The 72089-nt window shown below is 41.1% G+C and overlaps 1 protein-coding gene across 4 annotated transcripts; it reads right to left on the bottom strand.

Annotated features, from left to right (window-relative positions):
* Window positions 1–41202: 41202 nt before the first annotated feature.
* Window positions 41203–65763, bottom strand: INHBA (inhibin subunit beta A). 4 transcript variants are annotated; one of them, XM_027968361.3, is made up of 4 exons: window positions 65607–65763; window positions 61835–62018; window positions 56578–57122; window positions 41203–46684 (listed from the first exon to the last, which is right to left on the bottom strand). In XM_027968361.3, exons 3-4 carry the CDS (start codon window positions 56963–56965, stop codon window positions 45795–45797), a joined length of 1278 nt encoding a protein of 425 aa, XP_027824162.2. In that variant the 5' UTR covers window positions 56966–57122; window positions 61835–62018; window positions 65607–65763; the 3' UTR covers window positions 41203–45794.
* Window positions 65764–72089: the final 6326 nt, after the last annotated feature.

Raw genomic sequence — 72089 nt, 5'->3', positions numbered from 1 at the left:
GGATTTTTTGCAGCTAAAAGGACAAGCAATAATGTGATTTGACTGATCTAAAATTTGATAAACATTATTTTTATTTTCCTACAGGAAAATGGATTTCCAGGGAGCCCAAGGCAGAGGAAACCAACTCCTGCTACTTTTTCTACAGGTTTCAACTAAAGGACTCTGTGTGATTAATGAATCTCCCAGAGTTGCTCCCATTTCTCTTTTTCATATTTTTTAAATATAAGAGTTTTATTGAGACTTGCATCCCATACAATTCACCCACTCAAAATGTTGAGTTCAATGGTTTTTTGTATATTTATTGTTATGCAAGCTATCACTACAGTCAATTTGGGGACGTTTTCATGATCCCTAAAGGAAACCCTATATCTGTTATTAGTCACTCCCATTTCCCCAGCTTATTCACCCCAAGTTCAGACAAGCACTTATGTACCTTCTATCCTTATAGATTTGTGTATTCTGGACTTTCAAATTGAAAAGAATTGTACAGTGTGCCATTTTTGCATCTGTCTTCTTAGCATAGTTCTGTCAAGATTCATTCTTTATTTTAGCACATGCAATACTTTATCACTTTTCATCACCGAGTAATATTCCACTGTGAAGAAGGCTGAGTGCCGAAGAATTGATGATTTTGAGCTGTGGTGTTGGAGAAGACTCTCGAGAGTCCTTTGGACTGCAAGGAGATCCAACCAGTCCATTCTGAAGGAGATCAGCCCTGGGATTTCTTTGGAAGGAATGATGCTAAAGCTGAAACTCCAGTACTGTGGCCACCTCATGCGAAGAGTTGACTCATTGGAAAAGACTCTGATGCTGGGAGGGATTGGGGGCAGGGGGAGAGGGGGATGACAGAGGATGAGATGGCTGGATGGCATCACTGACTCGATGGATGTGAGTCTGAGTGAACTCCAGGAGTTGTTGATGGAAAGGGAGGCCTGGCGTGCTGCGATTCATGGGGTGGCAAAGAGTCGGACACAACTGAGCGACTGAACTGAACTGAACGGAATATTCCATTGTACAGGCATAGCACGTGATTTAAGTATCCATTCATCAGCTGATGTGCATCTGAATTATTTCCACTTTTTGGCTATTATGAATAATACTGCTATGAATATTTGGGTATAAGAATTTCTGTGAACAAATGCTGTCATTTCTCTTGAGTATACACCTAGTTGTGGAATTGCTGTGCCATACAGTAACTCTGCCTAAACTTTAGAGGAGCTGCTAGAGTTCCAGATTTTTTGATCTAGTTAATTCCTCATCCTTCAAGACACTTACAAAGGATGTCTCTGCAACCCTGCCTCTCCCACAGCCCCCTGCTGACTACTTTAGTTCTCCATTTATGCCCTTACATAGCACTTGGTACTCCATAGCCACTGTGAAATTTGTGATAAGGGCAAGGATAGTATCTGTTTAGTTCATCATTGGCCACCCAGCCTGTGGCTCAGTGCCCACAAGTATTTATTAACAAAACTCAATACCTATCTACTGAAGGAATGACTGAATGAATCAAAGTTACTATTTTCTCTAACCTTAAGGAACTGATACACCAAAACATTTTATTTCTTAACATATTTGTTTTCTTTTTAAGCCTGGCATTTTCCAATAATGACATTTTCTAGCTAACCTTGCCCAGTAAGTTTGAGATACATCATCCAGGAGTCATCAACTATACTGCCTTCAAAAATCAAGATGTGTAAGGAAATCACAGAACTATAGAGTGAAACTCATGGATGATAGAAGGTTCAGGCCCAGGCCACACCTACATTAAAAAAAAAAGCTTAGAATTTTTATTGAAGAATAGTTGATGTACAACCTTTCTCCCTACCTTATCACATACCTACTTCAAGAACACAATAAAATACAGACAATCCTATCCCATTAACTTTCAAAGTGGTAAATCAAGATAACTAGATACCATTGCTTTTCATCTTGCAATTGCACATGGTGGATATTAAATATTATTTAGTCTGAATATAATTTATCAATATAGTAACTATTTCTCTCAGTTAAAAAATATTGGAATTCACTTGCTGTTGCTTGTATGCTGCTGCTGCTGCTAAGTCGCTTCAGCTGTGTCTGACTCTGTGCGACCCCACAGACGGCAGCCCATCAGTCTCCCCGTCCCTGGGATTCTCCAGGCAAGAACACTGGAGTGGGTTGCCATTTCCTTCTCCAATGTATGAAAATGAAAAGTGAAAGTGAAGTTGCTCAGTCATGCCCGACTCTTAGCAACCCCATGGACTGCAGCCTACCAGGCTCTTCCGTCCATGGGATTTTCCAGGCAAGAGTACTGGAATGGGTTACCATTGCCTGTGTAAATTGGTACAATATTCTTAGCGGGTGATTTGGCTAGATTTTTAAGTGTGCATGTTTTTTGATCTGATTATCCACTTCTAGGACTTTATTTTTGAGAAATAAACCAAGAATTACGTGTGTGTGAATATGTATATACACAAAGATTTTTGTTGCAATATTATTTTTACTAAGAGAAAATTAGAAATAAACTCTCACTCCAATAATTGATTAATAAAATAAATATTAACACAACTATCTAACTGAATATTCGTAGCTTCTATGACTGATGCTCTAGAAGTATAGGCATTGGCATGGAAACAGTCACCATACTGTTAAGTGAAAAATATAAGTTACCATGAAGTACACAGACATTTATACTCATAGTCTATAACAATTTTAATTTTTAAAAATCCCATAAGGATTTTAATATGAAAACTGAAGTCAAAACATTCCTTTACTCATATGACTTTAGGAATTTCATGGTTTTATTAGCAAAATAAATCATGTGAAAAATGAGCATGAAATTTAAAACGTAACAGTATGTTGTTATAATATAATATATAGGCAGAAGACAGCATTTGGTTCTCAAAGCATTTCCCCTTCCTGATTATATCAGCGAGTTTTGAGAAACTTTTAGAGATGCTTCCCTAACTGCTTAGAAAATTCATCTTTGATTCTGGTATTTTGCTTTCTGAAAAAAAATTAAAAAACAAAACTATTTTTATTGAAGATATGTTACTATTAAGAGTTGAATAAAGAATTTGCATGCTTTGATGATTTTTAAGTCTTCAAATATATGAGGGGGCAAGAATATGACTATGTTTTATTAAGATCTCAGTTGAGATTTTCTGGTTGAAGTGATAACTACTAGTTGTGACAACCAAAGACCTTGTTAGGGTTCCAACTGCCCTGCCACCTTAGTTTCACCCCTCAGTGAAGGATGAGGATGCCTACAAGGGATTTATGGCAATCTGACTCTCTGATTGTCAGGTTCATCACCAGGTAGTAAGAAGCAGAAGGAACAAGTGCCCTCAAATTATCAATTAAAATGAGGTAATGCACCTTAAGATGATTTAATTGAACAGGAAAAAAAAATTGAATATTTGCAGAATTAGAACCAGTCTGAGCTCTCCTATAACCTGTAATCCACGATGCCATCAGAATGCCTCTGATGTAGATTGGGTTGGAACATGGAAACATACACTTCAAATAATAGCAAATAGTATTTAGGGACTCGATGATTTGAGATTAAGTTGCCATTTAGATGGACCCTTTACCCTGAAGCTATCAGAACGGTGCAGCCAACAAATTTGTCTGTGAGGGGGAAGCAGAGGAAATGCATGGGGTCATTTGAAATTAAATCCCTTGCAGCTGACCCATGAGAGGTGCTGATGACTTCCAGATGGAGCTTTGTCCAGTTCCCATTGGCCAGATGTCTGGGTCTGTCCTGCAGGATTGTTTTGTATGTTGAGTTGGGGAACCATGGAAATAGCATCAAGATTGACCAAAGGTTTACCCTTGACATAAGAGCATTCCAGTCAGAGGTGTGGTCTATAGCTTGAAGCTTTTTCAGTGCACTGACTGGTTTCAAACTCTGGCTCTGTCTCACCAGAGCTCTGTGCCTTTGGGCAAATTATTTAAACTCTGAGGATTAGTTACCTCATCTATAAGATGGAGGTAATGAGAACACTGCTGTGAAGGAGCACTGAGATGATCCATGTTATGAGCTGACTCAATAGGACTTAGAAAACACTAGCCACTTCTAATTATGAATACCATTATCATCTTTCTACACACATTGACTGAGCACCTGTTATGTACCCCTAACTGCGTTCGCTGCTAAACATACAAAAATGCATAGAGCATCATTTTGACCTTCTGGAATGTTATTCAGTTATGGAAGATAGAAGAATAAATAAATAATTGCCTAAAGTGAGTTTGAATGTTAATAGGAATACGAACAAAGGTGCAGAATAGGGGAGAGGAAAGCCACATTTACACACACTCACCATTGCTGCACCCTGGCCTTATGCTAGACAATGCCATCTTACTATGTTTAACGCAGCCCCATAGACAGCCAGGATTCCCCCCACTCAAAGGTTAAGAAGCAAGCCAAAGTAATTTACCCATGCTGATATAACTTGAAGATGGCAAAATTTGGTTTGTCTTACCTTGTCCCCATTCTGTTCCACAAGCTACCTTCTGAGTACCAAGAAAGTCCGGATGGCAAGAAGTGGCAAAGAAGAGTCAGAGAAGGTTTCGTAAGTGAAGTGAAAATTGCTCTTCTGGATGAGTAAACGAATTCTCTAAATGGGTAAAGGGCATAAAAACACAAAGCAGTGGGAATACTATGTTTAGAAGTATGCAAGTATGAAATAACAACATATCGAGAGAACTACAGTTCCATTAGGTCTAGAAAACAAGATTTGGTGTGAAGGTAGAGGTCTGTGAAGAACCAGAAAAAAATGAGTGTGATACTGTGAACATCAGTGGGAAACAGGTCACAAAAGGATACTGTTGGGTGCTCAGAAAGAGTGTGTTTCTTTGAGCCTTTTGTCTAGTTACCTCCTGGGCTTAGCACAAGCCAAAGGATGGCCAATCAGTGAATCTACAGCAGAAAGGAGAGGTGAGCTGGAGTTGATGTGAATTATGCAGAGATCCTGGCATCTCCAATGGCCCCAGAGGCAAAGAAAAGTGGGTTATCTGAATGCAATTCTTTCACAAATACATTCAATTCCAAAGATAGTTATCAGGGGCTTCAGGGGTGGTTCAGACAGTAAAGAACCTGCCTGTAATGCAGGAAACCCAGGTTTGATTCCTGGTTCAGGAAGATCCTCTGGAGAAGGAAATGCCTACCCACTCCAGTATTCTTGCTTGGAGAATTCCATGGACAGAGGAGCCTGGTGAGTTACATTCCATAGAGGTCGCAAAGAGTTGAACATGACTGAGCAACTAACACTTTCACTTTTTTCTTTTATTACGTGGCATGGCTGGTTCTGAGTGCCAGAGGTGTATATGCATGATCAGAGCAGATTTCTATCTTCATGCACTGCACATCTTAGTCAAGAGAAACACCGACTAAATGCCCTAAGCAAGTAAATCATTCAGGAGGGTGACAAGCGCCATAGAAAAATAGAGTAGAGTGAGATATATATGGAGTGGTTCAGGGAGGCCTCACTGAAGGAGACAGGAGAGCAACATTTGAAGGATGCAAGAGATGAGGCATAAGTGGGAAAAGATGATTCTAAGCAGAGAGAATTTCTGAGCAGGCAATTCCTAAGGCAAGAACTCACCTTCTGTGTCTGAGGAAGAGAAAGGAAGTGACTGAAGCAGCATGAATGTCAAGGGGTCGGAGGTGCCCCTGAGGTAAATGCAGGAGGCGTTGGAGGGATCTGAGCCAATGAGCGACATGGTCTGGCTTAGGCTTGGAAAAGGCCCACTTTGACTGCTGTGGTGAGAATAAACTTGAATAACGATTTAAACCAAGAGTAGCTGGATGTCTCAAAGTTCATACTTCAATGTCTAAATCAATGGCTCTCAAATGTTTTGACTGTGATCCATGGGAAGAAAGATGTCAGATATGACTAGTATCAATGCATACACCTGTGTAACTGACACAGTCACATACAAAATTATATATATACCTGGCTAGATATATATATTTTGAACTCACCCAAGTTACTGGATGCTGTTTTTCTTTCTTTTATCATGGAAGGAACATTTTCAATTACAGCTGACATTTTTTGTGACTTTAGAGCACACCTATTGACCAAACCCTACACCCAGCTCTCTGCTACTGGAGACAGCCAGGCAATGCTTACATGGCTGGACCCATAATCATTCACTTCTTAATTTATCCTAGGAGCACATTATTTATATAACATTGAGTGACCCTTTTTCAGGCTCTTAGCCACCCTTTGAACCCTTGCCCATGTATATTATCAACCTTTGGTTGATATGCTGAAATATTTGGATGCAGAGTTTATAGCAGAGACTAAAGCTAGGGGTGTCAAAACATGACAAGAAAGGCTTTTTCTTGTTTGATTTCTGGCAGGGATCAGAGTGGAAGTGATGGAAGGCTTGGGAAAGAGCCCAATCCTGTCAGTGATTCTAGCCAACTTGGCTGACTCCATAGGTTTAGAGGGTTCAGATGAGCTCTGTGTCCATAAACCTTTGAATACTTGCACAGAAACTAATCTTACTGTGTGAACTTTTTTGAGGTTCAACACATCTAACTGCTATGGAGCCAAATTCCTAGTTCCAACCAGACTCTCTACGCCCACCCCCTAACCCCAACAAAGGCGTTGAACTCTACTCATCCGAGCCAAACCTAAACTCCCAGAAAACGGCAAGAAGGTTAACAAGATTTCAGCCTGGACCTCACCTGCATTGAGACTGTTAATTACCTGCTCTACTTTGGAGCATGCATACCCACCAAAACATCTGGAGGTGTTATTTGTCCATTTGTGTTTTGTTCTCATGCATTTACAGCTAGTAGAGTTATGCAAGCTAAAAATGATCTCCATACCATATATCCTTTAAATGCAGAAATGTTTACCCTAGAAGAAGATTTAGGCTGATTTTTATTATTATTCCCAGCGGTGAGGTTTTTGATTAAATTTTATAAGTGAACTGTGTACACTTCAAATAACTTGTGATCTACATCCACCCTATATAGTAAAATAACTTATGATCTACATATACTTTACATAGTAAAGCATTTTATGATTCAATCCGATACCTGTATTATAATTCATCCCAGGCAAACCCTCAGTAAAAACAAGATTTTTCCCTTGGAGGGGACACATGTATATCTATGGCTGATTCATGTTGATGCTTGGCAGAAACCAATACAATTCTGTAAAGCAATTATACTTCAATTAAAAAATAAATTAATTAAAATAAACAAGATTTTCCAGAGAAAGCATGCTATCTGACAGTGTGTCATGCTGAGTAAAGAAGGAGATATCTAGGAAAGAAGATGAGCTTAATTTTTTTTTTCTAAATTTCTTGTTTTACGTTACATAGATCTCAGATATTTATCTTAGGTCTTTGCAGAGGTCTGTGTAAGCACACATTCCCTTGAGAGTGTTCTTATTGAAACCACATTTTCATTTTTTATGTCCCTGGCACTACTGTGCCCATGAGGCTGGCTCAGGATCAGGAATATGTCACATATCCCTGCCACATTTTCTGAGTGAGTTCAGGGTCCCAGTTGTAGCTGTAGTTTCTCTAAACTGTAGATACATTCAAGAAAGACCACGTCTGATGGCCAGAGCATAACCATCAATGTCCTCTTATTCTGGCAGGCACTTCTTTGAGGCATGTCTTAGATGCCCAGTACTGTCAAAGAGTCCTCTGGATTTGTGTATCTTCCAACTTTGGTTAGCAGGACGGTTGGCCTTCATTCCCTAACACATCCCAAATGTAGAAATAGGTCACAGGAAGTGGCCCCGCCTGGCTAAAAGCACAAAGCATTTACTAGAGAAGAAAAGTAGGAAGATAGTTTACTGGGGCTTCCTTGTCTCCCATATTCAGGATCTCTGGCCAATGCAATCTCTGCAACCCTGAACTTCATACGTTTAAACACATTTTATCTTATTTTACTCATTTTGGCTGCAGCATATGGGAATCTTAATTCCCTGACCAGGATGAAACTTGTGCCCCCCCGTATTGGAAGTGCAGAGCGTTAATCATTGGACCACTGGGAAGTCCCTTAACTTCATATTTCAAGTATCAATAATGTAAAAAGTGTATTGAAGCTTGCAAGCTACAAACATCTAAGAAAAATCAAACCAAAGAATCAGGGTAAGGTAAACACTGTGTGGATCACAATAAACTGTGGAAAATTCTGAAAGAGATGGGAATACCACCTGACCTGCCTGAGAAATCTGTATGCAGGTCAAGAAGCAACAGTTAGAACTGGACATGGAACAACAGACTGGTTCCAAATAGGAAAAGGAGTACGTCAAGGCTGTATATTGTCACCCTGCTTATTTAACTTATATGCAGAGTACATCATGAGAAACGCTGGACTGGAAGAAACACAAGTTGAAATCAAGATTGCCGGGAGAAATATCAATAACCTCAGATATGCAGATGACACCACCCTTAGGGCAGAAAGTGAAGAGGAACTCAAAAGCCTCTTGATGAAAGTGAAAGTGGAGAGTGAAAAAGTTGGCTTAAAGCTCAACTTTCAGAAAACGAAGATCGTGGCATCTGGTTCCATCACTTCGTGGGAAATAGATGGGGAAACAGTGGAAACAGTGTCAGACTATTTTTTGCGGCTCCAAAATCACTGGAGATGGTGATTGCAGCCATGAAATTAAAAGACGCTTACTCCTTGGAAGAAAAATTATGACCAACCTAGATAGCATATTCAAAAGCAGAGACATTACTTTGCCGACTAAGGTTCATCTAGTCAAGCTATGGTTTTTCCTGTGGTCATGAATGGATGTGAGAGTTGGACTGTGAAGAAGGCTGAGCACCACAGAATTGATGCTTTGGAACTGTGGTGTTGGAGAAGACTCTTGAGAGTCCCTTGGACTGCAAGGAGATCCAACCAGTCCATTCTAAAGGAGATCAACCCTGTGATTTCTTTGGAAGGAATGATGCTAAAGCTGAAACTCCAGTACTTTGGCCACCTCATGTGAAGAGTTGACTCACTGGAAAAGACTCTGATGCTGGGAGGGATTGGGGGCAGGAGGAGCAGGGGACGACAGAGGATGAGATGACTGGATGGCATCACGGACTCGATGGACGTGAGTCTGAGTGAACTCCGGGAGTTGGTGATGGACAGGGAAGCCTGGCGTGCTGCGATTCATGGGGCCACAAAGAGTCGGACACGACTGAGTGACTGAACTGAACTGAAAACACTGTATTGCTGTATTTCTACAAAGCTAGTGTTTTTTTTTTTAAACAATCTATTTTTGATTTCAAAAAGGAAGCCTCCATTTTACTCCAGCTGTGACTCAGATGGTAAAGAGGCTGCCTGCAATGCAGGAGACCTGGGTTACTCTCTGGATGGGAAGATCCCCTGGAGAAGGAAATGGCAACCCACTCCTGTATTCTCATCTGGAAAATCCCATGGTCAGAGTCGGACTTGACTAAGCGACTTCATTTTTACTTTTCCCTTTTCATTCAGTCTTTGTGTTTGTTTCCTTCTGTTTCTGCTCTGAGATAGCTTTCTAATGTGTTTATAGATTTTTACTATCCTTGGGGACCTCATGAATGGAATTCACACATTTTAATTTAAATTTGAAATTAGATCTACCATATGAAACAAAATTGCCAAAATTTGTTTTTACATCAAAAAATTCTATACTCTTGAATGATTTTAGTGTATACCAGACATTATTAGAAGGTATTTCTATTCTTTTCATAAAACTTTACATCTCTATAGTTGCAAGAGTCATATGTAGTATCTTGTGGATATTCTTATTATGGCCAATATACAAATAAAAGAAATAAATTAATACTATGCCTTATAGAAGATCACATTTTTAAATCCATATTTAATTTTATAAACTCAGAGCCTGTATTAGAAACAAAGTAAAAAGTACTCATCCATAAGTTAGGAGATCTAAATTCTATTTCCATTGGTCTTTGATTTCCCTGTACTGACGAATCCCAAGAGAACCTATATATCTACATTTTATTGTGGGAAGAGGCTAATAGAGAGTCTTGGCAGATTAAAAAGTCTAGATTCAAAGGAATTAAATTTTAATAATGCCATTTCTGAAACTGGGCTGGCAGTTGGGCACAGGTGCTGGCAGCTGGTACATCTGCCCAGTGGAAAGGTCAACCATGTCTGTTTCTTGGCAGAGAGAACTATGGCATTTCCCCTGCCCCCACCCATTCCACCCAACCAGAGCTAGCTTCTAGGAGGCTGAATGAGTGAAGTCACTCAGTCGTGCACTTAATGAACAATTTCTCCACTATTCTTTCAGGAGGGCACCAGCCACCAACCTAAGAAGTTTAGAGAAGTCTTCTCCTTGGATATATTTTAGACCTTCCAGGCTTTAGTGTAGATATTCAAAAGGGTCCCCATTCATCAAGAGCAGGATGAACAGAGAAGAGCAGCAGGAGTTGCATTCTTTTCCTACTGAGGAATGCAGGTTGGGGAAAGAAAGTCATGTGGGCAGAGACCATTTTGCCTGAGGGAGGCCTGAGGAAAGAGTGCTACCTTCCAGGCTAAAATACATTCTAGGAGTTACTGCATTCCCTACTCTTGGTATTTACTCAGCAGATAACCAACTAGGGTGGTGCAATGGTAAAGAATTCGCCTGCCAGTACAGGAGACTCAGGAGACATGGGTTCAATCGCTGGGTCAGGAAGATCCTCTGGAGTGCGAAATGGTAACCCACTCCAGTATTCTTGCCTGAAAAATCCCATGGACAAAAGAGCCTGGTGGGCTACAGTCCATGGGATCTCAAAGAGTTGGATACAACAAACTCAGGTTATGTGAGGAAGGAAAAGAATCACTCTGGCAGTTTTTTTTAAGGTTTTTGTGTGTGTGTGTGTGTGTGTAGACCATTTATTTTAAAAGTCTTTATTGATTTTGTTACAAATTGCTTCTGTTTTATGTTTTGTTTTGCTCCGTTGGATTTTTTTTTTTTTTTTCCCATGAGGCATGTGGGATCTTGGCTCCCCTATCAGGGGTAGAATCAACACACCCTACACTGGAAGGCAAAATCTTAACCACTGTACTGCAGGAAAGTACCACTATGGCAGTTTTAATCTATGGATTTTCCACATATGTATAGACTATAACTCAAGGCTCAGCTTCCATCCTGAGCCTGGTAGGGATCTGGATCACCCCACACAGTCATGCAATCAGGCTGAGCATTAAATGCTTAGATGTATATAGTAGAATATACTAACGAATCCTTCATAGACTCGATGCTCTCAAGAAACGAGCTTTCAGGAGGAACATCATGGGCAAACTTCTGTGATCTACCATCTGTAATTTAACCTGCTGTTATAAATAGTGACTGAAATAAAAAGAGATGGATGAAAGGAAATACTGGTCATACAGCTACCTGTTAATATTTTACATTTATTTAGACTTAGGTTTCCTAACCACTCCTTGCCTTATTTTATTTTGTAAAACTTTTTTTCTTCTGAAAAGATTAGTCAGTAATATCTAGTAGATTTTCAGTATCAGATTCTCTATAAACCTTTGGGGAAAGAGAGAGATCTTTAGAAAACTCATTTGAAATAGATAATGATCTCAATCAAAATTCTCTTCCCACAATGAATGCCCTCCCCGTCACGCTGTTGTGGTCAAGTTGGGGTGGACAGATGCATGGAGGATCTTTTCTTTGGCTCATTCCTTACACGGACAACCTTGTTTTCCACTTTATCAGAGGTCCGCTTTCACTTAGGCAATCTGATGGGCCAGGCAGGTTCAGACTACCCTGCTGAAGAGAGAGGGCTCCACCTTAGGAAAGAGGTCCAGGCAGCCAAGAGGAAGTTGAACCCAATAGCGTGATCAGGGAAACAATGGGTTTTAATTCCAGTAAGACGGAGAGGGTAAACGATCTTTCCTGAGTGAGCTAGGACATCTTCATGATCAAGGCAACATAAAATTGGTTTTACAGTGGAAAAAAAATGAGGTTGAAGAGGTGATAATGGGGTATGGAGCAAGCTCTCTGATGATGTAAATTACGGGTGGGTACACAACAAAAACACAAAACTATTTCTCCCAAGGGTGAGACTGAGCTAGCCTTAACAGTAGAGTCATTACGATTATGTAATTTATGGGAAAATGACACACCAAACCTATAAAATGAAAGTGAAAAAAAAAGAAAGCAGGGAAAGAAAAAGCGTGACCGCAAAACGGAAGAAAAATAGGATATGAAAGCATTTCCTGGGCCTAAAGTAGCCTTTCCCCCATCTTCATGGTAGGTGAGAGATTTTTTAAACAATGTTTCAAATAACTGTTTCATATACTCTTAAAATTCTGCCTCAGGGGACCCCAAGGGAGCTGGAGCTGGAGTGGAGGATAAGAGAAATGAGTTTCCAGGTCCAAGGTTCCACTACCTCTCAAAAACCAGTTTTCCACTATAAATATAAATGGTTCCCGTAAAAGTAAATGGCATCTGAGGCATGAAATAGCTTGAAAACAACCTTCTAAATGCTCATGCATTATGGTAGTCTTTTAACCCTATTCTTGAGAAAATACCATGATGGGTCTTCCTTGGCATTTCCTCAAGTCAAGTGAGGAAAAAAAAATGAAAGTCTTAACTCACCAAACAATTTCTGTCTCATTCTTCTTAACACCCAGTTACAAGGGTATATTAACCCAGGCAACCACCATCGTCTCAATCTCCTTGCCTCTCTTGGAAGGGCATAAGTGTCAGTGGAAATTATTTTAGCTATTTTAGTAATTATAGGAAAAGGTATAAGAACCAATGAATCCAAACTCCTGGAGTTCTAACCTCACTTCAGTCTTCAACTTGCTTTATTACGAGAGGGTCTATGGATTGATTTTTAGGTCTGGTTCCTAGAAGATCCCTGCCACATCACCAAATTTCCATCTCTGCATTCTCTGTGGGAACTGTGCCGAGTTCCATAAAGCAACAACTTGTCTAAATTCTAAATAAAAGGAAAACTAGTAGGCAGCTTTCTTTTGCACTTACATGGAAAATTTCAGGCAATGCCACAAGGATTTGGTTATTAAACATGGTTTAAATGAAAACATTTTTCATTGTAACTCAGACCTAAATCAGTGCGACTAAACACAGTCAAATATATTAGTCAGAATTAATTCACACGGATGGGAGAGAAGTGTTCCAAATCTCCTCATTTCTTGAACTAAATTGCTTTCTAGTTCCTTGTAGAACACACTATGTTTATGTGTCATTGAGACGTCTCAAAATCCTACCCATTCTGCCATTTCTAATTCTTAATAGATTTATAAGTTGTTTCTGCACTATAATTAGAGTATTACTATACTTCTAAATCAAAAACACTCTTCAATTTTACGTCCTTTTACCAGAATGTCTACTTATAATAGAATTGCTTAGAAACCCCTAGATCTTTGCTAATCACATTAGTAAATTCTTCCTTGGTACCCTATCTTACTATGGCAACAACATGTGCTTCAAATTTTGGCCACTCAAAAGTTGTTTCTTACAGAAGGAGTGCATTGCACATAGCTAAATGATGAGCACATGTTACCACACAGACACACACATGAACATACTTTGAATCAAAGTCCGCTACTGGGACCATAACCCATCTGGCCAATGAAAGTTAAAGGTGTGCATATGAAGGTTGCCTGTACTAGTTCACATAATTAATAAAGCTTATTCAAAATGACAAGCTCGTATTGCTTTATTTACTCATAGTATCTCCAGCTTAACTAATAGAGTCATGTGCTGCTCCTCAATTCAAGTTGTGGTTTTCGGTCCTTTGAAAGGTTTCAGTCTGAATCAATTTCAGTTTATGGTCACCGTGCCCTTGTATTCTGTAGCTGTCATTTGCCCAGTTACAATCCTTCTTTGATGTACTGAAGACACCCAACTGGAAAATATTTTCTTTCAAAGAAGTCTCATTGTTCCCTTGGACAAGTGCTAACCTGATCACCTATTGTACAAATGGTGAAATTTCAAGTATTTTCTGCTCCTAAAAAAATAGGAAATGTAAAAGGAGGAGTCTAATCAGCCATTGATCTCATTCTTAGGTATACAATTTAGCACTCTATATTCCCCTGTTCTAAAATATTACAATGAAGAAGGACTATTTGTGTTTAACCTATGATGGCTTAACTGCTCAGTGAAGAATAACTCATACCACAGCTGCTCATCCTGGAACCCAGTGAAATCTGTTTCTTTGATGAAATTCACATTGGCAACATCACTTCTGATAACCAACAACCACTACGGTAACAAGGATCTCTTAGTAGAGAACAGTCCCCCATGACTAAGTGTGGTGAGTTAAACTGTGGCCTCTAACAGATATGTCCATGTCTAATTACTGAATAGCATATTGAAAAGCAGACATGAGTTTGCCAACAAAGGTCCGTCTAGTCAAGGCTATGGTTTTTCCAGTGGTCATGTATGGATGTCAGAGTTGGACTGTGAAGAAGGCTGAGCACTGAAGAATTGATGCGTTTGAACTGTGGTGTTGGAGAAGACTCTTAAGAGTCCCTTGGACTGCAAGGAGATCCAACCAGTCCATTCTGAAGGAGATCAACCCTGGGATTTCTTTGGAAGGAATGATGCTAAAGCTGAAACTTCAGTACTTTTGCCACTTCATGCAAAGAGTTGACTCATTGGAAAAGACTGATGCTGGGAGGGATTGGGGGCAGGAGGAGCAGGTGACAACAGAGGATGAGTTGGCTGGATGGCATCACCGACTCAATGGACGTGAGTCTGAGTGACCTCTAGGAGTTGGTGATGGACAGGGAGGCCTGGCGTGCTGCAATTCATGGGGTCACAAAGAGTAGGACACAACTGAGTGACTGAACGGAACTGAACTGAATCACTGAAACCCACATGAAAGTCACCTTATTTGGAAAAATAAAATATCTTTGTAAATCAAATTAAGGACCTTGAGGTGAGTTCATCCTGGATTATCAGAGTATGTCCTAAATTCAATGACAAGTGTCTTTTTATGAGAAAAGCAGAAGGAAATTTTAGAACAGAAGACATAGACTAGAAGGCCATGTGAAGATGGGGCCAAAGGTTGGAATTACACCACAAACTAAGAAATGCCTGAAGCCACCAGAAGCTGCTAGAGATGAGAAGCATTCTACCTTTGAGTCTTCAGAGAAGTGCAACCTTGTTGACACCTTGATTTTGGACATTTGGCCTCCAGAGCTGTAAAAAAATACATTTCTCTTAAGTCACCAAGTTTGTGGTAAATTTTTCCAACAACCCTCATAAACGAATGTACTGTGACTTGCTATCTCTCTGAAAGAGCAGATAAAATATACGATCATTTAAGTGTCCATAAATGTTACTTTTCATTTTAGGAAGGAAAAAGCAAAGCCTGGGTATAAATATGAGGTTGGAAAGAGAAGACTTTTGTTAAATGATATAGAATTGATGGCATGATAGGCTGTCCCATTTCAAAATCAAAATGATTTATTCTCAGTTTATGTTATTAAGTAGAATGCTTAACTGTAGATCTTCAGCCTTCTTCAAAGCTATAGTCAATCCCCAAAATAATAAGTGGAGCCTTACATTACATTGCTTCCCCTGTGGCTCAGCTGGTAAAGAATCCACCTGCAATGCAGGAGACCCGTGTTCAATCCTGGGGTTGGGAAGATCCCCTGGAGAAGCGAAATGCTACCTACTCCAGTATTCTTGCCTGGAGAATTCCACGGACTGTATAGTCCATGGGGTCACAAAGAGTCAGACATGACTGAGTGACTTTCATTTACATTTGCCTGGCAAATATAAAGTATTGTTTATAAATTAAATACCCCAAAAGTAAATTCAAGTTTTTACCCATTGGAAGCAAGAACTGCTGGCTTGTTTTCTTTCCCATATCTTCAAAATTCTTGGGATCTAGAAGGGTAGGGTAACTTTCAGATAAATGTTCTTTATAAACTTCAGAGGATATTTAGGATCAGAAAATATTTCCCAGGAAGGCACCTTTTATTTTGATTTTTAGCTATCCGAATCTTACTAAATTGTTGGCTATTACTGATAGGATACATTTTTCCCCTCCAACAGAGCATGAAAAAATAACCACTGCAGTTCTCGTCACATTTGATTTCTTACCAGAAGGCCTCTTTAGTTCAGCTCCTTGGATTTCAGGTCAGACTTTCAGTGCATCTGTTTTTCCTATTCTTGGGTTGTTTCTAGGATCGCCTAGCTGACGTTACAGATCTCATTAATAAGATAATTTCAAAAAGAAAGCAAAAAACTAATGAAGTCTTCTTTCCAAAAGCTTGTCGCTGCTCTAGAAACCTCAAAGATATTAAAGACATTCTTATAAGAAATGGTCACAGCAAGTTCTTTACTTAGCTAAATGGCTTGTGCATTCGTTGCCTGCTAGACTTACAGGTCTGCCTAGTTAAAAATCCTACTCCATAAGGAGGAAACCCATGCTCTCTAAGATTCCACTAAAATGGGATTTGGTATATTTTTTTTTCAGCCCAAGAGAGACATACTTAAGACAATATGTGAAAAGAAAGGAAATAAACAGTGTTTACTGAGTTTATTACGACTCCAATGGTGGGCTAGCAATTTTCAAATACTTTCACTTCATTTTCGCAATATTCCTAGGAGGTAGTTATCACCTCCTCAACCCCATCACCATCTTTATAAATATTAGAAATTTGAGGCACATGAGGTTATTAGCTGGACAAAGGTCACAGAGCTGGGGAATGACAAAGGCAGGATTCAGAACCACATATAGTGTGCTTCCACAGTCCCTTTTCTTCTTCCCCACTATGGCAGGGAACGTACAGTCCCAGTTATATGACTCTTTCCTGCCTTAATTTGTGCATTTTTAAGTTGGTAATGAGGCTTAAAGTATAGCAGGAAGGAGAACAGAAAAAAACAGCTCTTAATCATATTCATACTTAACATCTACATTTTCAAGAGTTTTATGATGATCTGCTGTAGATGTGCAGAAGTGGTACCTAGTGAATTTCAGATGAGGGTCATAAAGGGTTCATGGATGCCACAGTCAAAGGTTTTTTTCCTGGGAATTCCTTAACTCCTCTTGTTTAATTGAAAAGGACTTTGCCAATAGAATTTATGATTCTCTGGAACTTAACCACTATATATATAGTATAAGGAAGGTTCTTGACTTGGTTCTAAACAAAATATTAATAGCAGTCTGGTTTAGAGCAACTCCTTTCTGTATATGTAATATTTTGCTTCAGTCACAGGAGAATGAGCATAATACATTTATCTGGCCTCCCAAGAAGTTAACAGGATACAGTGAGATGGGAGATGAGAAAATGTTTTCAAAAACATGATAATAAATTTATTGAGTGATATCATAGTAAAAATGATAGAACTCAAAAAATCAATGTGTTAAACTTATCCTCGTGAATGGACTAACTTGGTCAGTAAGTCCCCTGTTGTACCTGCTGCTTCTATCTATAATAACAACAGTCATCATAATTAATCCTCACAAAAGCAAGGAACCCAACATCACTCTCATTTTCTAGGTGAGAAATAAATGGTTCAAGATTATCTAGGTGAGACTCAATATTGTATCACCTAGCTCTAAACTGTATACTTATTTTCCATACTGTAGTATTGAGATTATAGTGGTTTATTTCACACATCTATACATAAAAATCCTCATTTAAGAGATAGGATTTGGGCGGTGCCCCAGACTGGGAGAGCACCCTCCACCACAGCCATGGCTCATGGCTGGAGACCTCAAAGGTCCCAGAGAAAGAATCTCTTTCATTTGGAACAGACAGTGCATCATTAAACCTCTTAGCTACTTTAGCTATTCTTTAGCTGCTTGGTTTAATTGGTTTGTCTCATTAGCTTGTTGCTTCTTACTGCCTCAAAGGAAAGAAAATGAGACATTTAGTTTTTAATCAGTATGAAGTTCAGAAAGGCCAGAATTTAGAATAAGCACTAAACCTCAGCTCTGTTAACACAAGAGCCTATGTTCACTCCTGGAGGTTATTATCTCATGGCTGTGATAGATGAATTTATAGGAAGATCGGTGAAGAGAAGACTCTACATTGGACACTTAGCTGGGAATCAGCACAGACTTTGAAGAAAGTTTGGTTTGGATAAAATCAGCCTCAAGCGCTTCTTTATTTTAACAAATGAATCTCACATGACTTGACAAAGCAAGAATGTATAGAGTCATAATGGACATGATGAAGTGTGATAAGACAAAAGAAAAGATACTATGAATTGAGAGAAAATGTTTTTTGCTCATAAAAATATAGTAAAAACAAAGGAAGATGAATGAAAACCAGCATGACCATTTGAAAATCTGGTTTTGCCTATAAGGCCTATGTGCATAGATCAGTATTTTAAAATAAATCAGAACATTTACCCAAGCCTAAATTTAGGTTCCCTGTTATTTGTACTGCCTGTCTTTATCATAATTCAAGCTTCATATTTCATTGTGTGGAAGAAGTATGTGGCAGGCTAATGGCCTAAATACCTAAGTCTCATTTTATAAATATTTATTGCCAACTGATGTGTTCCTATCTTTGAAGTCATATGCATGGTTCACTGTGAGTCTGTACTTCCCTCCTCTCCTTGTAGAGAATAACTACCCAGGACCCTTGTTTACATGAGGATCACCTCAACACGGAGTTAATTTTTTTTATCCACATCTTCTCACATCACTCATCTTTGCTTTGTTATGTTTTCTCCCCTCTTTCACTTCACATTTCATGCAGCAAAGGCCAGAAGTACAATAATAAACCAAACAATGTGAACTGTACTGCCGTTGAATTAAAGCAGTTGTACAGGCTGAACTGATCATTCATAACCTGCCTGGGGTCGCCGCAGGGGATCTACCAGATCCAGGAGAGGAAAATAAACAAAACCCAGAAAAGAAACTCAGAATAAATGAACTGAGCATGGGAGAGCTTGAACATCAAACCAAAATCCCTGGGCATGATTCTTCTGACGATAGAGAAATTTTGGAGGTCTTGAACCAAGAGAACCAAGTTAAGAAACAGCTTAAAATTAACCAAGCATTGTACCTAAGGAATTAGCATAGGCTGGTGGTAAGACAAATGAGGAGACAACTGTAATAATATAGATGAGATGAGATGAAAATCTGGACATAAACATAGTTTCAATAAAATTTAGGGATTGGACAATGACAGTGGAAATATATAGAAAGATGTTGATGGGAGAAGTGTGTGTGCTTGCTAAGTCATGTCCAACTCTTTGCAATCCTATGGACTGTAGCCCACTATAGGGTCCTCTATCCATGATATTCTCCATGCAAGACTACTAGAATGGGTTCCCATTTCCTTCTCCAGGGCATCTTCCTGACCTAGGGATCAATTTCATATCTCTTATGCCTCCCGCATTGGCAAGCAGGTTCTTTACCACTAGCCACCTGGGAAGCCCATGTAGCACCACAGAACTGACAAAATTTGGAAATATTGGATATGGGGTAAACTTGAGTAGAAAATATGGTAAAAAAAAAAAATTTAACTAAAAGGAATAGGCAAGTGAGGGTGGCATTAACAAAAATTCAACGAGAAGCATAATTAGAAGAGAAGATGATGTGAATTGTTCATTTTAGGACATCATAAATTTTAAGTGTTACTGGAGCCTGAATAATGAGCCATTCACAGAAGGAATAGGTGATAAAGGCAGGCATGAGTTAAATATTCGGATGACTAAAACATGGCAAGTGAGGGGAAAAAAGGTACAGAGGAATGATTTCTGGTTGTTGATTTACATGGTCACGTGGTGATAATAACCAGGGTAGAGTTATTAAGGAGAAGGGTTGAACAATGGGGGAGGGAGCCCACATACTCATATCGAATTTAAATTTCTTGTGGGATAGCCAGGTGAAAACATTCAGAAAGGTGAACTCACCTGCTTGGAACTCAGTAGGTGAGCAATCTAGATTTGGGGGTAGCAACAAGAATTTAAAAACACTGTTCCACAGGAGAACAGAGTTCCACTTTGGGAAGATGAAGTAGACATACCTTTTATTATTGCTGCCACTAAATAGAACTAAAAACCCTGTACATTCTTAGAGGTGGAAAGAAGAAGGCAGACCCATCAGGGCCTTAGGATGAGTGGAGAAACATGGTGGGAAGTTTCCAGGATTTTTTTTTGTTCTTATGTGTCTCAGACTTGGAGCTGAAGCAGTTGGCAACCAGGAAACAACAATGACATAGGCAACCAAGCCCAGCAAACCCTGCTTTTTCCAATCAAAGAACCAGGAGAGGGGAAGCCGAGCAGGTCAGAAACTTTTAGACAATGGCTGATCTACTCCGCCTACACCATAGAAAAAAACCGTAGCCCCTCCCCAACTCATGCTAGCTAAAGCCAAGTGAGGAGCCTAGACTTTTACTTTCATGAAGGCATAATAAGATGCCTCAATACCTTTGACAGGGTGGGATCACAGACGACCAAGTAAGGAACTAGGACTTTCATCCACGTTCAACCAACCGTTAGCTCCATCCGTCTCTGTTTTATTGGTAGACACCACGTGAGGAATCCTGGACATCTGATCCCACTGGGCAGTAGTGAGGTATCCCTCTCCCTCTCTGCTACAGGCTTGTGTCATAGGAAGCCTACTGGAAAGTGAGGACTGTCACCATCACCCAGAAGTAACAAGGCCACCACGCAATTGAGTCTCAGTGAAGACTACATGTAGAGATGGAGCTGTTATCCTAAGTTGGAATAACAAGGAATTTCCACCCTGGGTATTAGGCTGAGTCAAGAACCTGGACTTACAAATCCATCTGGCAGTAGCAAGGTAGCTTCCTTTCCTCTCCTTCAGAATGAGTGTCAGTGGAAGCCAGCAAAACCAGATAATTTAATATCCAGAGTCTTATAAGACAATATAAAATTGTCCTCGAGCCAGGAAAATTTCAAACTAGATGAAAAAAAAAAAAAAAAAACAATTAACAAATGCCAACATCAAGATGACAGAGACATTTGAATTATCTGACAAAATTTTAAAGAAGATATGTCAGGTAAGCATCTGGATAAAAACTCTCTGAATAAATAGGAATAGATGGGAATGTCCTTAATTTAATGAAGCATATCTAAAAAAACCCTACAGTTAAAATTATAATTTTAATGGTGAGTGAATACTTTCCCCTAAGATCAGTAGCAAGACAAAAATATTTGCTTTTATTTGACTCAGTCGACATATAGCTGGAAGTTCTAGCCAGTGCAATAAGGCAAGAAAAAAAAATAAAGGTATACATGTCATAAAGGAAGGAGGAAAAGCTGCTCCTATTTGCAGATTACTTGTCTGTATACATAGAAAATCCCAAGGAATCTACCAAAATATTTTTAGAACTAAAATGTATGCTCATCAAGATCACAGGATACAAGATAAATATTCTAAAATCAATTGTGTTTCTATGCAGTAGCAAAGAATACATGGACAATGAAATTAAAAATATAAAACCATTTACAGTCAGTCAAAAAATAAAATACTTGGAAGAAATCTAAGAAAACCTGCAAAGGACTTGTATGGTGGAAGTAATCAAAGAAAATCTAAATAAATGGAGAGCCATATTGTGCTCATGGATCAGAAGACTCAACATAGTAAAGATGCCAATTGTCCACAAATTGATATACAAGCTTAATACTATACTTAAAAAATCCAAGCAAGATTTCTTTTTAGATATAAATAGGATTATTCTGAAACTTATCTGAGAAGCAAAGGAACTAGAATTGCTAAGTTTTAAAAAAAGAATAAAGTGGGAGGACTCAGTCAACTCAATTTTAAGACTTAATATATAGCTACAGTAAACAAAATGGAGAGGTATTTGGAAAAGGAAAGGCACATAGATCAATGGAGCGTTACAGAGATCCCAGAAATAGACCCACAATTATATGTCCAACTGAGTTTTGAACAAGATGTAAAAGTAATTCAACAGAGGATGGATAGCCTTTTCAACAAATGGTGCTAGGACGCAAACATAGGCACTGCTCAATCTAAGTATCATGCCTTATTCAACAATGCATTCCAAATATCTATAGACAGTAAACAAATATATCATGTAAAATTAAAATTTTTAAATATATAAAAAGCATGAGAAATTCTTCAAGAACTATGGATAAAGGATTATTAGACTTGACACTAAAACCATGATCCATAAGAGGAAATTTGATATCTTGGGCTTCATCAAAATTAACATCTTTGTTCTGTGAAAGACCTCACGAGAGGTCTGAGGTACCTTATCCTCTTAAGAGAGTAAAAGGACAAGCTACAGAATGGGAGAAAATGTTTTCAAATAATGTATCTGCCAAAGGACCTTCAAAATTCAAAAATGAAAAAACTAAGAATAAAATTAGAACATGGGCAAAGACAGGAAGAGCTATTTAATCAAAGCAGGTTATATATATGGCAAATAAACATATTGAAAGAAACTAAACATCACTAACCATCAAGAAAAATCAAATTAAAACTATGATGAAATACCACTACAAATCTATCAGAATGGCAAAAAAAGAAAAAAATGACAACACCAAATGCTACCAGGAAGACAAGGAACCTGGATGACTCATATTTCTAGTAAGAATGTAAAGTGGTACAGTTTGGCAGTTCCTTATAAAACCAAACATGTAACTAACACATGACCCAGCAACTGCTCTCTCGGGTATTTACTTCAGGGAAATGGAAGATTCATTGTCTTACAAAATGAACATTAATTGCACCTTTATGCATAAAAGCCAAATTCTAGCAACAATTCAGATATGCTTCAGTGGGTGAATGTTTAAACTAATTGTGATACATTCAGGAAATGAAATAGTCCTCAGCTTAAAAAAAATCTGAACTATTGATACAAAGAAAAGCTTGAATGAAACTTCAGAGAATAATGCTGAGTGAGAAAAAAAAAAAAAAGCCAGTCTCAAAAGGTTATATCCTGTATGATTCCATTCATATAGCGTTCTTGAAATGACAAAACCACCGAAGTGGGAAACAAGCTAATGGTTGCCAGAGGTTAAGAAAAGGTAGAAATGCAAGCTAAGTGGGTGGCATATAAAAGAACAACAGGAAAGATCGTTTTGTGAAAGAATTGTTCTGTCTTGACTGCCGCTGTGTTCATATATCCTGATGTGTTTTTGCCCATAGCCGTGCATACCCTTGGCAGAATCTGGGTAAAGGGTACTTGAGAATTCTAGTTGATTTTTTACAACAGCATGTGAATCTATAAATATCTCAAATTTACAACTTTGATTTAAAAAATACTGTGCAGGTCAAGAAAAATCTTGTTTAACCTGGATATGGTTTGCAGAGTGATGGTTTACAAGTCTCAGGTAAGGAGTATGAAACAGAAGGCAAACATGGCCAGCTGAGAAACACCAATATTCAAGGGGTTACTGGAAGAAGAGGAGCATAGGAAATAATATTGATATTTATCATAATAGTAAGTGAAAGTGAAGCCGCTCAGTCGTGTCCGACTCTTTGCAACCCCGTGCACTGTAGCCCACTAGGCTCCTCCGTCCATGGGATTCTTCAGACCAGAATACTAGAGTGGGTTGCCATTTCCTTCTCCAGGGGATCTTCCCAACCCAGGGATTGAACCCAGGTCTCCCGCATTGCAGGCAGACGCTTTAACCTCTGAGCCACCAGGGAAGCTTATCATAATAATAAGGTCATATATAATCAAACTCAAAGATGACTGAGCAAGGACTTCTCGTTAATGTGCAGAGCCAAAGAAAGAAAGAGAATCTTAGAAAGTAGAACTTAAGCTTTAGGAATTTAGGCTTATTTGGGAAGTACAAAATGGGTAATAGCTTACATTCAGCAATATCCCTTAAATGCCAACATATATAGATTTTAACAAACTTAAAGAAGGGCTAAGTTTCCAGTTTGGTCAATTCAGTGATAACTGAGGAAGCTAAGAAAGATATGAGGTCAGATTAAGAGGACATCATAAGAATGTAAACAACCAATAATCTCTCCCAACAGTAACCATGACAATCACTAGGGGATGGTCTTCAAGTATATCTTGTTTTGATCTCAAAAGTCAGGGAAGTCCAATTTGATATTTGGGTGAAAACTTCAAACATGCTGAAATCTTTCATTAAAAAAACTCTCTCATTTTCTGCTCCTCTCTTAAGGTTGTCTGGTGGTTTTCCTACAGTTAAGCTCATTAAAACAATATTTTCACTGTAATCATCTCTTCATTTTCCATTGCTTTCTTAAAGCAGAATAATCTAATTTCTGCCTCACTACTCTAACAAAATGACTCTCTCAAAAGTTACCAATGACCCCCTTGTTGCTAAATTCAAAAGACATTTTTTTGGTCAATATCTTCCGTAGTTTTTTTTTTTTTTTTTAATTTTTGGGAACTTTGCCCCTTTTGAGCACTCGCTTCTTCAGTATGTGGTTTCTTCACCATTCTTTTCTAGCATTCTTTCTGCTTCTGCATCCACACCCTTGGACCTCTCATGTCTTCTCCTTCTCCAGGTCACTCCTTGACTGTTGATGCCCTTTAGGTTGCTGTCTCTCAATCTGTCCCTGGAATTTTGTTTAAATCTTTGATTTAGTTACTCCCAAGTCTACACTGGGTCAAGATCTCTTTCTTTTGTGGTCAGACACAGATATAAGATATCCAACTCCATGCTGGACAGATTCATAAAGTATGCTATTCATTCAAGTATTTATTGGGCTTTCTGTGTCAGACACTCTTCAACGTTAGAGCCAGGTAAACAGAGCTCCTGTTCTCAGGAAGTCACACTGGAGAGTGAATACAGCATTTATTGCATCTCATTTCTGCTTCTCATTTGGGTTTCTGAAAATCTTTCTCCTTCTTCTTCTTTGTCATCTCATCAAGGTGTCTCCCTATTACCTATCCTGCTCGGTCCTCCCAGAGAGTACCGCCCCCACCAGGTATAGCTGTCCTCCACTGTGGGCTGTCAGCTTACTTGCAGGACACCAGAGTGAACAGTGGCTGGTGACCAAGTACAGAGGAGGAAAAATGATCCTCTCCCAAATTCTGTACCACTGACATCAGATGCCTTTACCCCAAGTCTTGAAGATATCCTACCCTATTCAATTCATTTAATAGTTTTAAGTATACAGCTAATTTTTTAAACCATATTTGGGTTTATGTTCCTTAAAGCCAAAAGAAAACAACTAGTCTCCTGAGACTGATCACAAGACCAAATGTAATTATTCAGCAGATCCTCCTGGGCTCTTCATATTACCCCATCCCTCTGCTTCTTTCCGTCTTTCCTCTGACCTCTCCCTGTTGGGAGCTCTGCTCATTTTGCTCCACTTACCTCGTTGCTGCTGCTGCTGCTGCTAAGTCACTTCAGTCATGTCCAACTCTGTGTGACCCCATAGACGTCAGCCCACCAGGCTCCCCCGTCACGGGGGCCAGCGTGAGGAACTCTGCCCATGGCACCTGGGATTCTCCAGTCAAGAACACTGGAGTGGGTTGCCATTTCCTTCTCCAATGCATGAAAGTGAAAAATGAAAGGGAAGTCGCTCAGTCGTGTCCAACTCTTAGCGACCCCATGGACTGCAGCCTACCAGGCTTCTCTGTCCATGGGATTTTCCAGGCAAGAGTACTAGAGTGGGGTGTCATTGCCTTCTCCGTACCTCATTTCTATCTCCCAGCTAAGATGAACTCTTCCAATTTCCCATCAGTTGGGCTCAATTTCAACAGTTTTCCTAGCCCTAACTCCCTCACTACAAACCTGGCCACTTCCCACACTCTGGGTTCAAATACACAGAAAGTCCCTGGTTGATTTTTCTCCTAGTGATATACATCAAGATCTTGTCCGTTAACAGAGGAATGAATAAAGAAGGTGCAGTACATATACACAGTGGAATATCCTCAGTCTTCAAAAAGAATGAAATAATGCCATTTCCAGCAACATAGGTGGAGCTGGAGATGATCATACTAAGTCAGTCAGGCAGAGAAAGACAAGTATCATATGATATCACTCTTATGTGGAATCTAATTTTAAAAAATGATACAAATGAACCTATTTGCAAAGGAGAAACAGACTTACAGGTATTGGAAACAAACTTGTGGTTACCAAAGGGGAAACATGGAGTGGGGCAGGATAAATCAGGAGCTTGGGGTATACAGTATACATACTGCTATATATATGATAGATAATCAATAAAGACCCACTATATAACACAAAAAAACTCTACTCAATATTCTGTGGTAACCTCTGTGAGAAAGGAATCTGAAAAAGAATGAATATATGTATAACTGAATCACTTTGTTATATACCTGAAACTAACACAGCACTGTGAATCAACGATACTCCAATAAAAATTTTTTAAATGGTCTTTATCCATATTGCTAATCAGCATCACTTCCCTAGGCAAGCACATCTGGCTTCTCTCTCTCCTTGCAACCATTCACCTACCCCAAATCATTTTACCCATCCCCTCTTTCTTTATTCAAAAACTTTCTAGATGGCATTTCTTCCATTCCCTTCACTTTGAGTTAATATGTGCCATATTTCTTTTCTCTTTCTCTTCTTGCTGCTGCTGCTGCTGCTGCTAAGTCGCTTCAGTTGTGTCCGACTCTGTGTGACCCCATAGATGGCAGCCCACCAGGCTCCCCCATCCCTGAGATTCTCAAGGCAAGAACACTGGAGGGGGTTGCCATTTCCTTCTCCAATGCATGAAAGTGAAAAGTGAAAGTGAAGTCGCTCAGTCATGTCCGACCCTCAGCAACCCCATGGACTGTAGCCATCCAGGTTCCTCTGTCCATGGGATTTTCCAGGCAAGAGTACTGGAGTGGGGTGCCATCTCTCTCTTCCTATGAGAATGTAATTCTGTAGAGATTGCCCTGTTCTTTCATTTTCTGTCTCTGTGTTCCCATGCATCCCCTTGACCCAACAGGAGGTCCATTCTTTGCAGGTGTCACTGGAGGAGAATTACAGGGATAGCTGTAATCCATGCAAATGTACAACAAAGAGAAAAATGTACCCAAATTTCATATGGGCATGAGTTGACACCAGTGTACAGCAGACAGGCAATGGATTGACGATGTAGACACACCTGTTCTGAAAATCTATCGCTGCCACCTACTAGCTGAATAATTTTGGTAACTTTAATAACTATATCAGTAATATTAATGATAAGCTGTGATTGAGGGTCTATTTCTTATTTTGAACTTTATATATTTTATATCTAAACTCAAGGGGAAGGTATAATTATCTAAACTTATTTAAAAAGGAATGAGACTTAAAGAGGTGAGCAGGAGGCTCTCACCATGGATGCCTCTCTGAAGGGCTTCTCCTAACATGGCAGCTGGCTTTCCCGAAGTGTGATCTTCGCAAGAAGGAAAGGAAGAGGGAGACAGAGACAGAAGGACAGAAGCTAAGGGCTCTTTTATAGCTTATCTCCAAAGTTATATACCAGTACTTTTGCAGTATCCTACTGATCACACAGATCAACCGTGGTACAATGCGACACATGGGGGTGGGAGGGAATTACAGAAGAGCACGAATACCAAGGAGCAAGGCTCACTGGGGGCTATGTTGGAAGTTGGCTGCCACACCAATAAAGACAGGACTGGTAGGTGTTCCTGGATAGTATTTTTATATTCATAAGAATACATTTGCACACTATTAACAAATCAGAATAAGAGCATAATGCAAGCATTAGTTCTCCATAGGTAATCCCCTCTCCACCAACTATTACAGTCCTATTGTCCAGAGATAAATGCTTTTCAACATTATTAGCTCTTTTTGTTGGAATAGCTATTCTTTCTCTTCTTTTCTAAAATTTTTGCCCTCACTGTGTAACATGTGGGATCTTAATTCTTCAACCAGGAAGTGAACCCACCCCTTGCTTTGGAAGCACAGAGTCTTTACCACTGTACTGCCAGGGAAGTTCTTGAATAGTTTTTTTGAGGTGATCAACAACATGCATTTGTATGATTTGTGATTAACTCTAGAAATTGTCTTGCTACTTTTGTTACTCCGGTAACCCAGTGGCTGCCCCGTTCCTGCCCCTAACCATGCATATGCACATACCTCCACAGTTTCATCCCTTCTATAGACCATAAGGGCTTCCCTGGTGGCCCAGACAGCATAGAATCTGCCTGCAATGCAGGAGACCTAGGTTTGATCCCTGGGTCAGGAAAATCCTCTGGAGAAGGAAATGGCAACCCACTCCAGCATTCTTGCCTGGAAAGTTCCAGGGACAGAGGAGCCTGGTGGGCTACAGTCCGTGGGGTCACGAAGAGTCGGACACGACTGAGCAACAAATACGTGCGCACACACACACAGTAGACCATAAAGCCTTCTTGCCTGACGTGGAGTTGGTTGATTAACAGAAGAAGTTGATTAAAGAGGGTAATTACACAAAAGAACATGTACTTTTAACATTTGGTTTTAACTTAAAGCATGTCATTGTACATTCATTCCCAAGCTGTTGATACACAGCCAAGGCCTTTTCTTGGCGAGTGGATTTGCTGATTGGAGGTTGCCACCATTTTCTTGTGTGAGTTGTACTTAAAATGCATCTTCTACTATTTTCCAGTTGTGGATTCTTTAAAGAAGAACAAGAACTTAAAGGTCCCTGCACAAATTTATGACTGTAGAATCTCTTCATATTTTATCATTTTTCTTCATTCTTCTGTGGCTGTCTCTCGCCTGGCTAATTTATCCACAACATGTTTTTAGTAATTTTCCTGTAACTGTACAGAAACAATTAATTTGATTGTTAGCCCATCTTTTTTGTTTGGTTGGTTGGTTTTCACTTTTCACAGATTTCAAGTTTTTATGTCATACAATCACAACTACAACTGGCATAAACAGATTTGGGAACAAACACAATTAAGCCTTCATAAGGATAGAGCTCATATGCATACAAATTTTGTAAGCATGCAGTGAGGGCAAATTGCACACGTAATGTAGAGTGACCTACTGGCCACATATAGTCAATATTCTGAGAGAATCAGACACTGTTTCATACAGAACATCGAGATCATTCCTCAGTCTCAGAGTCAGTTAAGTGAGATCCATTAAGAGATTCTCTGTGTTATTTCTTCTCATGGCAAAGTAAAGTTGGGAAAGGATGGATTTCTGCCACAAAAGCTTAAGTTGTTAACATCACAGCAACTCAGGATATGAAATATTCGGAAGAACAGCCATAAAATTCAAAAAGAACCAGAAATTAGTTAGTTTAAGAGCAAATCAGCTCTACCCACCTAAACAGTAGTTGATAAGATTACCACTGAATGATCATCTTTATATATTATCTTCCGAAAAAAGAGAAGGCTAAATTATGATCAGTGTAGTGTATTTTAGGATGTGGAAAGTAGGGACACATATAAAGATTTCTGTCATGAATATGGGAATAAAAGTTTGGTGCTTTTGCTTTTTGAATCTTTACCATTCACCTTAACAACCCCACATACCCAGCAGCAATGCAATTTAGGGAACTGTCCATTCTCAAAAAGTTGGTTCTGATGTGTCTTAGTCAATCATAGTCTCCCGTCCTTGTGATTGGCCTGTGTCCATTTGGGCCAAAAAGTCACCAGAAAACATTTACTCACTCAGTAACTTTTGTGAAATTTCTTCATTGTTTTTAAAATAAAGTTATGGGAAGCATTCTATGCTGAATGCAAATGAAAATGAATAATGCCCAGGTTTTTGCCAAAGGCTGTGTTGAGACCAAGAGCTGGATGAAAAAGTCAAAATACTGATATGGGAAGTGATTAGAGAATTATAAAGAAATGGAGCTATGATCATACTATGCCGGAAAACTTGGTTCCAAGTTCCTTGAGTAACAAATGTCCTTATTTTTTATACCTGCTTATCAAAGGCTTACTTCTTATATCCAAACTTACATTGATTTCTTTTTCAATATTTAAAAGATTGTTCTTCAATTATGAAAAACAAATCTCTCTGGGGCACTTCAGTTTCTGTCAATTCAAGGAAACTACGATGTGCTACTTTAATTTGTATGTTAAACTAATAGAATTTGTTACCTCAAGAGGTAGACTAAGCTGAAAATGTTAGTTATAACAGGGTTATTAAAGAAAGCTCTTTGGGTTAAAAACAATAATAACCCTCTACAACTGGTGTCATAGCAAGCAACATCAACTCTCAAAATGCTCAGTGGGGCCACTGCCAGAACTCAAGTTCTAGAATGTATGGGCTAAGGGTCTGACTGAAAGAGGTGTTTCTGATCACTCTTGGAGGATGCAGGCATTAAAATACTATGATGTTTTTAGCAGGGGTCCACATCAGACCCTGAGCTCTATGATTTAGGTATCTTTCCACTTGAAAAATATCTACCTAATATTATTTTTGTCCTAAATGTAAAGAAGAGAAAGAAACTTGGTTGTTGAATTTAAATAACTTGTCCCACTGTCATACTGCCACTAAATAGCTGTGCTAAAATTTCTGTTATCTAACATAGAAGTTATTCTGTTCACCACTATGATATATACTTAATTGAATTAACTTCTTTAACTCACAGGCTAAAAAGAGAAGAAAAAACAGCAATGAACTTTGGAAGCCAAGTATTACAGGGCATGCATAACTATAGTAATTGGAAATATCTTCCAACACTTTTCTCTACTGACAGCTAACTCAGCTTCCTTTGTTCTAATAGCATGTACCCTCTCAATGGGCCTCTCTCTCCTTTTTCAAACAGAATAGTTTTCTGTGGTGGGTTCCTGGTAAGTGGTACAATAAAGGCATTTCCATTAGTTATCTATTTTATGCAGAGCATTGATAGTGTATATGTGTTGATCCCAATCTCCCAATCTCCCTCTTCCTCCTTGATAACCATACATTTGTTCTCTACATCTGTGTCTCTGTTTCTGCTTTGTAAATAGGATCTTCTGTGCCATTTTTCTAGAGTCTACACATGTGCATTAATATACAATATCTGTTTTTCTCTTTCTGACTTACTTCATGCTGTATAACACTCTCTGGATCCATCCATATCTCTAAAAATGACCCAATTTCTTTCCTTTTTATGGCTGAAAAACATTTGTTCCTTCTCATGGCTGAATAATACAATAATAGTATTGTATATATACACCATGAAACATTTAGGTTTCGTCCTTGTTTTGGCTGTTGTAAATAGTGTTGCTTAACTGTATCACAGGGAACTCTCTGCAATGCACTGTGGTGATCCAAATGAGAAGAAAGTTTAAAAAGAAGAGGATGTAGTGTATGCATGACTGATTCATTTCACTATAGCTTAGAAACTAACACAATATTATAAACCAACTATACCCCAATAAAAATTAAAAATAAAGTAAAATAAATTTGGAGTGAAATGGTAAATGTATAGTGCTTCAGTTCAGTTCAGTTCAGTCGCTCAGTCTGAACTTACTCTTTGCAACCCCATGAATTGCAGCATGCCAGGCCTCCCTGTCCATCACCAACTCCCGGAGTTCACTCAAACTCACGTCCATCAAGTCGGTGATGCCATCCAACCATCTCATCCTCTGTCGTCCCCTTCTCCTCCTGCCCCCAATCCCTCCCAGCATCAGAGTCTTTTCCAATGAGTCAACTCTTCGCATGAGGTGGCCAAAGTACTGGAGTTTCAGCTTTAGCATCAGTCCTTCCAAAGAACACCCAGGACTGATCTCCTTTAGAATAGACTGGTTGGATCTCCTTGCAGTCCAAGGGACCCTCAAGAGTCTTCTCCAAAACCACAGTTCAAAAGCTTTCTTCACAGTCCAACTCTCACACCCATACATAACCACAGGAAAAACCATAGCCTTGACTAGACGGACCTTAGTTGGCAAAGTAATGTCTTTGTTTTTGAATATGCTATCTAGGTTGGCCATAACTTTCCTTCCAAGGAGTAAGCATCTTTTAATTTCATGGCTGCAATCACCATCTCCAGTGATTTTGGAGCCCCCCAAAATAAAGTCTGACACTGTTTGTACTATTTCCCCATCTATTTCCCATGAAGTGATGGGACCAGATGCCATGATCTTTGTTTTCTCAATGTTGAGCTTTAAGCCAACTTTTTCACTCTCCACTTTCACTTTCATCAAGAGGCTTTTGAGTTCCTCTTCACTTTCTGCCATAAGGGTGGTGTCATCTGCATATCTGAGCTTATTGATATTTCTCCCGGCAAACTTGATTCCAGTTTGTGCTTCTTCCAGCCCAGCATTTCTCATGATGTACTCTGCATATAAGTTAAATAAGCAGTATGACAATATACAGCCTTGACATACTCCTTTTCCTATTTGGAACCAGTCTGTTGTTCCATGTCCAGTTCTAACTGTTGCTTCCTGACCTGCATTTAGGTTTCTCAAGAAGCAGGTCAGGTGGTCTGGTATTCCCATCTCTTTCAGAATTTTCCACAGTTTATTGTGATCCACACAGTCAAAGGTTTGGGCATAGTCAATAAAGCAGAAATAGATGTTTTTCTGGAACTCTTGCTTTTCCATGATCCAGCGGATGTTGGCAATTTGATCTCTGGTTCCTCTGCCATTTCTAAAACCAGCTTGAACATCTGGAAGTTCGCGGTTTACGTATTGCTGAAGCCTGTCTTGGAGAATTTTGAGCATTCCTTTACTAGCGTGTGAGATGAGTGCAATTGTGCGGTAGTTTGAGCATTCTTTGGCATTGCCTCTCTTTGGGATTGGAATGGAAATTGACCTTTTCCAGTCCTGTGGCCACTGCTGAGTTTTCCAAATTTGCTGGCATCTTGAATGTAGCACTTTCACAGCATCATCTTTCAGGATTTGAAATAGCTTCACTGGAATTCCATCACTTCCACTAGCTTTGTTCGTAGTGATGCTTTCTAAGGCCCACTTGACTTCACATTCCAGGGGAAGCCCAAATGTATAGTACATCAATCCAAAGAGATTTTGTGATTGATTTTACTACTTTATGGAGGGATATCTTTTCACATTTATAAAATAAAGTGTTATTAAAAATTCAGCTTAATGAAACTTGGTCACGATCATTCTTTAAAAGCTATATTTAAACTGACTGGGTTTTTTCATCCACTCATCTCACAGCAGAGTGCTGAGTGGTTTAGGTACAACATTAAATTATTGAATTAAATTATTTAAATAATCAAATTATTTAATTCAATAATTTAATGTTGAATTATTGAATCTCCCAAGCCATTTGTTATAAACAAATGAATGGTTTGGGAGATTGTGTTTGTTGATTAAATCAAATGGAAAAAGAAGTCTCATCACTAAAACACTTTGATGTACCTCCTTCTCATAGCACCTCAGGTATGTGAGCAGAATAGGCATCCTTGGCCCCAGCATACAGAACAATAAATTTGGAATCAGAGCATCTAGTTCAAGGTCACATTATGAAGTACAGGAAAAGCAGCCTGGACTGAATACATTTGGTGCCCACTTCATGATCCACTCATCTTCTATTTTTCCATGCATAATCAATTTCCAGCAAGGTGAATGCAGTGTGAAACCAGGTTGAATTTATCATATATGAATTTATATGATTATTAAAATTACCTTTATAGTAAATCTAAAGAGAAAACAAAGAGCTAGGAAAAGTTAACTAAGCCCTATATATACAGCTTAAAGCCATATCTAGCTCTAATTAGATAACAGCTACTAATAATCTTTTGAAGCAAGTGTCTTTTTCTTCACCATGGGCTCACCTTTCCTACCCATATCTGGAAAAGATTATTAGAACAGAGAAAGAATCCAGGCTGGGCAGGTATGATTTTTAGCCACTTTGTGCTAAGGTACCACCTACTTATTCTCAAAGATGAGTTCAGGGTCACCAATACAGTGTGGTAGGTCCCAATGTTTCTAATTTGTATACCTCCATTCACTTGGAATTAGCAACAGACTTTATTTTCTTGGGCTCCAAAATCACTGTAGATGGTGACTGCACCCAGGAAATTAAAACACACTTGCTCCTTGGAAGGAAACCTATGGCAAACCTAGACAATGAATTAAAAATAGAGACATTACTTTGCCTACAAATGCCCATATTTTACAAAATATGGATTCCTGGATCCTATTCCTCACCCTTTGTCTCAAAAATCTCAGTGAATGGATCACAGAAATACATATTTTTAACAAGGTTTCCCAGTGATTGTATACACTAAAGTTGGAGAATTTCTGACCTTGGGCATGAAGCCCCATTTGAAATTTTCTTTGCCTAAATGTTTTATTCTTAATGATCTTACCTCTGACTTTCAGAAAAAGCCAGAAGAAATGAGGAATGATAGAAAATAAAAACATAAAAATACACACTCCTTATAGTGAAAAAAAGGTAGAAATCCAATGATGTGTAGAGTAAAACATAGTCCAGAAATATATAAACGCATTAAAAAAATAACTAGATAGGCTAAAAACATTAAGTTGTACATGAATATATCTATCATGTAGCCAAACCTTATCTCTTTGCTTTGACCTCTTCTTTCAAAGCAACATGAGTAATTCTGAAGCAACAGCTAGCCAATTTGGTTGAGCGTTTTTGACAATTGTTTTTTCCACAAGAAGTAATTAAACCAAATGTTTTACTGTTGTTGCCGTTACAACAAAAGCAGTGAATGGGACATCAAAAACAGAATGACATCCATTTAAAAAATATATCTTTTGCTACGTCCTTAGGGTAATATCTATTACAGGTCCTTTGGCTAAACGGGAGATGTAGGTCCTTTGGTCAAAAGATATGTGTCTGACCCTGATCTGGGCAGTTTGAATGTTAGAATCTTGAGGCTGAGATGCACTTGGGGAGATTCTAACTCTGTTCTTTTTATAGATACGGACAATGAAAGCCAAAGATGTAAATGGGGCTGAACATGACAGAGTTACTTAGTGACAGAAGCAGCCTAAAGCCTGAATTTCCTGACTCAGGCTCTGGCATGTTTTCCTCCTAGCCAAAATGCCTCCACTCTGGAGGTTACCTACTGGCTGAACAAGTAGTTGGTGATAACAACTGTTAATACACAATTCACATGCAGAAGTAGAATAAGGCACTTGTGTGGCATCGGCAGAATTGTGGGGTAAAAGCAGTTGTACTCTTAGTCGAGAAGCAATAAAGCATATGAGGGTGCAATAGAGGGTTCAAAGCTTCCCTGGATGGAAACCCTACTGCTGTCACATGCTAGGAGTTTCCTCTTAAACACGTAATTTAACCATTCTGTGCCACAGTTTTCTCACCTGCAAAATGTGGCTTCGGTCCATCTTTGAAAAGGAAGGCCCACCTCCTAGAGTTCTTATAAGGAGTTGCCTTTAAAGACTTTCATTAGTAAGACAAATACTTTTTGTGATTTGTTTGAATTGGGGTTTAAAAATAGTTCTTCTGAGGATCTACCACACTTTTCTGTGTCACTATAAAACCAGCATAAACCCAGTTTTCTCCACCCTAAAAGAACTATAAAAGCAGAGATGATGGCATGAAATAAAATAGAAGTGGCATGAAATATAACAGAGATGGTGGCATTAAATAACTTCACATCCTTCTGTACTATTTGTAATTTACAGAAACAGTATGGATTATTTGCACTAGTAAGGGTTTTAAAACTAAACAAACAGACTGAATTTTTAAAAAATTAGCTCTTGCCTCAATTTCTCGAAGATGAATTTAGTCAAGTCTAGACTGCACAGTGCTCAGCTGTGTCCAACTCTTTGAGACCCTGTGGATTGTAGCCTGCCAGGCTCCTCTGTCCATGGGATTTTCCAGGCAGGAACAGTGGAATGGGTTGCCAATTCTTCCTCCAGGGAATCTTCCTGACTCAGGGATAGAGCCCACATCTCTTTCTTGTGTCCTCTGCATTGGCAGGCAGATTCTTTACCACTGTGGCACCTAACCCATCCCTAAATTTTGTCCACTTATGCCTGGGAAACCTCAGTTGTTTCACATGGGCCATAAATTGCCCATTCAGCTTTACAAGGTGGCTCTTGGGTTCTTCCGCACCTCCAGTGGAATACATCACAAGGCTACTGCTTCCAGATGCCACCTTGCCAAAGCCAAAATCTGGTGAATGTCCTACATCTCACAGCTCTCAAAGCTTTTGGACTGTTTTCCAAGTGTTACCCATAGAGACATTTTCAGTGCATAATTGGGGGAAATGGTCTCTTTCCATATAGTACCACAATTTGTTACTTGGGGATGAAAGGAATGGTCCCTTTACATTGAGTCACTGGTGTAAAGACTTATTCTTTTTCTGCCTGCAGCCTCTTCTCTCCAATGATCAAGACCCAAGTCCTGGAAGTCTGACAAGGGGAGGTTGCACCTTTCCCCACTCTACCTTCCCCTAGGTACCTACTCTTTCTTCAAGAAAATGAGAAAAAGAAACCTCAAGCAATCTGATTCCTAGAGCCCAGCATGTGCATTGATCCAATCACTTCCAAGGTGAGGCTAAGTCACTACTGACCTCATTCTCAGCACCCCTGAGTTTCATCTCCTTCTCTGCCACATTTTAATAGTCTCAAAGGTTATTTTTTTACAGTTATTTCCATAGAATTTATCTTCAATGGTTAACCTATGTTCTCCCAATTCTGAACTGACTACTTTGAATATCAGGCTTCCGAACGATGGATGGATCAGACCAGAAGCACAATTGGGTACTTGTTTCATATTAAATGGGTTTAGATTTCATTTCCTGTCTTGTGAAATGGTTAAAGCCCCCAAATAAAAGCTATTAACTTTCACCCTACAATGTCTGGTTGTGAAGAGTGAGCTGGAGGGGCCCCAGGTACTGGGATGAGAACAAGCTCTCTTAGAAAGAGGAAGCCATGCTGACCCTGGTTCTCCATACCCTGCTGACACCTGCCTTCCTGGAACATTGATGGGGCCATGAAGCATGTGCTTTTGAGGAGTCACAAGTCACAGGGCCATCCTACCTCCTGGCCAACACTGAACTTGGAGAAAGCTCTTGATTCCTCTGCCCCAGACTGCTTTTGTATAGTGGCTAAATAAATGATGGTGCACATGCTCGGTTGCTTCAATTGTGTCTGATTCTTTGCGACCTTATGGAGTGTAGCCTGCCAGGCTTCTCTGTCCATGGGATTCTCCTGTCAAGAATACTGGAGTGGGTTGCATGCCCTCCTTCAGGGGATCTTCCCAACCCAGGGATCAAACCTGTGCCTCTTATATCTCCTGCATTGGGAGGCAAGTTCTTCACCACTAGGGCCACCTGGCAAGCCCAAATCAATGATTGCTGCTGATGCTGCTAAGTCGCTTCAGTCGTGTTCGACTCTGTGCAACCCCATAGATGGCAGCCCACTAGGCTCCCCTGTCCCTGGGATTCTCAAGGCAAGAACACTGGAGTGGGTTGCCATTTCCATCTCCAATTCATGAAAGTGAAAAGTGAAAGTGAAGTCGCTCAGTCATATCTGACTCTCAGCCACCCCACGGACTACAGCCTACCAGGCTCCTCCATCCATGGGATTTTCCAGGCAGGAGTACTGGAGTGGCGTGCCATTGCCTTCTCCAAAATAAATGATTAAATCAACTTAATTAGCTAGAGTCTTCAATATAATTCACATCTTATTATCTTAAGTCCAAAAGGAAGAGGCTGCGTCTGCTCATTTCATTTTTTTAATCTGAGGCCATTGGTAGTAACTTCCTTGGCAACACGTACCAGCCTATGATATTATAGAGACTGGTGAAAATTCATCATTTTGAGAACATAAGGGTTAGTTGATTTCAGGATCCTGAATCCCTGTAATAACTTGGCATAATAACAGCTACTGAGTATATTGTTGGATACCATTTCAAGCCATTTCTCTAGTTGGCATTTGATCATGTTTGGGATATGATTACTCAGATGGAAAATTAGTTTTATCTTTTAAAATAGCCTATTTAATGACAATTCTACTTAGAGTCTTTGAAGGATTAAAAAAAAACTGACCATGAAACACAAACATTTGTTGCTGAGATCAATGGTGAGAAACCTCCCTGGTTCCATTTAGAAGGGTTTGATGATTGTCTTCAAAGTGCTTGGCAGCTCTAGGACAATAAACACTTTGAAGCCCAGTGCTTTGTCATCCCCCTGCCTCAGGCCTGCCATTTCTGGCATAGATTAGCGGTGTTTGCTATTTCTTTCTTTCTTTCTTTCTCTGTTTCACAATGGAACAGTTTCCCCATAAAGATTGTCTTTCTCCCCTGTGAGTACCAAGCTTTTCAAACAGCTTAGGCTATGGCCCTGAACTGTGTGGACAACTTCATTAATGAAAGACGTACTCCATGGGACCTCTGTTGCCACATTATAGAGTTTGTCTTAGAACACTGTGTCCCCCATATGACAATGATGCAGGCAACACCACCACCATGATAGTCAGAATCACAGCTCCAAGTTAACCCTAGCCTTGGGTGGCTTTTTCGATGCTCTTTTTCTAATAGTTTTAAACTTTCCCTCAACACTTCCTCTAAATGTTTCCTGAGCAGAAATCAGTTTTTTTAAAAAGAAGATCCTTCATCATTTTTATTCAATCAGTTGACCTAATATTTCCCAAAACGCTTTCAGATTTTATCTGCCAAGTCTCCTGCAGGAAAAGTACTTCTCTATCCCTCTGAATTCCCCCTAGTGAATTAAAGGCATGGTAGGACTCCTAGGATGACAGAATTTTCTCAAAAGTGGACATGGTCAAGTGGGGCAATTAATTTTCTATTTCTAAGAAGTCTTGAAAAAGCACTGTTATGCTGGGCTTGTAGATAAACAATTTGTCTTCTTTTTTTTTTTTTTAACTGTAGGCACTGATGATGTGACAATTAAAGAAACCCTGAAAGGGTATAATGGAGAATTTCTATGGATCCTACCTTTTCATGGACCAAAGAAAGGAAAACATCAAAATTATTTTAAGATAAATGCAAAAACACTAATTTTTTTTTAAGGAAGCTGACACTGGCTTTGATGCAGGAAGGAATTTTTGTGCTTCTCTCTTCCCTTCAGTTTGGACAACTCCTCAGACAACTGATTTCTGAAAAAGGATCAAACCTCTGTATGAAATGGATTTAGATGGTCCCTTTAAATAATGACAGATTCTCTCTCTTTCTGCCCCAAATATATCTCTGTGTGTGTATTAGATATGTAATATATATATTACAAATACATACATGTTTTTATATATGCACATATATACATAATTGCATAATTTTCTATAACAGACTTTTGTTTTCTCTTAGTTTCTTTTTCTTACTTATGATAATGTCCATAATGTTTAAAATGTCTATTATAAATTTCATAATAGTGCTACTCATTTGTAGTTCAGTAGGATTTTACTCAGTTGTTAATATGCATTCATTGTTAAATTTGGCAGGAAATGAAGGCTAATGCCTGTGTTCATGTGTGTACACACACACATCACTAGGCCTGTAAAGTAAAATACTTCTGACAAAAGGTTTCCTCCAGCAAAATATAAGCAGGAAAAAAGAGAGAGAAATTAATAAATGCAAAGGAAAACTATAGCAATTCTCATTTTCCAATTTTAAAAAATTGGAACTTTCCCAGGTGGCACAGTGGTAAAAGATCTGCCTGCCAAGGCAGGAGACACAAGAGATGCAGGTTCCATCCCTGGGTCCGGAAGATCCCTGGAGTGGGAAATGGCAACCCACTCCATTATTCTTGCCTGGAAAATTCCATGGACAGAGGAACCTGGAGGGCCACAGTGCATGGGGTCACAAAGAGTCAGACACACCTGAGTTATTGAGCACTCACACACACACGGATCTACATGAACTGGGCATTTTTCTTGGACATAAGTAAATTGTCTGGCAGTTGCAAAGTATTTGAGTTATATATATATGTATGTGTGTGTGTTCAACACTAAATCTCCACCTCCTCCATCAGCTTTTTTTCCCCTTGGAACATAAGGAAGTTAACCAAAAAAGAAAAAAACTAGAAGTATAAAACAGCAAGAAAAGATTAATCTGAGACTTGAATACAGATCTGGCTTGGAATCCTAGTTCTGATTAATGTTATTTAATCCCAGTGGCAACCCACCCCAGTACTCTTGCCTGGAAAATCCCATGGACAGAGGAGCCTGGTAGGCTGCAGTCCATGGGGTCGCGACGAGTCAGACACGACTGAGCTACTTCACTTTTACTTTTCACTTTCATGCATTGGAGAAGGAAATGGCAACCCACTCCAGTGTTCTTGCCTGGAGAATCCCAGCGACAGCAGAGCCTAGTGGGCTGCTGTCTATGGGGTCGCACAGAGTTGGACATGACTGAAGTGACTTACGCAACCATGTCTCAGATTCATCTTTAAAAGCAGGGTCATCAATGTCTAGTGTTCTGTTTGGTTGAAACAATGAGGTGGGAACCTCAAGTAACATGAAACATGAAGTCATGCTTATTTGTACTGGCATTCACGGAAGTTAGTTTCTCCGTATAATCTCTAAGATGGGCACTGACACCAATGAAAACAACAGTGAAGGAAAAGGGTCAGTTCATTTGGGACTGTACTTGTGTGATTCTGAATGGGTCTGGTTGGTACCAGTCTGTTTCTTTCCTGTGTATGTAGTTCTTGAGACCTGGGGGTTCCATGCAACTCCAGATTTTCATCCAGAAAGAAAAGGAGGAAGAAGGAGGGATGGAGGGAAGGAGGAAAGTTGGAGGAAGAGAAAGAGGAAATGTCTATTTCCTGTTACTTACTACTACAAGAATTTTGCCATTGAGAAATGGGAAGTTAACAAAGTGTATCTAATTTAAATATTTCTGGTCCAAGTACCTGCCTTGGTGGCTCAGATGGTAAAGAATCCACTAGTAATGCAGGAAACCTGGGTTTGATCCTGGGTTGAGAAGATCCCTTGGAGAAGAGAACAGCTATCCACTTCACTATTCTGGCCTGGAAAATTCCACAGACAGAGGAGGCTGGCAGCCTGCAGTTCACGGAGCCGGATATGCAAAGAGTCGGATATGACTAACCAACTTTCACTTTCACTTCACAAAGACTTCCCTAGTGGCTCAGATGGTAAAGCGTCTGTCTACAATGCGGGAGACCTGGGTTCGATCCCTGGGTTATGAAGATCCCATGGAGAAGCAAATGGCAATCCACTCCAGAACTATTGCCTGGAAAATCCCATGAACAGAAGAGCCTGGCAGGCTATAGTCCATGGGGTCCCAAAGAGTTGGACACGACTGAGCGACTTCACTTCACAAGTACCTGTAATCCATTACAAACCTCTGCCTGCCACAGCAATATACATTCTTTTTCTATTTGAGCTGTCTTAGTTCAGCTTTTGTTCTCTCTCTCCCATGTGATCTATTTTTCTCATACTCTTCCAGATAACTACGGTAGAAACAAAATTATTACCCAGCAAAAGACATGGCAATATGTGTGCAAGGTTGATCTTGGGAAATCAATAAGACAAAAAAATAAAAATAAAAATAATAAATCCCAAACAGGTCTTTTTATTTAACATAAGGCCAAAGAAGCTATCAGGCGTTGCTGAATACTGTCCACTAACTGTACAAAATATTGACTGCATGCCTCGCAAACACCAAAATATCCGCTGGAATGCCATAGAAATAAATAACTTCTGCTATAAACACATGAAAACATATCAAACTGTTATCTCTTTAAACATATCGTAAATAAAAAAATTACCAGTACTTCTACACAATAAATATTAAGAAATCATTGACATAGTTGAAATGCACTCATATAAATTAACAACTTTAATTACATTAGCCAAACAGACATTGGTTAAAGAACTGCATGTAATATGCCAAAAAAAAAAAAAATCAAAATAAAACAAACAAACAAACAACACCAACCACAGAACATAAAAGGTTTTAAAACAAAACAGGCTTCAGATTATCTTGGCTTTCATAATTATATTTTTCTTTTAAAGAAAAATATCAACCCATTGTCAATGCACTGTTTCTCAAAGCATTTAAATAGAGGGTAAAGCCCATTGGAAATTAATACAGAAGAAATGATTCACTTTATGCATAAAAAATAAATAATAATATAGCTGAGACATGTGGTTTGCTTCTGCTCTTGAAGATGTGAACAGCTTCTAAGCATTCATTTTCTCTGACCCATACAACAGCTTCTCAGTGATAAAGGGTTTAATTTAAACATACACAGTGTCCACCCCCAAGACTTCTGCCCACATCTACAAGTTCCATTTATTGTGTAGGATTTCAGGGTGACTAAGTTTTTCTCTATATTGAAAAGAGAAGTTGCCAAAAGGCCCACAGGAAATCATTTTTTCAAGTAAACATGATCATTTGAGTCTAAGCTTAATAGCACTAAGGCATTTGCCTTTTCTGATTTTAGAGTCACCTTGACGTTCACTCTCTCGAGGGTGACAAAAAAAATTCACTTGTTCTATCTAAGAGGAGAAGGCAGGTACTCTCCTTAAAATCAGAGTGTGGAATCAATCTTAAATAAGTATGAAATTGATTGGTCTTCAGAGACAAGAAAATCTCAACTCAGTGTTCTGGAATTCACCTTACTTTTGGGGGGAAAAAAAGGAAAAGAAAAAGTCAATCAAATCTACAACATATTTAGCATTCTTAAAAATTATTTGGGAACACATGCTTTTCAGATCTTTGAAGACTGGATGTGGGTAGACTTTTAAGAGCCTAGAGATGAGCCCTACAGAAAGAGCACAGATCAGATGAAGCTAAACTTGCTTTAGGAAAACAGACAGGGAAGACATAGTCTGGTGGAATTTAAAAGCTTTTTCTTTTGACCTTCACACTGCTCCATGAACAACATGGCTGTTTACAAAGTTGCATAACTTCCAAGATTATCAAAGATAGTTGTAATTTATCATTCTATTTCAAGGTCATATAGATTTAATAAAATATTTTAGTTAAAGTTTGGAGATGTGTAATTTAATAAATGAAATCTTCCCATTAAAATACTGTCATATGTAATTTCATTTAGCTCTGCTACTAATTACTGTGGCCACTTATCAAACTCCATTGTACCCTCAATACATCCAGGATTTAAAGGCTTCAGTAGATGGCATACATATTTGAGATGAATGGGAGCCACAGACAGAGATCAGCTGTTTTTTCAACCTCTTTTCACTTTGTCTATTGCCTGGGCCATCTCTGCTATTACACAGTGAACTAGGACTTGGCTTCCCATACTATTTTCGTAGGTTCCTCTATTCGTTCCAATGCAAAATAAGAAGTTCAAAAAGCCCTCAAAGTTTTTCATGAAAATTTCATGACACTCAGCTGCCCAATTTCCTAGTCAATGGTTAAGGGTGAGGAAGTATCAATGTTGCATGCACTCCATCTCATACTTAATTAGAATCCATTCTTAAGCACTCGTGTGGGGTTTCCTGCATAACAAAGGATGAACCTCTAGATTGTAGTATGTACAGCCAGGTAACAACATTAAATCTGCCTACATACAGCCCAGTAGATAGCAGACTGATTTGGTCTATTTCTCAAGAAGAGCTAAACCACCTTGGCAATGATTTCTCACTGATACTTTATTTTCCTACTATTAATTTTAAAAAGTTCTACAAATTGGCATAGGGCTGAAAGCTTCAATATTTTACAGAATTCTAACAAACATAATTTCCCCCATGAGACCTTTTTTCCCCCCAACTTTCACAATTTTCAACAAGTCAGTATAAGTAAGGCTCTGTATTTTAAAAAGCACATAAATGAATAATGTATAACCTAGGCAAGCTAAATATCATAGGATAAATCAGTAACAATTTAGCTTTAAGCATGTACTTTGATAGTTATAAAACCAAGTGGTTATCTTTTTTTTCTTTTCGTATCTGAATCAATGCATACCAATTTATATGTCAAGAATTTGGGCTATAAATTAAAATATCAGGGATTTTTACTACTGCCCTCATTCCTGTTTCCCATTCTTTTTCTTACTCCCATGCTCTTAAACACCTTCCCCCAAATTATTTATTGTTTAACTAGTGACAGCAACATTATTGAGTCCAGCTGCACAGGTAATATTTCTCACAACCAGACCTTAATCATAAAAAAAAATTTAAAATGCACCCACTTATTTTATCCTGGCCTACAGGTTAATATTTTTTTTCGGAAAAAGTTTCTGATTTAAGATTGATTCCAACAGATAATACATATGTTATCCAAATAATCAGCCTAGATTGAACATGAGTTTCCTGTTTTGTTTTCCCTGTAGGGAGTAAGTAACTTGTAGGATGGGGTTGGAGGACAAGAAAGAGGAGGGAATTGGATCCCTGTACATTAAAAGAGGGTCTTGCTGAATATTCACTGGAATTCCCAGGCTTTTCCCATACAAATTTTTGAAATGTGCCCACCTAGTTCAGAGTAAAAGCAAAAACGATAGCCTATCCTTCTTAAAAATACTGTGTTTTGCACACAAACATTCATTGCCTTAAGAACATTAAAAAATGACAGCCTGAAGTGCTTAAAATGTGTATGGACACGATGCGCCACATGTATACATACACACAGACATGCATGTGCCCGAGCACTGGATATATACACACACGAGCATGGAGCGTTCCATAAATCTGGTTGAACTTGATATCCAACAGTGTACAACTACTGTACATCCAGTATGAAATGTCCTGTTTCATGGATGTAAAAGGAGTCAAAAAAAAAAAAAAACAAACTTTTCAGGTCTTTCAAGCCTGAACACAATCCACCTTACTCAACCTTGAATCCCAACCCCTGACTCATTGATGGTGAATGATACCAACCACAGACAGACTGTTTAAAGGCTCACACAAATGTCTTTGGTGTATGTGTCTATTTTTTAAGGTACAAAATAATAATAATAATTATAATTATAATAATAAAAATAGCTATTTTGTGTGCTGTAGCAGTTCTTTTATAGCTCACATTAAGTGCAGCTCTGAACCCCACCCCACCCCCACCCAAAGAAAATACTTGTTAAATAAGGATTAGACAGGTCGAACACCATTGTAGTGCAAATAGTAAACGATAAAAAAAAACAACATTTACAAAATATAGAAATGTTTGGATCCAACAGATGGACAAACATATTCCTTTCAAGTATCTCTCCTTGAAGAAAATAAAAATTAATCAGGTTACTTCCAATACAAAAAAGTCTCTCTTTTTGTTCTCTCTCAGGTAAACAGTTTCAAACCTATTAGGTTGCATAGTTCTAAGATCATAAGCACCTTAACGAAATGTAACTTGGTATTCTTTTTTCCTTGATCTTTCATGCTTCCCATTCTTGTTCTCAATTTTTTTTTTTTCATGTTGGTTATTGTTTTGTTGCGGAAGTGGTGCAGAAAAAGAAGGTGTGACCACCTGCACACTAGTGTTCTTTTACCAGAATACGTGTATGTGTGTGTGTGGTGTGGGAATGCCTTTGTGTGTGTTCGATGTGTGTCTCTGTGTGTATGAGGTCTGTGTGTGTGTTCATGTGTACATGTGGGGTGTGTGGTCTGTATGTGTGTTCATCTGTGTGTAGTGGGGGTGTGTGTGTGGTGGGTATGTGCGCGTGTCTGCGAGGGGTGTGTGTGTCTTTGTGTGTGTGCATGGGCTGATATACACAGAGAGAGGGTCACACAGACATACCTTACGACCTGGGTTACTGGGTGGGAAAGTGCCTATAAATGGCCCTTTCAAACTCATGGCTTTCTAGATGCTATTTGGGTTGTGTCAGCCCACATTACTGCAGACCAGACAAGTTGACTTCGAGGCTCATACAGAAAGGGAACTGAAAAGGAGAGGATGATATTCCCGTTTGAGCAACTTCTGTCACCCCTTGGATGCTGGAGGAAAAAGTGAACGGTACCCCACTCTCCCTCTCCCCCGCAATTCCCATCTCCTTCACTGTTTCATCTCTGAGCCCTGGCTAAAGAATTTCTCCACATCTTCCTTCATCTGCTTCAGGTTTTGCTTTTAGTTTTTTTTTTTTTCTTTTTTTGTTTTTTCCTGGTTGTTTCAGTCAGAAACCTTAAACATGTCTTCGTGTCACCACTGTCTTCTCTGGACCATCTCGCTCCCGTCCCCCCTGGGCTGGGCGCTCTATGAGCAGCCACACTCCTCCACGATCATGTTCTGGATGTCCTTCTTGATGATGTTCTGCCCATCATCATAGTACAACATGGACATGGGTCTCAGCTTGGTGGGCACACAGCACGACTTGAGGTTGGCGAAGGGGCTGTGACCCCGCATGCGGTAGTGGTTGATGACTGTCGAGTGAAAGGAGAGGGATGAGCCCGACGTGCCTGCTATGTGGCTGGGGCACTCACCCTCACAGTAGTTGGCGTGGTAGCCGGAGGGAGCGATGATCCAGTCATTCCAGCCAATGTCCTTGAAACTAACATAGAACTGTTTCTTACAGCAAATGTTGACCTTGCCGTCACACTCCAAGCCCCGCCGCCGGCGCCGGTGAGGATGATCTTCAGACTGGCGGGCCTGCAGCATGAGGAAAGGTCTGTGCGACTGCTCCTTCTCCTCGTCCCCTCCCGCCCCTCCTTCTCCATCCCTCTTCTTCCCTTCCCCTTCCTCTTCTTTCCTCTTCTTCTTGCCCAGGAGCACCAGGCTTGCGCCGGTCTCCTGACACTGCTCACAGGCAATCCGTATGTCCAGGGAGCTCTTGCCCTGGTCCAGCAACCGCTGGATGCAGCTGGAGACGGGGAAGATGTGCCAGGTGCTCTTTCGAGCATCCACCACCTTCTCCGATATCAACATTTCACTCTTCTCCCCCTTCAAGCCCACTTCCTCAGCCTCCTCCCCTGCATCCAAGCTGCCCTGCAGGTGCTTCTGCTGTTGAAAGAGACGGATGGTGACTTTGCTCCGGGTCCTGTTGGCCTTGGGAACCTTCAGGAAGAGCCAGATTTCTGCACGCTCCACCACGGACAGGTCACTGCCTTCTTTGGAAATCTCAAAGTGCAGCGTCTTCCTGGCTGTGCCTGAAGTTGAAACACAGCACAAAAGAAAGCAGGGATACGTTAGTTTCAGGTTCAAGGCCACCTCCTAATTTCTGGCAAGCATGGCAGCCTCTGTTACAAATCATCTCTAACCAGGCTCTGTGAAGGAAGGCCTATGTATCTTAAGGACAGTTTGGACACTGTTAAATGGCTGAAGAAAAATAGGATGCTGTGACATGTGAAAATTGTATGAAATTTAAATTGCAGTGCCCATGAATTGTTACTGAATCCAAACTAGGCTCATTTCTTTACAGGTTGCCTGTGGCTGCTTTGCACTAGAACATGGATTTGAGTAGCCGCGACAGAGTCCATTCGGCCCACAAAGCTTAAGAGACTTACTCTCTGGCCCTTTTCAGAGAAACTTCATCAACTCTTACTCTAGAAGGAAGAGAGACTGGATCTGAGCGTATCTGGGAGCCTGGGTATGCTGACTAACTGCTTAACCTGAGTCTTACCTTTTGTAAAACGGGAATAATATAGTAACATTTGGCCCATTATCTCATAGGTTTGGAAGGACCCAACAGGATAAGACAGATGAAAACATAGTATAAGATCTAGCAAGCTGTGGAAACATTATTATCCCCGAAACAAATATGCAAACACCCCTGCTATGTAAGACTGCCCATAGTGTCTGGTGGCTAAGATGGCAAAAGAGTTCACCTGCAAATGCAGGGGACCTGGATTCCATCCCTGGGTTAGGAAGATCCTCTGGAGGAGGGCTTGGCAACCCACTCCAGTATTCTTGCTTGGAGAGAGAAGCCTTGCATGGACAGAGAAGCCTGGTGGGCTACAGTCCATGGTGTCACAAATAGTCGGACACGACTGAGCAACTCAGTACACACAGCACTTCCTGGCATGTACCCATGGGGCTTGCCTCCTCCACGGCCACAGCCTGCTTCACACCCCACTGTTCCTTTCCTGGGTCACTGCAACAGCCATTTCTTTTATGTGCAAGCTGTCAGGCCAGCATGGAGTCAGGCCCCTCTCCCATCATTTCTCCATTAAGCAGATAAAGGGATCTTTCCCAAAGGTGGATTCATTCCCATCACTTGTTTCATCCAGTCCTGCACTGAGTTCCTATTGTTCTCAATATAAAACAGAAACTGCACGGAACTCTGGGCTCTACCTGAGCTTCTCCCACCTTCCAGCTCAGTTCTCTCCCACTACCCCATCTTTGTGATCCAGCTTCACAGCATGAACATCTCATACCATCTCTCATCTCCAGGCACTGACAGTTGCTGTTCTTTCTACCTAGAAGACCCCTGCTCCCCAAACACCATCCACAGTGACTGCCCTTAATAAAGCTTTGACTTTTAGATTGGATGACCCTTCTTCCCCTAGAAGTGACCCTCTTCCCTCCACCTCCACCCCCATTCTCCTGCCAGTCCAGCCTAGGACACCCCAGGTCTGAGGTCCTATCTATCTCATTCACTGTCATAGCCCAGGATTTAGCAGGAAGTAGTCAATTACTAGCTTCTTTATTAACAAATGGAGGCACCATAGCACTTAACTAGAAGAGAGCCACCTCCTACCCCTGTATCCTGCAGTTTTGCCTCCTTTCCTTTAGAATGCAGTTTGTAGATTTAGTCACTAAGCTGTGTTCGACTCTCGTGATCCCATGGACTATAGCCCACCAGGCTCCTTTGTCCATAGAATTTGCCAGGCAAGAATACTGGAGTGGTTTGGCATTTCCTTCTCCAGGGCATCTTCCCAACCCAGGGATCAAATCTACGTCTCCTGAATTGCAGGCAGATTCTTGACTGCTGAGCCACCAGGGAAGCCCTTGAATGCTGCTTAGAGAGTCCAAATATAGCAACAGTTATTAATAAGAGAGGAGACCCCTACATTGGCAGAGCAGTTGAATGCAGGGACCACTCAGTTCTTGCCTAATTCTAAAATGAGAAAAAGTCATTCATTTCCTTCTTTTACTACAAGCACCTATATTCCTGCAACAACACTTACTGTAACAAGTGGGTGTCCAGACTAGAACTCTTTGGTTGATCAAAGTGAGGTCCCCTCACTTCCCCTCCTACCACTGGGTGGTATCTGAAACAAGTTCTCTTTTCTCAACTGCTGCCTGTGTGTACCTGGTTCCGACTGTTCGAGTACATGCATCCGGAGGAGCACAAATCTGAGAACCATCTGAAAGTTCCTCTTAGAACTCGCAACTCCCTAGGGGGTCTCCCTGCCTGGATTTCTATAGCTAACGGAAATCCAGCCATACTTATCACTCTCAGCCCTGAGATGTTTACGGTACTATAAATTTTAGGCACGGTTTCAAGTTCTCTGCAGCAGAAAGGCTCTTCGGTGCAGGGAGAGCTGTAGATTCTGTTCTTAATTTAACAGTGTGATAGTGCTGGTGGTAAATTCACTGAGGCCGGGGCCCCAGCAGGGCTGCATGTGTAAGGAAAGGTTCTCTGGTATCCCTATATAAACTTGAAAGGGCATTGGCTCTGATGGTGGTGGTGGTGGTGGTGAGCAGCATTCCTTTGCCTCCAACCTCGCATCTCTGGCAGGAGTTGAAATGAATCATGAAGTTAGGTTTATGATTAGATTACCGGAGCAGGGAACAATTAGAGGAGAAAACTGTCATTTTTAAGGAAGCATGAGGACTCTTTTTTTTTTTTTCAAAATGGGAATCCAGTACTCTCCTTTGCTAAAAATTGGTGGGGTTTGGGAGGTGGTGGTTGTTACTGTTTATCTTTTAAGAAAACAAAAGAGAAGAGACCACGAAGCAGAGCTTCATCACTTAACTCTCAAAAGATCATCAGCTATAGATTCTGAGTTGTAGAGTCCTCCGGAGACGAGAGGAAAAGGCAGCTGGAAGCTGCCCTAGGCTCCGTGAACAGGCGTGGAGGAGCCTGTGGTCCCCTCCAGTGTGGGTACAGCCGCCCTGCCCCGCAGAGAATGTTAACAAGCTCCCTGCTGGTCTCCCTTCTGCCTCCACATAGGCCAGCTTCTGAAACCCTAAACCGCACAGGGTGCCACTCTAAAGACAGAGATAGAGTAGCTGCTAAGTTAGAGGAGCCAGAGGGCACAAGGTTCTGATTTGCTTTTCTAGGAAAGAGTGTGAAACGGGAGTCTGACTGGCCCCAGGCTGGGAGGGCGCTCTGGGTTTCAGGTAACTCATTTCCACAGGCTCTGCTCTGCTACAATGCTTCCTCAACCAGTGGGGAAGAAGGGGCTGAGGGTGAAGGTAGACGGTCCCCGGTAAAGAGAGGGTCCAGCTGGCAGTGCGGACGCACCCACGTTGGCCTTTCCTTGAATAAAATCCAGAGAAGTCTACAGATGCTGGGAAGAGGTGGTAAGACGCTAACTGGCTGCCTTGCACCAGTGACAGCACATGTAAATTGCCTCCAGAGGGTCAGCGAGCCAAGGCCCCTTGCTTCCAGGGACAGCCTACAGGGCAGCCCCTCATTTCTCAAAAGGTGGTTTCTGATGCACAATATAGCCCCACCCCTTCTCCACAGGCAGCTGTACTTGGCAGCAAATGATTTAGTGTTCCTGAGAGAGGATTGTACAAAGAGAGTACTCATTAGAGGGGACTCAATCTGTCAGGTGCTGTTATATTAGGATCAGAGAGTCATCATAAAATGACTTTCATCCTGGTCCTGGCTGATAATTAACTGCATGGCATCGCCTGCGTACTAGGAAGAGGCACAGTGCTGAAATATGCATCAGTTTAATGATCTGAGCAGAAAGACTTGGTTCCCTGTATTTGCCTCCATTGCCTGCATGCTGGATCTCTCCCCCAGATTTCTGACATTTGGATTTTCCCCTACTAATTGACATGCCTGTCGCCTCCTTCTCCCGGTGTCCATTTCTGGAACTGCTATTTGTATATTGCATGATATTTTATCAGGGAAAAAAAATAAAACTGAGATTCAATTTCATGAAAATGCCGTTGCCATAATGCTCAGGAGAACAGGGGGAAGAGAGAGATTCAAGGCTTCCTAATGTCTACCTTATTTGCAGGTACATTTTCAAAGTTCTATTATATTCTGACTTATTAAGCAGTGCGTTTATTTTTTCTTTTACATCTAGCTTTCATTGCAGAAGTGGTGGGGGCATAGAACGAGAGAGCTAGGTGCTGGATGGAATTCATATTTACCAGGGCTGTAGGTTTCAGAAAGATATTACAACCCTCAAATTTCTTAGGCATGAAAAATATAAGTAGTCACTTGATTACATTTGCTTTATCTGTGTTTTATCTGAGACAGATGGCTATACTGCAATGATGCTTTCAGGATGCTCCAATCCTCAAATCTCCACGCACAGCAATTCGAAAAATGGAAGGAGTTTGCCTAAGGCTGCGGTGTTTAGGATCAATTACTAGTCAGTTTCAGGCTTGACTTAAATATCTCCTGCTATAAAATCTTGGAATGGAAATCTTCCCATAGTGCTTTGTGGTACAGCATTCGTTTATACTGGTGTGTACCGGGTTCCTACACTATTACCTACCTAACTAGATAGAGCTGCTGGCTTTGCTAACCTTTCATTACCTACTCTATGATAATATTCTTTTCATCCTCTGTGCTATTTTTTCCCTCCCGAGGCTTGTGAGCAACACTTGTATCACAGCCTGCTCTGCCTGAGTAATTCACTAAGAAGTCCCACGCAAACCCATGTGGGTGATAATATTTCATCACTTAAACCTCTCTTGAGTTTGGTGGACACATACCAAAGGGAGAAAAAAAAAAAGTGTCTAAAAATGGATAGGAGAGATGATTACTGCACCTTGTAGGGAACACCTCAGAAATGTTTCTGAGTGGGAGGCATTGAATGGAGGAATGAGTTTGGAAACCTGCAAGTGAAAATACCTGAAAGCACATTTTCCTTTGCTTTGATGCTTTCAGAATTTTTCAAATGTGTTCATAACTCACTCAAGGATATAGGCAGGCATGCCAAGGGTTAAGCAGCCAACTTCTGGGTTGTTCCCCCTCCCCCACACTAGGATACAAAATGCTGCTCCCACCCCACCCAACCCCACCAGCATTGCAGGTTCATGGGTCCAGGAGCAACTTCAATGAAATCAATGATACTAACATGCAGTGTTTCATTTTCGATATGTTTTGTTCTCCTCACCAGGGTCCTACTTAAAGTATGCTGCCCTTCTCCATGTGGGTAATAATTAAGTCTCTAATTTAAGTTGATGTAAAGAGCCTTGTTGTTTATGGAGGATTTAAACTCACCACGTGGAGGGGGGGGGGGCGCTCGCTGTAAAATACAGCTGTTACTTTCATTTTCCATCTCTTCACCAACATTTCCCTGTGCCTAGACAGGGTACAGTCACTGATGGGAGAATACAGCCTGTGTGTTCCCTGAAGCACTAATTTTGCATCTGGACTGTTTCCAGGGATTTCTACTAAAAGCAGCAAGTGAGGCCTTGAAGGTTATGCCTCCTTTAACCTGCAGAAGAGGGTCTTGCCGAAGCAGAACTTTGGTTATAAATTATCTTGTTTTTTTTTTAAGACTTAATATCTTTGCTTAGGATCTGCTATTGAATTGTAAATGCTCGGCCACATTCCTGCATCTTTCATTTAAATGGCAATTTTAAAAAAGGTTAAATATTTAGAGAGGAAGAGATTTTAGATGCCAAAAAGGAGAACAAATTTCTGAAGGTTTAACCCTCGGACTTTCAGAGACTTCTGCCAAAGTTCCTGAGAACTTTCACACTTTGGGTTTCGGAGCTAGGAACCAGTCGGGTATAAAGCATTCTAAACTACAGCTAAGACATTGTGCCTGAGTACATTTTAGCAGAAGAGGGGCCAAGAGAAACACGTATTTTTTACACAAAGTGCCTGGGAAGGTATGATTCTGGGTTTTCCAAATATGAAAACTGAATTTCTACCCTGATTCTCCCCCACACCCACTCCAATACACCTCCTCCTCTGGCCCAAACCATCTCTTTTCACATCTTTTCTCCACCATTTCTCTCTACACTCTCAGTGCAGAAACAAACGCATCCTCCAAAGCCTTACGTGCTGTTCCCACAAGGCATTAAATAAATAGATTTTCTCCTCCCCGTCTGAAGTCATTTGTCCTTTGTCACTGGTAAAAACTGCTGATAAAACGGGCCAACTGGGCAACCACATCAGGGGAGATAGAAGAAGTTTTTTGTCAAAGCCCAGGCAGCCGTATTAGGGAGAGACGTGTGAGCAAATCAGGATTGCTGATGATTCACGGTCACACTTCTCCCCGCTCCGCTTTGTTTGCTTCTGAAATTTATCATTCCTCTGTCTTCCATAGAGCTGTGGAATGTCCATATGTATCACTAGAATTCCTATTCCCTTACCTTCTGTCTCATGTAATATGTTACAGGTAGTCATGTTCCTCTCAACCCATAAAATCTTAACTTTTCCTGCAGGATGAAAGGAAGGAGGGAGGGGCGGGGAGGGCGGGTTGTTAATCAGCAAGATTAGGGCGATGCAGGCTGGGGCTTCCAGTAGGTGAAATTGTTTCCCTGGAAGATTAACTGGTAAGGAGCAAAAGTCTTTGGAATGCGCCCTCTTGTGGCCGATTATTTTCATTATTCAGAGAAGAGCGTGTATAACCTCTGAGAGGGTGAATTCCCAGCAAGTTCAGAAGATGGGCATGGGGTAGTGGGAGTCATCTCCACCTTAAGATGGCTTTCCTGGGGTGGAGGAAAACAGTCATCCTAGCAAGCCACCTCAGACCTCTGTCTGGGAACATTTGTGTATGTACATTTTAACTCAAATCTTCTGTTAACTAGAATGTTCTAAGGAAGGAAATGTAGGTGTTGCTTTCAATACCACCTGGGCTGTGTGCGTATTTTCTATTTCTTGGTGCTTGATTTGTCTTTCTTTCCCTATACTTTCTTCAGTAAGTGCTATCAATTGCTAACCTCATTACCAGAATCAGCATGAGACTCAAATATACCATTATCCTCCTTTGACTGACTAGCTTTTGTCACAAATCATAAAAAGAGAAAATAGAGAGAGAAGTCAAGAAGACCACTAACTTGGCTTCAATGATAATTATGGTGATAGTTGGCTGGACTCTACCCATCTCTTCCTCCTGGTCCTTAAGGTGTTAAACAACAAAGGATTCTGTTGCCAGCCTTGCAAAAAATGCATTCACCTTGGTAAGCAATCTGGGGTTACAGATATAAGAAGAAAATCATTGTTATTTGTGAGAATACATTTCAGAGAAGCTGAGGGCAATGCTTTACCGCTTAGTCAACAGCAACTCATATCAGCTTTACCAAGGCGGGGTGCTTTCCACCTGAATACAAGGGACAGACTCGGTTCAAAAAGTTCCTGGCACCTGAGTTTTGTGAGTCCTTCAACTGTGATGGCCTTATTCAACCGTCATAATGAGTAGAGGTAACAATAAACATGACTCCTCAAGCGAGGAATCATGAAGCTGAAGAATGCATGTATGGGTGAGCATTTGTGACATGCATGCAGATGACACTGAATTCTATGCTGTACAGAATGGTATCTAAAGGAAAAATCTGAATGCCCTTTGCCAATCTTAAAAATCGTGATGTGTGACGTCATTTGAGAATTACTAAGGTTGAATTATTCCAAGAGCAACAAGACATTTTCATATATTCACGACAATTTTTCTGATGATAAATCTCTCTTCTGGGTTAGCTAAAGGAGCAGCAAAATACTCACATAGTACTTACTCTACTTGGAGAGTAGATTGTCCATAGAGCAATCATTTTTGTGAAACCATACTAAATCGACTTAAAGTTGATGCGTGAGACTTCTCAAATGAGAAAAATGAGCAAACGTCAAAAACCTTTTCTAAGAAGCCAGCAACTTGCCCAAAGTCAAGCTGTAAATTCAATCCGGAGGAGTTTTCTATCATAGACCTTAAACTATAGTCAACACGTGAGTTAAATGAATCCACCTTTTCAAAAAGTAGCTCAATTTCTTTCAAACCAAACAGGTACCAGAAAAGGTTTTTTGAAAAATGAGGAGATTTCATATAATTGACAAAAAGATTGGCACTGAGATGAAGGCCATAAGTAAGAAAGAAGGCAAAAACTCAAATTCTTTCTCTGCAAAATCTCTTAATGCCAAAGGAGTAAGTTGCTTTACAAGTTGGAGAAGTCAGGAAGCGGGTGCACCGCTAGCATCAGGTGTACAGTTAAAAGTGGCCAAAGGCATAGGTCTGCTCAGTCATATGATGTGGGTAAAGCCAATTGAGGAAGAGCTGCAATTAAGGCCATTCTGCGTGGCAATTAGAATATAAAAACATATACAGGGTCCCTATGGTGGCAGAAGAAGGAGCAGCGCCTAGACCACTGGAATCCATTTCCCCGCTCAGGACCTCAGAAAATGTTAAGAAAAATTGGGCAGCAGCTCAAAAAGACTCCAACCTGCCTCCTTCCCTCAGTAAGCTTCACGAGATAAAGTGAAAAGTCCTTTGGGACTGCATCGAAAAAGAGCTTTAAGGGAAGAAAGTCAGACCTTTTTGAAAAGAAAGAAGCTTCTGGTGAGAGAGCTAAACTGCCCGCGGGACACCAGAGCTTTTCCTAGGAGGGGGAGCCAGCAAGTCACCAGGCTATCTGCTCCATTCCCCCCGCCACCCCCCCACCCCCAGAAGGATGCCCTGGTCTCACATGGTTTTCTTGAAAATATAACATCTGAGTCAACAGGTTTTCAGGATTGGAAATTCTGAGTGTTGCCTTAATTGTTTATACTGCTGCGGCAAACTTTTAAACAGCAATGCTGGGAGTCCCGGCACATACTTTACTGGCCATATGCTCTACCAAACAAAACAATGGCATTCCTTTCAAATGGATTTGGCAAGGGATGCAGTTCTTTAGCTTGGCATTACCATGAAAGTAACATGAAATTAACACATCTGTGTGTGCCCAGGCGCCGCACGCAGGGACTTGTAGGCAGGCAAAAGGATCTGGGTCACATAACTGTAAAAATAACCTGACCCCTGGTCTCCAGTAGGCCCTTTTGACAGGTATTGTTTTCTTCAGCAACAGGTTAGTGTGGTCCTCAGCCAACGATTAGAATCTATTTATTAAAGTTCTTCCTCTTAAGGATTGAGTGGGAGTTCAGTGTAGTATCTGAGAGCACTTTGTCAAGGTTGCATTCCTTGGCAGAGAGCTCTTAGTAACTTTACAGAGAACAAAACTCTTTTTTTTTTTTTTTTTTAGTTCAGAGAGCAAAAGTCAGTGTTCCAAAAGTGACTGACGGTTCAATGTCATCTGTTCCCTAGCCCACCCCACCCCCCAAAGTCGTTCTTCACTGCCTAGAATGTGATGCTTGTGTCTTTAGAGGCAGAGTTTCTAAAGGTAAAAATGACTGTCACTAATATGCCCTGCTCCTCGATGTGGCCCCTGATTGGACTTTTAAAGAAAAGGGGATGTTTTTAAGACAATGACTTCATCTGGGCCATGCCATCCCGCTCCTGCGCTTGCCGCCATCCCCTCACCCACCCCACCCACCCCACCCACCCACAGTAAAAACTTTAGATGGGGTACGGAAGCCTCCGGGCTTCCCCTCAGCACCAGAAAATGCCCCGACTTTCCTCTGGCTGCTCTGATCTAGTTCCCCGGGCAGGCAGGGCGAGGGAGCCTCTCTCTCAGACTGCCTTCCTGCTCCACATTGGGCCGAGAGCTTCCTCCGGGACGACCGGCTTAGTTGAGCAAGTGTAAGCTAGCCATCTCCTGCCAGGGCTCAGCCCAGGACCCCACCACCCCAGCTCTGGGAGGTCCTCTCCCCTGCTCCCCACCCCCCTACCCCCGCCGCGGTCCATCCGCTACCGTCTCCTAATAACTCATGACCTTCCCAGGCAGGGTGCAGCTGGAGGGCAAGAAGTTCCGCCGCCGAGGGCTGTCAGAGCAGTGTGCCCCCCACCCCCATCCCCGGGCAGGCACCCACCTGATTCCGCGAACGTGATGATCTCCGAGGTCTGCTCCATAAGCTCATTCATTTCTGCCCTCCGTCCGATGTCGTCCTCTATCTCCACGTACCCGTTCTCCCCCACTTTTCCCACATGAAGCTTTCTGATCGCGTTCAGAAGCGCCGCCTTGGGTACCGGCTGGGTGACATCGGGTCTCTTCTTCAAGTGCAGCATGTTTAAAATGTGCTTCTTGACGGCCTCCACCATCTCCGGCTGAGAGTTGGGTACATCCTTTGGGAGGGTGGCCAACGCACAGGACGGGCAGTCTGGGGCCGCGCTGTGCCCCTCGGATCCCGGGGTGGGGGAACTCCTCACTATAATCCAGCAACTCGCCAACAAAAATCCTCTCAGCCAGAGCAAGGGCATCCTGGCAGCAAAAGTTGTTGTGTTGCCCTTTTAAAAGGCTCTGCTTTTCCTCCCCCCTCACGCACAGGGTGTTTTTTTTTTTTTTCTTTCTTTTTGGTTTTTTTTTTTCTTTCTTTCTTTTTTTTTTTTTTTTCCTTTCTCCTCTTCAGTCAATTCTCTGGAACAAGAACAAAAAGTTTTCTGTGAAGTTTTGTTTGCAGGTTCCCTCTCTGAATGCAGTCAGTGCTGTAGGTTTGTGGCTGTCAGGGAGGAGAGTTCTGACTGTCTCCGAGTAAGAGAGAGGGAGGGAGGGAGGGAAGGAGGAAGGGAGGGAGAGACAGGGTGGGGGGGGGGGGAGACAGAGACAGAGAGAGGACGGGAGGGAAAGAGAGACAGGGAGAGAGAAGAGAGAGGGAGAGAAGGGGGAGAGGGAGGGAGGGAGAGAGGGAGAGAGAAAGAGAGAGGGGGAGAGAGAGAGGGAGACAGAGAGACAGAGCGATTGGCCCTAAGTGAGTGAGTGAATGGGAGAGGGAGGGAGTTTGTCTGTGAGTAAAGGCTGTGATTAGGAAGGGGAGGGACAGCTCTTTCTGACAGGCTGCCTGCCTTCTGCTCCCTTACACACACACCTCTCTTCAAATATCACCATTCTCTGGAGTTCTACTTTCCCTTCGGAAGGAAATTCTCCTGATTCGGTTCTACTACTTCTTCATTTCCCCCTCACTCTATTTCTTTCTCTGCCCAGGCCCCTTGCTTCACCTTCTTCCTCTTTTGGAGGGACGAGCAAAGCCCCAAGCAACGCCCTGTCTCCATCAACAGGGAGGACCAGACTGAAACAGCCTGCCCCAGTACCCCTCCACCCTGCCTGGCCACTGCCTGGAAGGTGAGGCTCAGGGTGCCCAGAGGTGGGCAGGCAGGTGGTGAAGGTCAAGAAGAGGGGCCACTGTGTCCCTGGGATCAGCTGACTGTTCTAGCCTGGAGGGAATCCTGCAGACCGTCCTTTCCCCCATTCATTCATATTTCAATGTTCAGGGCCATCAACACTGGCAGGCGATCAGAGGGGAGTGCAAACAGAACTTTTGTTTGGGGTCATATAATACACTCTACTTTTTCCAACTGCAAAAGGCAGCGGGGCATTGAAAGATCCACAGGCAGGCAGCAGGTTACACACTTGTGTCAAGTGAAGTGAGCTCTGTCCCGTCTTTAGCGGCCATCCTTCCTGCCCGGCACACACACTCACAGATGACAGCTCACCACCACTGGCTCTGTCTTCACAGGTAAAATGCAGAATTCTGCTGGCCTTTCCCACATTATTGTATACAAACAGTGAGCTCCTATGACTTGAATAACTGGTCCTAGCAGGGGAAGAATCTCTAAAATATACTGGTAAATAATTTTCTCTGTCATGGGGTAGTTTGTTCAGCCTGCCCCCTATCCGCATCCCGGACCAGTCAACAGACTGGCTTCTTTTTCTCTCAAAGGAACAGCACAGATGAAATCATCATGGATTTCAGTGTTCACAGAAAAAGAAAAATGTGAATTTTTAAACAATGCCTCTCTGAGTTTTTTTTTATTCTCCTCCCCCCGTCCCCCTCCTTTTTTTCATTTTTCTGTCTTATTGCTTTTATCTTGCAGAAGTATCTTTAAGAGGTCCATCTGTTAAAGCTTTCCTTCCCTCCCAGTTTCTTTCCCACACATAAGCAAGCCCTCTCAGTTTCTGTAGATACAGTCAGCTTATATCTGACACCTAGTGTGTTCAGAGCATTATAGTCAAGCAATGCACTTTGGTTGGGAAAAGTTAATAAATAACATTATTAGAAGCATAAGAATTGAGGGCGAGGGGAGGAGGGTGAGACCAGTGTGTTAAAATTACAGTTTGCACAGGTAACAAAGCTTTTCTGAATTGGTACCTCATCCCCATTTTCTAAAGCATCTGCCTGTGAGACTTTCTCTGTGACCAGCCACTTTTAGGATTTTTACCTCCAGGAACATCAGTTACCCTGCTATTACTGTTCAGATTTTGTCAACATTCCTTGAAGAGTCTAATTTTTTTCTAGTGGGGGATGGTGGAAGAGAATGGGGAAAGGGTGGCATTGGTGTTAATAACTGCTTAATAAAATATCTTTGAAACTGAAGATTTATAACATAATCTACCTATTTAGCATCCCATATGCAGTACCCAAAGCATTTTGCAGTCCAATTAAGTTTTACAAGAGAGGTTGAAATAGAACTCAAAGTTTAATGACTCCAAACAACTTGAGAGTCCCAATACCTGCATTTAGATACATGTAACTCATCATCAGGACCCTCTCTGTACGTGAGTTTGTGTGTACTCCCTGAATTTACTATTTGTGAATATAACTTAAAAATTAGTTTTCTCTTTGACACAAGTCCTTGCCTAGAGATGCTGAATTGGGTTGTAGAAACACATAATCTATCTGCATGCTCTACTGTTAAAAACACTATTCACTTGCTTGAACACATAAAAAGGTACAGATCACAATCTGCATGGAAGTGCCAAGAAGTTGTAAAAGTCCTGCTCACCATCCTGCCTAGGAATGTGGAAAGAGCTCAGAAGTTAAGTTAAAAAGCATTACCTTTCCGGTCCTCTCTTTCACCAGCAGACTCTTGTCTCATGTAGTAAGAGCTGTCCGGGTTCCTCTTCATGGTATTGGCACTGAGGAGTTTTATACTGTACTACTTATTTGTACAGTCACACATTGGTACCAGTCAAGCAGAGGAGGGCTGGGGCTTTGTTTGGGATTGGTTAAAATCAGCATGACATCAGCAGATGACTGGTTTTTCCAGTGTGAGACATATTTCATAACTCATTATCTAATGGAAAGCCTTTCTTGGCTTCAGTAACACTACTGGGCAATCAGTAAGCCAGTGAAATGTCTGACTGACTGGACTCCCCTTTAGAACAATCCTGGAATCCAACAACTCTGTCTCACTGAGGGTCCAACTTTCAACTTTTCTTTGACCGATTGAGCACACACTTCTTATATTCTGGCTCAGTTTTATATCTTCACATAAGCATCTGTTACTTCATGAGGTTGCCTCTATTTACAAAGTATTTTATTGTTTCTTACAGGGAAGAAAGTTCACAGTGCTCTTCCTAGAGATTCTGATTTTACTTTTTTAAATAAGATATTCCAGGGAGGAAAAAAATAAGAAAATACGTATACCTATATGGGATGATCACCTCTCCCCTGATTTACAGCATTATTTAACATCTTGAAAAACTTAATTTTTAAAAATAAGATGTTTTATTGAGAAAAAGCCAAGGGAAATATGTATCCCTATGGGATGATGTTCTTCCCTCTCCTGACTTACACTATTATTTTACATCTTGAAATTGAATACCTGCTTTATAAATCATTTATCATTGAGAACTTTGGAAATAGTCACTCTCTGCTAGTGAACTTTATAAGTATGCTTCCCAAGCCTTTAGAATCCCAATCTAACTAGAAGAAAAAGAATCTCCTACATGATTCTTCTTTATCAGAACTTCAAGTCCTATGATTTCTAAATTGTTACAAATACAACATGAGATTAAAGAAAAAAAGTGAACATTTCTTGAAACTGGAGTGAAGTTGGTCAGGGTGTTATGGGGGAGGGAGGAGACAGTGTTAGCTAGTCAGGGATAACACAGGAGGAAGGAATTCTCAGACAAGAATGCTGGTGAAGGGTTGTTAGAAGAAGCATAGCTGAAGCCTAAGTCGGGTATTCATGACAAGTTGAATAAAATGTGCAAAATTGGGAGCTAATGAAAGCCATATGACCAGATATGTTGTTTTGTATGCAGGATTTAACATGCATAAAATAAACTTTTCACTGTGCCCACAAGCAAAATATAGAGACTCTGGTCTCCTGATGTGCAGTTTAAGCAGGTTCCTTTAGGACACCAGAAGTTTGTCTCCAGGGGTCTGTCTTGGCTAAACACAGAGCACGTGTAGGTGCTGAACTGTGTATTGGGGTGGGGCAGTGTAGTCTGAGAATTGCATATTCAGAAATGAAGTAGGAAATAAAATGTTAGGTTGTAGAGAAACTGAAGGAATCTGAGAAGGAAAGATAGAAACAGGATCAGTGTTAGTTAACTCCAAAGCTGCCCATCAGGTTTGAACTGGATGGATCCAACCTCTCTATAAGAAAGGAACTTCCCCATCCTTTTTGGATGAGACCTAGGGGTTGGGGTGGGGGGGCATCTAAATTCACCCCTCTGCCCCACAGGAACCCTGGTGTCCTGGAAATAGCACCATGTTTATGAGTTTCGGGGCACGAATCAACCTGGATGAGACCCCAGTTCCACAGCTTACTAACCAGATAACCTCAGCCCTCAGTGTACTCATCTGTAAAGTGGGATCCACCTACTCTACTGCAGGATCAAGCACGTGCTCAGAAAATACTGAGTGATAAAAATTTCCTGGTGCCTCTCTCTGAACATATGTGTCACAGGAATATGCAGCACCCCTACCAGAGAAGCCACCCTCTCTCTCGGGTGATTCAGATCGCGTTGGCCACGGATGCCACCAAAGTGCCCACCTGCCTAGGTCAGCCCACCAGCTGTGATATCATTCTCCACCTGAATCCCCAACCTCAGAGCTGAGCCACGCGGGAAATGCCTCCTCACTGAGTGGAAATGAGGTGGAGGTGGTAGAGGAAGCAGGCAGGTTAAAATAACTTCTGTCGACTCTTGCGGATGGGGGAATGATCTTTTCCCTGCCGGACTCCAGGGCTCCGGGGAGTGGAGGAGCTGGTCCGCCCAGCTCCTGAGCAGCATCTCCAGTTCCTTCCTCGACTTGGTTTCTCTTTCACTTCCTGCCCCCTCCCCCCGCGCCCCAGTTCCCCCACCCCGGCCCTGCGGTCCCGCTGCTCGGCCTGCTACTGTACCTTGAGCAACACCTGCTGGCAGCTCCCGGGGATCACGCCGGATCGCGGCCGCTGCTCGAGCTCGGCTCGCGGGGCTGGAGTCTGGGCCAAGCCTTGCGCAGCGGCCGCCTCTATTTTTACCCGGAGCACCAGCAAGGGCAACTTCTTTTAAGAGCAGCTCTTGATTTTTCCCCCCTTTTGGCAGCTAGAGAATTCAGAGAGGGAGGGGGGAGGGAAATCACTGATCAGTAAGTGCAGCTGGGAATCTCTGAACCCAGTTATCACTGCCAAGACTGAAAGCCACGGCCAATGTCAGGGACCAGGAAGGGGACTTGCGGGCTGGCTCCCAGGCGGACAGAGGCGCGCGGGGAGCGCTCCCGCCCCGCCAGCTCTGTCCCCTTTCGGATCGCAGAGCCCGGTCCTCCCCGCCACTGCGCTGGCACGATGGCCGGCTGCCACCGCGCTTTTCACCTAGTGCAGGAGGCCTGATTTACTGACTCCTTCACAAAGCTCCTCGTCTCTTCGCTGGAGCCTTTTGCAGGGCTCTGTTCTCGCCTGGAGGAGCGGCCCCTGGAGAACCCGGTGGAGCAGCTTGCTTCGAGGAGCCGGGAGGGAAACTGTGGTACCTTATTTTACTGTAATTGCAAAAGGCGCGATGTGCCAGAGATCTATATTTAGAAGTTGTATGTTTCTACTTTTATGTAAATGGAGCAATTAGGGCCTGTCTTGCTGCTGCTAAACTCCAGGGCTTGTGCCTTGCTGGGAAAGCTGGTGTTTTCAATCACAATTAGTGAGCTGGTCAAAAAACCAAGTTCGTTTAAGGATAAGAGCTCAACGGTGCGAGCGAGGGAGAGACCAGAGTCCCTGTGCCATCCTGGGACCGCGGTGACACACACCTTGCGGCACGGCTAACCTATAGTGGAGTTTACCCGTGGCAGCAGCTGTCCCCGTGCAAAGTTGGCATAGATCAAGGAGCGAGAATGTTCATTTTCCTTCTCAAGCAAACCGTCTGTCCTTCGGCTTCCATCCATGCTATTAATTGGTCTCTTTGCTCACTACTCCTGGAACAAGGAGACAGGCCTAGAAAAGGGGACTGGTTTTTTTTCATGGCTCTGTTGTTTTAGCTGCTGCTCACGCTTTGGCTCTCCTGTTATTCTGTTTAAAAAAAAAAAAAAAAAAATCCCGCTAGGAGGCGTGAACGCCCCAAGCAGGTGACTGGGACCTTGTCATCTGATTCAGTCGAAATGGCACGAGGCTGGGGGGTTCACAGCACTGACTAGGCTGCTGACGATTCAGGGTGTTTTAGTTCCTTCCTATGAAAAATCTGTTCCCCCAAAAGCATGATTTCTGGTTCATCCCCCCGTCTGGGAGACCGAACAGAAAACGTGACTAGAGGGAGAAATCAATAAGATTCGAGGTGTTCTCAGCAGCTGACGTGTTATTCTGGGCTCCAGGCAGGAAAACCTTGCCTCCGTGGGGAGTGGTGACTCCCTCGAGAGGCAGTGCCTCTCCGGATCCAGAAAACGTGGGCGGGATCCAGAGTGGTATTTGCTGCCGGGAGATTTCCGGAGTCTCATCGAATGGTTTGGGTTGAATAGGGAACTGGCAATCCCTGCCTGTTTCCTGGACAGCCGGAGCTTGCCCATCTCTTGGGCGCTGGGTTAGGAAGAGAGATTTGGGACAAGGAAGAATGAGCATTTCACATTCTAAACTGAACTAGGAAGCTGTTTGCTGGTCAAATCAATGAATAAATACAACTTAATAGAGAGGAAGAGGGAAACATGAAAATTTCTCCAAGGGATGGATTAGTTTAGGATAAATAGATGCAAACTCTTGTTCTATAGAATGAATAAACAACAAGTTCCTACTGTATAGTATAGGGAACTATATTCAATATCCTGTGATAAACCATAATGGAAAAGAATATGAAAAAGGAGGCATATATATGTATAAATGTTTCATTGTGCTGTATAGTAGAAATTAACACATTGTCCATCAACTATACTTCAATAAAGTAAATTTTTAATAAAAAGTCCTCCAAAATTCACTAGAACACAACAGGATCAGAAATAGTTAATCTAAAACTCTTATTCCTAAGCATCCTGTTTTGTTTTTTTGTTTTTTGTTTTTTGTTTTTAAACCACCAGAATATCCCACAAGGCCTTGTCCTATGTGCAACTACTCTGTTTTAAGAGTAATTGGAAGTGCCTTACCTGAACCAAGGGAACCCAGACCCTAGAATTAAAATGATTAAGGAAAAAACCAGAAAGAAAAACCTCAGTAAATAAACTGTTATCACTCCACTTACAGCAGTGGCTCTCAACTGTGATGATTTTGCTCCCCAGGAGACATATGGCCATGTCTGAAGACATTTTTGCTTGGTGTAACTGGGAAGGAAGGTGCTACTGGCCTCTAGTGGGTAGAAGCCAGGGCTGCCACTAAACATTCTAATGGTGCCCCTGACAGCCGTCTCAGCAGAGAAATCATCCGACACCAAATGGTAACTCCTCTGCAGTGGAGAAGCCCTGACGTTGAGTTATCATTCCAAAGTTTCACCTAATTTCCTTCCCATCCATGCTCCAAGGGGCCCCGGCATCTATGCAAGAGAGGAATCATTCAAGTGATTCTGCCTCCTTGTATGGCTTGGGCTTCCTGATTACCAGAAGCCTGCACAGCAGAGCAAGGGTGCTTCTCAAGCATCCCCACCAACTTTCCAGGGAGGCCTCCAAGTATTTGCTTCTGGCTTTGTGTTCGAACCAAAAGCAAAATCTTGGTGACTGGCAGCAAAGCGAGATGAATTAGCCCCCACCCAAGCTGTCAGGAGGCAACGGATAATGGAAGACAAAAAGTGAATGGGGAGTGAGTTATTCATTTGAGCAAGTCGGTATCTGAGAAATCCACTCACTAGCAAATTCCCTGAAGTGAAATTCGCAAAAGTGGGATTACCATGCTTTGCTCCCAGAGCAAGCAAATATGATGTGGCTGATTTTATTTGTTTAATACCTTGGGGGAATGACACACAATCAATATCCACAGAGAGAAAACAGTGCTTTGCGAAATCTAATGCATGTTCCAAGCAACTTTATATTCTCCAAATTTCCTTTGTAAAGGAAGGCCATGCCCCTTCAGGTGCTACTCTCCTGTGAGGACTGGGGGAAATATTGTGAAGGAGACCATATCACAGAAAATAATCAGCATCATCAACAAATGCTGGTGAAACCCACAAAAGGGAATTTGGCTGGATTCATCTAGCTGAGATGTGAAATGCTGATCTCTATACAATAAGGCCAGCTCTCCAGGCTTATCACTTAGTTCTTAAGTGACCTGGGTTATCCAGAGAGGAGAGGGTCAGTCAGAGAATGTTCTGAGATGAACGAGGCAAGAGGGGAACGTCTTAGACACTCAGATGCCATCTCATCAACGCCAACACCTGAATCTAGTTTCTGCAATAGATGGTTATTTTAGAACCAAAGACTTCCATCCACTTCCAAATGATTCAGAAAAGCCTGGATTTCTTCCCAAGAAGTAATCATTTAGTCCTGGTGAAAAACTCAATCTAGAGAGAGAAATACACAGTTATAACCTCTAGAGAAAAATAGATATTGAAAAAGAAATAAAAGCAACACTAAAACGAAAAGGCCTTACTAACCAACATAATATTTTGAAAGTGTTTATCAAAAGTCAGTTCTAATCCAATCAGGGAACATCTGGTTGCTCTTCCTATTGTCCCAGAAGATGATGAACAATGCTTGCAAAGGAACGAATAACAAATAGTTGTAATTGTGGTTCTCACCTGGATTCCCTTGGGTTGAAAGTTCCATGTTGCTGCCTGGAAGACTCAGAAGCTTAGCCTACAGATGCCATTAGACTCATAAAAGAAGGAATCTTGATCTTAATCCAATGTTGCCCATCCACAACCTGCTCCCAAATTGTAGCTTTGGAGGGAAGACACAGAAAAGAATTAGGGAAGTCCTGTGTGTATTTTTTTTTTTTTTTAATCAGTGAATCGCTGCCTCCTTCCTGTGCTGATAGAGAGTCCAAAGGTTCTACCTTTCTATTGGAGCACCCCCAGGCCCATCCAGGCCTGCATGACAGGAGTGCCCTTGTTCTGGGCACGGTGTACTTTCACAGACACTGACACTGTGGCTTGGTTAGTAAATATTTACAGGTGCCCCACTCTAATTTTAGGAAGGTCAAGTTTGCAAAGGTGCCTTGGCAGGCAGGACTTCCGTTAGTCTTTATCAACTTAGGAAAGCACACTATAATTAAGCACAGTATTTGGAGAGTTTCACTGAACTCTCTGGGGTCTACACCTAGCCTTAGACTTTCAAAAATTAACTCAGCTCCTGTCCCCCTTTTCTGGATATTTACCAAGTTCTTCTTTAAAGATGGGATCGAATGATGGAGGAAGGAAGAGACAATGTATTAGAAGGAAAAAAAGCTTCAGAACACCTCTTTTCCAACAAGCCACGGGTGAATTTGTGATCACTTAATAAATGGGGACGTGAAGCCAATCCTGTCCTTTTGCCTCATTTAAGTATGAAATGAGAGTAATTAAAACTGTGATCCCTGGAGAAAAAAGTTCACCCAAGAAGTTCCCCAAATTTCAAGGAGCTTTTGTTTTACTAGATGCTGTTAGTTTCATGTTAGTCACTGGGAAAAAAAAAATGCCCACATGCACACGCACGACTAAATGTAGTCAGTTTGCTCAGCTGGTGCTGAAGTCACTACTGCCCACTAGGAGTGAGTTACTGTAATAATCCCCTTTTATTAATCATAGGCTGGAGGAAGCAGAAAGTGGGTGACATCATTAGGCAAAGGGCCGGCTAACTCATGCTCCAATTTACTCAGCTTTATTATAACATCTCTCAAGTGTCATATGAAAGCGATTACCAATTCACACTTTCCCCCTCTGAGCCATCATCCCTAACCTTCAAATTCAAACTCCCAGAGAAAAGCTTAGCTCTCAGGTGGAGGCATATAGGGGCCAAACCTCACCAAGGTTCCTTGTCCCAAGGAGGAAGGTCCTGCTCAAAACAGCTTTTCCTGGTCTTAAGATGAAGATGGAGTTGGTCTCTAGAACGATCACATCCCAATTAACTCTTGGTTTACTCCGGCCTCTGACTGGAGAGGACAGCTCATCCTGAAGAGGACCAGAAGGATGTGGGTAGATGCAGCTCCCCAGGGTCTCATGATCACCAAGGACACAATCTCTGCACCCTAGGGATCTGAATTGTGAAAAGCACCATTGGATGATGTGCTCAAAGGTGGTAGTTAAGTGGTAGGCCCTGCAGCTAGGCGGACTGGGTTGCCTTCAAGCTGCAGGATGCTGGAAAGATTCCATATTGGTAACTTAGCTCTCACTGAGTGCTAATAATACTAGCCTCTCCTTCATAGGATTGTTGTGAGAAATCAATGAGTTAATACCTGCAAGGCATAAAGAAAAATGCCTGCCACAGAGTTAATGTTACTCACTAGTATTACTTCTTTCTCTAAAAGGCTCTGCTGACTGAACTGACCTCTCTGGAAACTGCTGTGTAGGGCCCTGGAAAGATGAGAAATGTGGTTTGAAAAGGCATTAAGGCAAACTGGTCCGACCAGCCCTGACTGCACATTTTGACCCCACTACTGGCTTGACCATTACTAGCCAGTCTGCCTCTCTGAGGTCCAGTTTCCCTATCTCCTATTTATCAGATGAGGGACCTCTGACAGCTAAAAAATAACATATAACTTAAGTCAAAGGGAAACTGGTTTGAAGATGCTCAAGAGTTCAAACTTGAGACGCTGTTGTTTCTTTAAAACATTTTGAACAAATTGTCAGGCTGGGCAGTGGGTGCCCCCTACCTCTGCATATTTGAAAAAGGGGCATGTCTGTAATATGCATACATCAGAAAAAAAAAGTTTTTATCAAGGCCAAGTTATACTTCATTCTCTTAAACTTGGGCCCTTGCAGAAGCAACTTTATAGGTATTTCCACTCCTATCTTTACTTGAAGTCCCATCCTGACAGTGTTTTAAGGAGTCAAAATTGTTTACTTAGGCGTGTGTGAGAGTCAGAATGATAGACCAAAAGAGAAGTCTGCGGTTCTGTAATATTTAGATAGTGATGAAACTGACTCGGTGAGGCAGAGTGCAGTAATTACACAGGGCAGTTTATTACTTGGGTTCACCTTTGCTCAGCTTTAGATTACAAGCACTCTACTTGGTGAGAGGTTTGGCTCCCCAAAATTATCAGCTGATGCAGGAAAGAGCTGCCAGACCATACTCCTTATGTGAAATAGTCATCCAATACATAGCAACTTCAGGATCTTCAAACTGGAATTCTCCCTTAGAGTGCAAAGCATGCCAGGATATCTGCTGCCCCCTAACTGATACCATGAATAATAGCAGGTACTTTTTAAGAAGCAAAGGAAGGTTCAGGTAATGAAGTTATGTTGTAGGTGTGAATTTGGTCATGTCCACAGATCTGCTTGTGGCTGGGAAGGCAAAGTCACAGCTGAGAGTCATGCTTTGCCCTAATCTTCTCTTCCTAAGAAAAGACTCCTGATTTCTAGCAGCTGCCAAGGTGGAACCAGAGCAAAAGGATGCCAAGCACAAGTCAAAAACATTGGGTTCTATTTGAAACAAATCAGAAGAAACTTTGATGGAGGCATTCAGATAAACCTCTTCTGTACAGATTTCTAGGAGTCCCAGAAAGGGACTGTGGCCACCAAGGAAAGGGAGACACCTGAAGTTAGAATCCTGACTGACCTGGGCAGCATCCCTGACCTATCTGGTAGTCCAGCTGTTATGTGAGTGGGAAGAGGCTGAGGCGCCCTCTTCTGGTGCATCAGAACGGAAAGAAAGTTTATGAGGGTAGCATTAAGAGGAGACCAATACCAAATAGCATAGGTTCTGGTTCTGAAAGTAACAGAGATTCTTTGTATAAAATGTGGGAAAAAATAGATGAATATAAAAGATGTAAATCATGGATAATCATCCCTCCCTGTAATAATCATTCTTAAAATGCTATTATTACACATATACCTATATATGACACCTATATAATATATATACATATATACAAAAGAATATATACAAAAGTGATAAAGAATCTGCCTGCCAATGCAGGAGACACAGGAGACTTGGGTTCTATCCCTGGGTTGGGAAAGTCCCCTGGAAAAGGGAATGGCAATCCACTCCAATATTCTTACCTGGAAAATCCCATGGACAGAGGAGCCTGGTGGTTACAGTCCAGGGGTTCACAAACAGTCAGACACGACTGAGGAGCTGAGCATGCATGCATTCATATGAGTATGTGTAAAATAAAATTTCAATCAGCTTGTAAACATATATTGTAAGCATAATTCTGTATGATGGTCCTTTCCATTTATTATTTTCATTGGTCCAATTAGTTCTTGAAAAATATTAATGCCTGGGAAGTAATCTAGCATAGAAATATGCCCTTATTTTTAAACCAGTCTACTATTATTGTACACTGAAGTTGTTCACAGAATTTTGCAATTATTGTAATAGATATCTTTACATTTTTGAATGCATCTCTGATTATTTCCTTCAGATAAATTCCTAGAAGTTGAGTTATTGCCTCTAAAAGTATTGAAATGAGTTTTCAGCCTGGAATGATAAGCGGGAGCCCCTAAAACTGCAATTTGAAGTCACCCATGGAATGGACGCACTACCCGGGTCTCTTTCCCAATTGGGACTCTGGATTGCTGTTACTTGGGACTTGCCAGTGCAGTTTTTAGTCTGGATGTTGGTTGGCCCAATTTGGTGATATGAGCAAATCTGAATCCAAGCAGTAAAAGTTGATCCAGACTCCAGTGACTTACAAGGTTTGACTTAGTGGGCACACCCAAAATGTGGCCATCTGGGAGAAAAAGCAACATACAGGGGTGCTCAGGATCGAGATTATTCTTGGAAGCCTGAATGTAATGTGGATTGTCATCCATGGCTCAATACTCAAGAATATGCTACAATTAAAAGAAAAATATGAAGAAAGTTATTAGGGAATTTTCAGCTGGTTAAACATGAGCCAGACCCAAATTCAGGTTAACTTCACCTGCCCAGCAAATAAGGCTTGTTTTCTGAAATTTGCCTTTCTATTGACAAACTTTATCTGCCTGATAGATTACACAGGACTGGTTAAAAATATAGCTAAAGCCTTGAACACTAGTATTATGTGCCAATTTCATGTGTTACTTGTAATAACTTAATTTCATGTGTTAATAATTGTACTGACTTACCGATAGACTATGGCAAAGCTATAGGGTGACTGCTATCTGGACCAACTTCTTGCATTTGGGAACCTTACTTATTGGAGAACTCCACCAATTGTGAATGGACTATCTTCCCTAAATCCTATAGTGTTTTTTTAAAATAGCGCCTCAATTTGTATGTATTTTAACCAATGATTTAGAAACTATCTCCACCTATCAGTTAGGAACCCCTTTTTCCAGATGCCTAACATGTGTTTGGGCTTCCCAGGTGGTGCTAGTGGTAGAGAAACCACCTGTTCAATCCCTGGGTCAGGAAGATCCCCTGGGAAAAGGAAATGACAACCCACTCTAGTATTCCTGCCTGGAGAATTCCACGGACAGAGGAGCCTGGTAGACTATCGTCCATGGGGTTACAAAGGGTCAGACACGACTGAAGCGACTTAGCACACACTCACAACACATTTGATCATTTATATTGGAAGGAGACCACCCAGGAAAACTCAGGTATTGTGGACTCAAATGTTATTTCCCAACTCTTTTTATTCCCAGTATTAGCTTCCCTTTAGGATGCTTATGTAAAACTTTGCAAGAAGCCAAAGAGTTACCAAATTTCACAGCCAAGCCTAACTGTACCTTGATAGAATATTCTGTTGTTAACCACTGTTGCTGCAAATACGTTAATAGATGTAGGAGTTGATGTACAAAAACATACTTCTCTTTCATGGTGAGACTGTTTCTTTACTAAATCCCTTATTGTTCAAAAATTGTTTTCTGCATTGTTTAACCCATTACTTGTTTCTTGGATCACTTTATTTCTATTGACTATCTGGAATTGTTATTCGACATAGATTTAAGAAGACTGCTTTTGTTATTTTGCCTCATTCCTGTGCTCTTCAGCCTAAACATTTCTGAGGCCAAGTTAGGGAAATTAAAATGGAGGAAGTCTTGTTCAGGTTTCAGAAGCTGGAGAGCAGGCCTCTGATCTTGCTTCTAAGCCACCTGGACACTGCTTGATTCTGTGCAAAAATGTTAAAATAAAACCAGAGATGCATTTTTGTGTGCAGACTGATGATGCTATCTGTTTGCAGTCTGGAATTATAAGTGGGAGCCCCTGAAACTGCAATTTGAAGTCTCAGCCATGGAGTAGATACACTGCCCTGAACTCTCCCAAGTGGGACTCCAGATTGCTGTTACTCAGGACTTAGTGCTATTTTAATGTCTGGAGACCCATCAGCCTGATTTGAAGATGTATGTGCTATTACTTTTCTCTATGGTTTCCATTTCTCTCTTCTTTTAATGATTACATATTGAAATTAAGTCAATTAATCCTCTATTAAATATTGAAGTTGTAAAAATGAATAAATAAAAATATGGAAGTGTGTCAGATCTTCGTATCTGTTGCCAAGTTGCTCCCCTGAAGGGCTTTACCTATTTACACCCAATAGTGTAAGGGCATGGCTCTTGGCTCATGATCTAGCCTGGAAGTTATCATAGTATTTCCCCCAGCCCAGATATGGCGTATGGCTTATTTTAATCTGAATGTAATTAATAATTAAAGTTATTAATTAAAATGAAACATTTTATTGTCCATTCACACAATTTTGTTTTGAAAAGTTCTTCATGTCCTTTGCCCATTGTTTATACTTTTTATTTATAAGAATTCATGCAGTTTTATATTTTAAATACAAATTAATTGCATTAAATTTATATACACAATTTTAAATATATTTTATTGTTGAGAATTCTTAATATTAAGAATCCTAACCTGTTGTCTGCTACAATATATTTTAATTTTTATGTTTGTTCTTTACTGCTTGATTTTTTTATAGTGTTTTGGACCAAAAAAGAATTTGCATTTTAACATAGACTAATCTAGGAATCTTTTACTTTATGGTAAACCTTCTTCTCCATCAGGAAATCAAATAGATATTTATTTATATTTTTCTCTAAACTATTTTTGCATCTTATACTTTAATCCATAATATTTGGAATATATTTTGGCATACAAAAGAAAAGAGAGCTGTAAGAGAAGACTCTTGACAGTCCTGTGAACAAATCTGG

This window comes from Ovis aries, chromosome 4 (assembly GCF_016772045.2).
Source record: "Ovis aries strain OAR_USU_Benz2616 breed Rambouillet chromosome 4, ARS-UI_Ramb_v3.0, whole genome shotgun sequence".
Taxonomy (NCBI): Eukaryota; Metazoa; Chordata; class Mammalia; order Artiodactyla; family Bovidae; genus Ovis; species Ovis aries.
The sequence above is the reverse complement of the archived record's forward strand: the minus strand, read 5'-3'. Positions and strand labels throughout refer to the sequence as shown.

What these genes read in the sequence shown, in the direction of transcription:
- INHBA (XM_027968361.3), bottom strand. Translation starts at nt 56,965, where the DNA reads ATGCCCTTGCTCTGGCTGAGAGGATTTTTGTTGGCGAGTTGCTGGATT. An exon ending in CATCACGTTCGCGGAATCAG is followed by an intron (nt 46,685 to 56,577) that starts GTGGGTGCCTGC and finishes TTTCAACTTCAG; the next exon opens with GCACAGCCAGGAAGACGCTG.